Source organism: Arvicola amphibius, chromosome 1, assembly GCF_903992535.2.
Source record: "Arvicola amphibius chromosome 1, mArvAmp1.2, whole genome shotgun sequence".
Lineage (NCBI taxonomy): Eukaryota > Metazoa > Chordata > Mammalia > Rodentia > Cricetidae > Arvicola > Arvicola amphibius.
In genome coordinates, this window is record NC_052047.1 from 191,096,920 (window position 1) to 191,169,008 (window position 72,089).

Consider the following 72,089-nt stretch of genomic DNA (forward strand, 5'->3'; position numbering starts at 1 on the left):
TTTGAAACTGTGAGCCAAAATTGCTTCCTTCTTCAAAATTGTTGTTACAGTCACAAAAGTGATTGACACCAACATCTCATTATTTCATCTAAAAGCCCTCTCTTTGTCAAACATTGGAAAACAGAGTGCTTTAAGAATGAGTATTAGCAACATTTCAGCTTCCTCAGTGTATGTTCACAGCATCACATGAGCCAGCTAGACGAACCATCTTGGAAAACATTGCTGCAGTTCACATATCTTTCTTAGGAAGGGGGTAGTGTGTATTCCTCCTTAAAAGAGACTATTTCTGCTGTATGTATTTCACCAAATGACATGGTTTTGTCATTCAGGTTCCTTAAAATAATTTTCTTTCATAATGCAAGAAGATAACAATTTGGTGAGACTGCTAATTGATCTCCCCCCTGAATGCCCTTGTTATGAATGAATTGTGGCCTCTCAAAGCATGATATTAGAAACCTGTGACACTAACTTTTATTGAGCAAAGCATATTTGTAAATAAAACTTAAAATTTCAAAATGAGTTTCCCTTTAACTATCTGTGTATGTTTAAATTCTAGTAGAATTGCATTTAGTAGAATATGAAACTATAAACCAAAGACAGAGGGCAGGACCTGTAAAATCTGAGACAATAATGGTGTTCCTGCCTTCCAATAGTTAGGCAAAGCCTAGACTTCCAGCAGCTGAAAGATGTCAGAAAGGGAACATGACTCTTCTGACACATTGATTCAGTTCTAGACCACAGTCCTGCAATCGTGTAAGTTTTCATTACTTTAAGCTACCCAAATTTGCAGAGATTTGCATCACCACTCTAGAAACCTAGCTCTTTATATCTTCCTATATCTGTGAGGTATATCTGCTAAAAAATAAGAATGTGTTTTGTTTATAAGGCTGCTTAACAGAAGATGTCACTCTGTAAATTCAGATAACAGTGGTCATCACATGATAGGATGTCTGGTCAGTATGCTTCCTGACAGTCAGTGGAACTGAATTCCAGTAGTTCCAGCCAACCAGACACAATAGAAACTCTTTGCATGGAAGCTCCTAAAAATCCACTTTTCTGGATTTATTTTGGCAGCCAGGCACTTTTCCCAATGATGATCTGTGTTGGTTTTGTGAGTGAGGCAGTTATGACATTTATCTTTGAATCTTATTCTTTCTTCCAGACATTCAATTCTGAAAGAGCAAAATGCACAGACTGCTTGAGAGTCAGCTCTGAAATAAAGTACTCAACATTTGCAATCAAGAGAAATTTACATGTTCAATGTGGCAAATTTACAGAAAATTAGAAAGGAATATTTTCGCTTGTTTTATATAAAAAACTTAATAAATGTTTCTTTGAACTTTAAATAACTGAGGCTAAAATGTATTTTAACTTAATTTTCAAAAATGGCATTAGATATTTCTAACATCATCAATTCTAGCTAATTTAATATAGAAGTAAAGTTAAACTACAGATTGCTTAGAATTATTCTGAAAGTCATAAAGAACTAGAACTTTTGTCTGTAAAAGATTTAGAATTTAATTCTTTTTCATACAGCTTTATCGTCTTCCTAGTATGTAGAAACTGCTTTCAAAAATGAAAAGATATCTAAACTAAAGTAGAAAAGTCCATTTTAGCAGATGGTAGCTGTAAATATATACCTTTTTTCTACAGCATTGGGAACTTAACATATACCATGACACATTAGGAAAACACTCTCCCCATTTTCTGCCTTCTCAGATGATAAACATATACATTTTGTTGCAGAAACTAGATTAGAGGAGCATCGTGAAATAGTAGTTTGTGTTGGATTGTTCTTTTTGTACACAGTGTGAGGCTGTGTCTTTGCCCTTCCTCACTTTTCTAAGGCATCTTCTGATTGAATTAATAAAGAACTGAATGATCAAGAGTTAGGCAGGAAGATAGGCAGGGCATCTGAACAGAGAGAAGAACTCATGGGAAAAAATATGAGGCAGGGATCTACAGGCCAGATGTGGAGGAAGATGGGCATAAAATATTGAAGAGAAGTAATGATTCACATAACAGAACATATAAATTAATACAAACAGGTTAAGTTTGAAGAGATCATTGGGAACAAGCCTAAGGTAAGGCCAAGATTTCATAATTAATACCAGTCTTCATTTCATGGAACTATTGTAATTAATATAGGCTCTGTCTGATTATTCATGATTGAGTAGCTAGAAAATGAAACAGTCTCCATTAAAAATGACACCCAGTGTGGGGCAAGAATATCCACATAAATCCTAAGAAAGCTTTTGTAAAAGTGGGGGGACTATTAGATCCATAAAAATGAGAGTCAATTGGAGCTTCTTGGTAGCCACATATTTTCAGATAGACTCTGGCTGATGGTAGCAAGCAGAGGCCTGGCTCCTTTAAAAGAAGTCTTCCTGACTCAGCAATTAGCATCAAAAACTGAGTAGCTCTTTAAGAGACAGCTGCCTGGTTTATGATGGTGGCATGAATATCTCTGGGTCTTTTGGAAAGTCCTAGTAGGGAGTACTTGAATGGGGTTTGTAGGCAATGTGCTGCAAGTTACTTGGTGTTGGCATGGACCAAGTCCTTCCCAGAGTTGAGGGGGTTAACATGGCTGCCAGAACTGACAGTCAATGGACCACTGTCATGTTGGAAAGTTGAGCATGGTAATAAAAAGAGTCAAAGTAGACGCTCTGGTCCTAGTCATGCCCACTTAACAGTCTAAAGCAGCGATCAAAAAAAGGATTATTCAGGGGACCAAACCGGACTCTCTGAATGTGGCTGACGGTGGAGGAGGACTGAGAAACAAAGGAATATGGCAATGAACATGAACTCTACAGCATGGACGGGCTCACTGTGAGCCTTGTCAGTTTGGTTGCTCACCTTCCTGGACTTAGGGGGAGCTGGGAGGACCTTGGACTTAACATAGTGAAGGGAACCTTGATGGCTCTTTGTCTTTGGAGAGGGGTGGAGTGGGGGTATGGGTGGAAGGGAGGGGAGGGAAGAGGGAGGAGGAGGGGAGGAGATGGAAATCTTGAATAAAAAAATGAGAAAAAGAAAAAAAAAAGACAAAAAAGATTAAAAAAGGATTATTGATGTACATGATGATATATTCAGACATAAATAAACCACTGAATGGGTCATAGTGTGTTTAAATATGTATATAGGCTTAATAAAAAAGAAAATGGGTATTTGAAATTATAGAAAAAATTGTTTTAAAAAATAAAACAAGGTCTTTAAAGAGAGAGTAACAGTAATATAAAAGAGTACAGTCATTGGTTAAAGGAGTAAAGATAATAAAAATAAACATTAAAAAGTAATAGAGTAAAAACTAAGCCAATAAAACAATATACACAGAGAGCCTAGATTATGAATATTATTGTGTCTTCTTTGGATTTTTGACTGTTAAGGAGCTGACTGCAGAGAGACATTTGACTGTGGGAGCTGCTAAGGTAAACCAACATAAAGTTATCTTGTCTTCAAAAATTTCAGCCTAAAGATATGTTACTTTGGGAAAAAAGGTTCTGCTGTTGTTTCCACAGAGGATGGGGACCTGTGGATTCCTTCTCAGCTAATAAGATATGATAGAACAAGACCTCCCAAAAGGTCTCCATGAACCTTAAAAATACTTCACTCAACAAATAACAGGAAGTAGTTTGAAAAAAAAAACTATGTCTAAATTCCCAAAATGATTGTTTACAAATGTTTGTTTTCATTTAAAGGGAGCTAGATTGTAAGTGGCTACTGGTTACTGCCATTTTCTAAAACAAAATAAAATAACGGCAATATCATATAGAGATGAGTATTTTGCATTGAAGTTGGATACGATATAGAGATGAGTACTTTATATTGATTTGGATCTTGGTCTATTACAAATTTAAGATCAATTTTTTACACTGTCTATATGTGTATATGCTATTTTTAAGATATTGTGTTTATGCAGCTCATTTAAAAATATAATATATAGTAAGAATAAAGACTAATTATATTAGTTAGGGTTTTCTATATAAACAAAGATATATTTCAGCTAGGTAGATAAGCTTCAATACTTCAATCACCTACAGAATCAGAATATGACATTTAAAAGATTTTAAGAACTTAGATTTTTCTCTACAGTGAGAAATGTCTGCTTCTGGCAGCACTAATTACTTCAGAGAGGTTGAAAGGCATTGAAGAAACTCTTCAAGGAATTTGCCTTCAATGTGACAAGACTAGCCACTTGGGCAAGAAATTGCTCTTGCATGGACTGCTTGATGTTATGGTATATAAACTGGACATGCAGGAACTATAGAAAAAAGACTATTGAACTTGCCAAAAGAAGGTGACACAGTCTTTTAGGGTTTCTGCTTCTTGAAAGTGTCTGCCCATCATTCTGTAGGTCACAGAAGAAAGTGGCTGGCAAACTAACAGGATAGATGAAGAAGTATTTAAAATTCAATGCTTCATGGAAAATTCTACCAGATACTATTGGCTTGTAGGCTAAAGATGAGAATACCCCAATGTTACAGAAGAACTTTGGGTGACTGTCCAAGCAATGAGATGTATCTGTCAATTCTAGAGTTTGGGAAGTTGATTACAATGCACTTCCTGTTTACTTAGGTAAAATTATATCCTTCTTGGGTGTCTGATAGAGTTGAATACAGACAGTTATAGTGTTTTCCTTAGTTATGATAAAAGATAATTAGATACAAAACTTTAGATTCACAAAGAATTATTGTAACTGTGATTCTTGCTTGATACCTGTTTTGTTACATGTAATTTTGCTACGTTAAAGTTAAAACCTTTTTTTTTATTCAGATAAAAAGGAAAGATGATGTGGTATTCCCCTCCGTATGCTATGAATATGTTTTTTATCATTGGTTAATAAAGAAGCTGCTTTGGCCTATGGCAGGGCAGAATATAGGTAGATGGGAAAATTAAGTTGGATGCAGAGAGAAAGAAGGCAAAATAAGGGAGATGCCAAGTAGCCACCAAGAAGCAAGAAGTAATAAACCACAAGCCTTGTGGTAAAATATAAAATAATAAAAATTTGCTTAATTTAAGATGTAAGAGCTAGTTAGAACTCTTAGCTAGTTATACTCCTGAAACACTAGCCAAACAGTATTGTAATTAATGTATTTTATGTATGATTATTTATCCCAGGTGGCCAGAATGCAAAAGAACAGTCTCCACTTATATATCACCTTGTAACAAACTCAACAATATAGAAGAGTTGTAAAGAAGGAATTATTGATTATCTCTTGAGGAACAGAGGGCCATATGTCCTGAAACACAGGCTCCAAAACACTTGTAATTGGCTTATGCACTTAGAACATCTGAGACATTAAAATGCATGATACATGTATTAAAATGGAAAGTAATTACTGAGAGGTGACAGCTGCAGTAGGCAAACCTAGAGTTATGTATACTCATAATTTGATGATTTTTATGCTGAATAATGCTGTGAATAACTTGATGTGACATTAATTAACATTTTAACATAAGAATTACAAAGTTACAATTAAATTCACCAAATAAATTTCATTAGAAAAATCATTTAAAGCCCAAACCTGCATAATTTCTCAGTAGGAATTCTGTGTATGGATTAATTAAAATACCTACCTCCCCAACTTTTTGTAGAAACCCTGTAAGTGCATTTTTTTCACAGATAGGATACCCTGCCACTTAGTAATGGCCTTCTCTGACATTATCCCCAGTGTTAGATCAGTGTAATCTTCCTAAGTTCAGATTCAATTCAAGATGAAAATTAATTTGTTAATAATACCATTTATTAAGCAAGCACTGTACTGAACACTTTGGTGAATTGTCTCTTAAGAAATCAGTGGAATATGTCACTGTAAGGGTCTCATTTAGCGATGAAATGGTTGAAGCATTCTGAGGTGTGGTGATTGTTCACATTATTACAGCCAACAAGAATTGAACTGGAAATTCAGAATTGAAAACTTTTCTCATCTTAATGCTTCAAAAATTTCTTTTCTATAACTTTCTGCTACTTCTTTCATAGCATTGTTTTTCCCATAGCCATAAGAGCTTCTCTTTGTCAGTTTCTAGAATCATGGAGAGAAAGAAACACAGTAGAACTCTTATTACATGATTAGCTCTAGAAAACAATGGGCATTAAACATATGATAAACATTACATTCACTTATTTTTTCTCCTAATGGTCAAATTGAGAAGAACAAAAATAAACTGATGATTTGTATTTCTCTACTGTATTTTACTCAACAAAATAATCCAAATTCTGCTCAAACACAATTTAAATACTTAAAATGCGGTGTGTGTTTCACAATTATATCATACTAAGAATTAGCTGTGTTCATGTCTTAAATGCTCAGTGGTCATTTGTGACTTTTGAAGAGCATGTTGGCTAGAGAAACTTTGAACAAAAACTGTTCTGTTGCTTATGTCATTCATAGTCATAGGAAAGATTAGTAAACCTTTAGCAGCTAAAGAAAGCAGGCAAGATAGTGGGCCAGCTACTCCCTAACGTGCTGTGCAAGTGTCTGTTTTGCTCTTGTTTCACCTTCATCTTTTCAGATTGCTCTGAGACATCCCAGAAGCATCCCATCCTATACTCTTGACCTTTTCTCATGAGCTTCGTAACTTTGAACTGAGTGTGCAAAAGTTAAGGAAAAAAAATTTTTTTTTTAAAAAAAGGCATATCCCACATCTTTCTTCCTTAATAGTGAACTTAAATATTCACTTCTGTATTAAATATATAGAATAGTCAAGTGAACTGAAGTTTCCAGGAAGAAAACAAGAAGCCATACCGTGTTGGATTAAGGATGTCATCACTTAGCATCTATTGTGGGAATATCCATGCATTTCTGTAATGAACCCAGCTGGATATTTATTAGAATGTATTTGAAAAACACATTTCTTTGTTACTTTTCTTCAGTTCCTATTATTGAAATTTTATGAAACTATTACCACATCAGAAGAGGAGATTTTTGAAAAATTGAATTTATGTTCCAAAGCCATGTTCACTCATATTTAATTCCAGAACAAACTATCTCTTATCCCCTTTGAGGTGAGGCCTTTATTTTTCTCCCTCAATGATAATTCTGCTTAGGCAGGATGTACTCTATCCTGAGAGGCTTTTGCTCTTCATGGAATACATGCTAACTTTAGATATTAGGAAATGATCTAGCTCTATACTCTTTCCGTTAACAGTGATGACCTCAGTCAGAGAGACAGTGGTTTGTATAGTGAATATTCCTATGCAGAATCTTGCAGAAATCTGACCAAAAGTAAAGGAAACAGATACAAAATGAATACAGATATACCAATCTTTAGCTTCCCATTCAGTCACCTTGCAGACCCACTAGAGCAATCAATATTTTTAGCAAAAGAAGTGTCTAAGTATCTGTTACATGGGCTTATATAAGAGTATTCAATAGTTAAAAATACCCCAGTAGAAATTAAAAAATAAATGCCATCAGGAAGATAATAGTAGTTAGTCAAGATAACAATGCACTATGAAAGTATAGGAGTTAGTTTTTTTGGTTTTGTTTGTTTGTTTTTGTTTTTGCTCCTTTTCCAACTGAAAGAATTCTTTGCCATCAGGTCTATAATGACAACCCTAAGAGGTAGACAAAGAGAGAATAATATGACTAACGTTTTAATAATTCATTGATCTGAGAAATGCCATGAGTAGGTGTCTAAATGATGCTTGATGATTGAGTACCATTTCAAGAAGAATTAGTTCTGCAACAAAAGCTCTCTTTGGCTCTATGGAAAAAGTTCTTTAACTATTATTGGTTAAAAATCATAATATAGGTTAAGAAACCCATTCCCATTTCTTATTCATGTGATTAAAATAAATGAGAACTATAGCTCAATGCTTTCAATCTGGACTCTATTTTATGCATAAAATCATGTCCTGAGTGAAGGGGATTGATTACTTTTTGCCAGAAAATTTTCAACAAAACCTCAAAGTCTTGGAGACTTAACTCTAAACAGGTGATGGTTCCTCCTTTTCTTATTGGTTACAGGGTTTTCAGATTTCTTTGGTCTATATGAGAATTATTATATTGTTATTCAAATTCTCCAGGTGGAGAACTTATCTAAACTCTGGTGTACAATTATTGTGTCTATCTAGCCACTTTCATCTTGTATCCCCTGATTACTAACTTGGAGGATCAATAGCTGCCATAAAAGAAAGATGAGCAGATTTATATAAGACAACAGATAATATACAGGGTGGTTGAGTTTACTCACCTGAGAAAAAAGACAGTTGTTAGCACCTTGAATGCTCTTGATCATTTAATTTTTGTGATTGGAGTCTCTCAATATTATTTGTATGCAACTCTTGAAATAGTATCTAGGTTTTTGTGCTTGTGTATGTGTGTGGGTCTGTATATATTTTTTATTTTTTTCCTCATTTTTTTATTAATAATTTCCATCTCCTCCTCTCCTCCTCCCTCTCCCCTCCCCTCCCTTCCACCCATACCCCCACTCCCTCCCTCTCCAAGCCAAAGAGCCATCAGGGTTCCCTTCACTATGTTAAGTTCAAGGTCCTCCCAACTCCCCCTAAGTCCAGGAAGGTGAGCAACCAAACTTGCAAGGCTCACAGTGAGCCCGTCCATGCCATAGGTGTGTATATTTTTGAGATAACAGATCCCACAACAGTACTTGGATATCAAAAGCACCAACAAATAGCAGCTACACTTTTCCTTTATTATTTAATTAACCCTAGTAACGTCATAGATTTTTATTAGACTCATTTCTTTAACATATTTCAATTTATCAAACATAAAAACTAGTTGCTGGAGACATTTAAAATATATAACAAGATGATTTATGGAAACGTATTGTCATCTCCCATGATCTGAAAACTGAGAATCCTCAAATTAAAAAAGAAAAATTTTATTTGTGTTATAAACTACTAATGCCAATGAATTATATTTCAACATACAGCAATTTCATTATCTGAAAGTATGTTTAACTACAGTAGTTAAGGTTAATGCTTACTAATACTTTTCCCAAAAATTATAGAGTATTCTAAGTAAAAGCTGGATTAATAATTTATACTGAAAATCTGGATATTTTCTTACAGTATGCTATCTCATCAGAATCAAACCTGCTTTATGTTAGAAACAGATACAGTCTTATATTCTATGATCTAGTCTTTTATTATTGAAAAAAGAATTGCAATTCTATTTCATTAAAACTCCCTAGAAGTCACCACAAAAATAAGACAGATTCTGTACCTTTCTAAAGAACCTCTTTTTTATGATTTCTTATTTTTGAAACAGTGATAACAAAATCTTAGCATCTTATAAAACTCAATTTTAGAGTGCTGTAGGCTTCTAAAATCCCATTAATTTTTGGAACATCTACTTTAAGGTCTTAGAAAATAAATATTCTAAACAGAAACTCAGGGAAGAAACAAAACAAGGTTCTGTTTTATTATAAGATATCCTTGGGGAAAATTAATTAATCTTGTCCCCATATTGTCACCTTAAGGATGACACCAATGTTAATTACTGGAAAGTAGTGATTAGTAAAGGAATAAAATTTAAAAACATGTTCAACATATTCTCACCAGATCAGTCATCTTTAAAAACAGGTTTGAAGACAACTAAAATACTGATGGTGTTTAGGCTAGCCCTACTATGTTTTGGGACCTGCAGAAATGGAGGATAAAACACTGGCATTTTCAACCACAGATTACTAAATGAAAGGCAATATATGTCTTGCTGTATACAAGATTATCTGTGCCAATTTTTAGAACATGTTCTGTCAATTTTAAAATTCAATTTTTAAAAAAAATAAAATTAATTTTCTAAATACAGTGATGATTTTCTTTATATTTCCACTCTAAAAGAAAATAAGTATTTATTATAAACACAGACTCATTGCATACACTGCACCTCAAAATTGTCTATCAAAATAAAGACTTATGGACTATATGACTTTCACTACGACCAATAGACACTGACCAATGAATATGACACAGTATTCCTAGTGAATAGCTAAAGTTAAATGATTGATCTTCAATCAAAATTTAATTTTATTGCCTCATTTTAAAACTCTTTCCTCACTAGACTTGCTAAGTCTCTGATGTGGGATTTCTATCTATATTCTATGATTATCATTAATGAATAAAGAAATTGCTTTGGACCTATAGTAGGGCAGAATTTAGCTGGGCAGGGAAATCTAAACTGAATGCTGGAGAAAGGAGGCAGAGTTAAGAGAGAAGATATGTAGCCCTTCCAGAGACAGACACTAGAACTTTAGCTGGTAAGCCACAGACAAGTGGCTATACATAGATTAATAGGAATGGGTTAAATTAATATATAAGAGTTAGTCAAGCCAGACGGTGGTGGCGCATGCCTTTAATCCCAGCACTCGGGAGGCAGAGGCAGACGGATCTCTGTGAGTTCGAGGCCAGCCTGGTCTACAAGAGCTAGTTCCAGGACAGGCTCCAAAGCCACAGAGAAACTCTGTCTCGAAAAACAAAAAAAAACAAAACAACAACAAAAAAAGAGTTAGTCAATAAGAAGCTAGAGCTAATGGGCCAAGCAGTTATTTAATTAATACAGTTTCTATGTGATTATTTTAGGACTAAGCTGCTAGGAACCAACAAGCAGCCTCCTTTCAACAACTCTCATTCTTAGGACATCTTTATTGTAGGGAATTGTCACAATGTGCAATAAGGGTTCAACTGTGGATCTGCTGCCAGACTCAGCACTAATATTTCCAGTAATTAACACACATGTTATAGGGTTTGGTTAACAGAATGTAGGTAAACTGTAGGCTTCTGTTCTCATGGAATGCTTTCCCAGTTCATTCTGCCTTAGAAGATGCACTTGGTTTATGGCAAGAACTTCCCTTATGTGTGTGAGCTCTCCCTAGTGTGCATCTGAATGAGTTGAGCAGTGTAGAGTGGTAAGTGACCATACTTAGTATTCCTGACTTGGATAAGGAGGTTTGCTGCCTCCTCCAAATATTAGTGGTAGGAGGGTTCTCCTACCTTGGGCACTATGCAAGCCTTACAGGTGGTGCTGGTTCTGACACTGCTGTATTCTACCACATAGTTAGAACTATCTCTGGCCCTTGCTACCATTCCCCTCAAACCCAATTTGCCTTCAGTCAGTCATAACTGTAGCTATAGTGTCTTTGGCCAGAATCATGCCTTGATGACAAAGGCACATTCAACATGGCAGGCATATGCAAACAAACAAACAAACAGACAGACAAATAAATAAATAAATAAATAAATAAATAAATAAATAAATAAATAAAAGTCTTACCGGGGACATCAGCATTTCTCAACAACCGATGTCAAAAATTCTGTCATATTTTCTTGTCTTAATGTTTTAAAAACTTGAACCAAAATAATGTTTAATTACCTCTTCCTTTACCGTGTAAATAGTTTCAAGAATTCTATAGAAAGACATTTGCATGTTTTCTGAACTAGAAACTTCAGTTCTAACAGTTTGTCAGAAATAAAGAATCAGACAAGTGTAAAAAAATGGAAAATTCTTCCTCAGAGATGTTGTCTGCTATATTGTTCATGGCAGAATAAAAATCATGCAGAAAGCATCCAATAATTTTGACATATTAAATATTTCATGCTTTGCAAGCCATATAATCTCTGTTTTGATCACTGAACTCTGATGCTATTTTGTGAAACAACTGCAGATAATGTGTTAACCAATTTGCATGATAATACTCTAAACCCCACTACTTTAAACAATAGTTAACTTTGTTAACAGAATGTAGGGTTGTTTTCTTTTTCTTTGTTTTCTTTTGTTTTGGTTTTGGTTTTTTGGATCTATCAGAAAATAAACTTACAGGAAAAACAATAATCTACTCGTAAATGCGGGTACACCCATGAAGTATGGACCAAACATTCTTTTACTTTGCTGGGAAAGAGTCCAGTGAGGCCATGAACATATGTTAGCCATTTTCTTATGACCAGTGAAATCTGTAGGGTGAGTAAAGACTTGATGGTAAATGAGATTTTCATGGGTGTTTGCACAGTAAGAACAGCCCCAATATCTGTGGTTTTATGTATATGAGTCTATTTTACTCTAGTTGTTGCACTATAACAAAATTCCTGAGCATGAGAAATTTGAAATGAACATAAATGTGTTCAATCCATCACCCTGGAGACTGAAAGTCCACATCTACTATGGACTTTCTTGCTAATGGGTGTCACATGATGTCAGAAGAGGAATATGAGTAACTAGGGGCTAACCTTCCTTTCAGAGAAACTCATTTGGCAATAAGAACCCACTCCAAGGAGCTCATTAATCCATTCATGAGCATGGAACTTTCATGTCTTAAAAAACTCTCAACTTATCTGTAGTATCAATGGTTAAGTTTCTAAAACACAAGAACTTTGATGACACATTCAATACATAATAGAATCCTATGATGATGATGATGATGATGATGATGATGATGATGATGATGATGATGATGATCCAAAGAAATATTTTTCTTGACTCTAGTGGTTGTGGTAAGGCAAATAAGAGAATAATAATTCTTATAAAATATACTTAGAAAATTCTCCATAATAAAGACCCACTTCCTAGTTTTTTAATTGATTTTTTTTATTCTGAAACTTTACTGAAGGTCTTTATTAGATCTCAGCATTTACTAGTAGTTGTATAATGATCTTCTAAGTATCAAATCATATTATCATTTAATTGTAGAAATTATTGTTTGATTTATTCCTTTCTATCATTGTCACATTATGTCTTTCTCTTGTCTAATTGTTAGAGCTAAGATATGAGGATTGTACTGAATAAGAAAAGGCACAGACAGCAACTATCTCATTCATGATTATAAAGAAATTATGTTTACTTGTGTTTAGTATGGTGCTATCTCTCTATAGGTTTGTTATAAACAACTTATGTTATTTTGAAGTATGCTCTATCTATTCCTAATGCTTGCAGGACTTTTATCATGAGCTCATGTTGAAATTTGTCAGATCTTTCTTTCTGTTTCTGTTGGGGTGATGATGTGATTTCTACTATTATTCTGTGTTATGGTATATTAAATGTATCAATTTCTGTATGTTAGTCCAAACTTTTACATCCCTGTTGAAGCCCATTTGATAATAATGTATAGTTTTCTTAATGTGTCCCTGAATTCACTTTGTAAGCACTTTGTGGAGAAGGTTTGCATCTATGTTAAGCAAGAAACTGTTTTGTCTTTGCCTTTCATATTTTGAGTGTTAATCTATTTTATGTATCAGGATAATGCTGGCTTCTTAGAATGAATTTGGTAGTGTTCCTTCTATTTCTCTATTGTGGAACAAATTAAGATGACCTGAATCTTCTTTGAAAGCTTAATAGATTTCAACTGTGAATCTATCTGGTCCTGAGATTTTGTTTATGGGATGACTTTTGATTGCAGCTTCCACATGATTGTTTATAATGGGTTTGTTTAAGTTATTTCTAACTTTTAATGTTGACTTTGGTGATGTTAAATTCCCCTCTGTATGCTGTGAATATTATTGGTTAATAAAGGAACTATGTTGGGCCTATTGCAGAGCTATAGGGGAAAACTAAACTGAATTCTGGGAGAAAGGAGGCAAAGTCAGGGAGAAGCCATGAAGCTGCCAACAGAGACAGATGCTGGTAACATTACCTGGTAAGCCACTGCCACATGGTGATGTACAAATTAATGGAAATGGGTTGAATTAATATGTAAGAGTTAGCCAATAAGAAGTTAGAGCTAATTGATCAAGCAGTGATTTAAATTATATGGTTTTTGTGTGATTATTTGGGGGCTAAATGGCCAGAAACAAATAAAACAGTCTTTAAAGAGACAGAGTACTAAAAGTCATATATTTAAAAAAGCAAAAAAGAATAAGCCACAGAAAAAAAATGGAAAATTCACAGACAGTCTGGATTATGTATATTATTGTGTTTTCTTTGAATTTTTTGACTGAGAAGGATCTAAATAAAAAAAAACATTTCATTGTATGGGCTGCTAAGATAAACCAACATATATACTTTAAAGGTATCTTGATTTCAAAACATGGATCTAAGGATATGCTGCTTTGTAAAGAGATTCTTTTGTTGTCTCCACAGAAGATGTGAACCTGTGGATTAATTCCAGATTAATGTGGCTTGATGGACCAAGAACCCCTGAAAGGTCACTTTGAACATACCTCAAAAATTACTTCACCCAATAAACAGAAGGAAGCAATATGGAGAGAAGTACACCCAAATTCCCCAAATATTATTTACATTTAAAGGGGGATATGCTATAGAGATTTTTATTGGTATGAATCTTGGTTTATTGATACAAATTTAAGGTCAGTTTTGTTATACTGAGTATATGTATTTCTGATCTTGATGAAGGTACTGTGTTTGTGCAGCTCATTTAAGAATGCAATGTATAATTAAGATATATAGGTTAATAGATGATAATTTATAAAAGTCAAGTTTGTAGTCATGTTAGTTAGGTTTCTCAATATATAGAGATATATTTCAGTTAGATAGATATTCTTCAAATCTTTCAGAGACCTTCAGAATATGGCATTTAAAATGTTCAAGGACTTTGGACTTTTCATGACAATGAGACACATCTGCTTCTGGCAGCACCAATTACTTCAAGAGGAAGATGGACGTCAAAGAGGCTCTACATGGAGTTGGTTAGCCATTTGGGCAAGAAACTGCTCTTGCCTGGACTGCTTGACTAACTAGGCATGCAGGACCTGCAGAAAAAATGACTGATGAACTTGCCTAAAAGTGAGACCATTCGTCAGGGTTCCCGCTTCATGAAAGAGTCTGCAAGACATTCTACAGAGAACAGAAGGAAGTTACTGACAAACTGTCAATATGGCGGAACCATCTTTCAAATTTCCTGCCTCATGGAAAAGTCTGCCAGACACAATGGGCCTGTAGGATGAAGATGGATGTCCTAACAGTACAGAAGTACTTTGGGTGATTGTACAGGCAGCAAGATGTCTCTGTCATTTCTAGAATTTTGGAGGTTGTTTATAATGTACTTCCTATTTACTTAGGTAATATATCTTCTGAAGTCTTTGATGGATTTGACAAATTTATAGTTATAGTTTTCCTTAGTAATGATAAAAGATAAAGTAAATATAAATATTGTAACTATAATTCTTGCTTGATATACATTCTAAATGAAATTTTAATATGTTAAAGTTAAAAACCTTCCTTTTTTGTTTAAACAGAAATGGGAAGTTGATGTGTGATTTCCTTCTGCATGCTGTGAATATCATTGGTTAATAAAGGAACTTCTTTGGGCCTATAGCAGATCTATATGCGAACAGAGCTAGGTGAGGAAAACTAAACTGAATGCTGGAAGAAAGGAGGCAGAGTCAGAGAGATGCCATGGAGCCACCGCCAGAGACAGATGATGGGAATTTTACCACTGCCATGTGGTGATATAAAGGTTAATGGAAATGGGTTAAATTAAGATGTAAGAGTTAGTCAATAAGAAGTTAGAGATAATGGGCCAAGCAGTAATTTAAATAATATGGTTTCTGCATGATTATTTTGGGGCTAATTGGCCAGGAACTAAATAAGAAGCCTCCCTCCAGCAATTCTTCTAGGTGGCACTATTTATTCCACTCACTATCTCTGGTGTTTAGATGGACTCTGGCATTTGAGGCTCAGATTTTCTGCTTATGTGGCAAGGACGTTACCTTTAGCTACTGAGCCAGTGTCTTATCTCTCATTACTTATTCTACAGGGACTGAATTTCAGAATTAAATGATTAATTACAGATACCACAAAGCTATGCTGTGAAGTGTGAGAGGATGTGACAATGAGTTTTACATTAAGTTTGTCTATTGTCTAGGCCATGTACCAGATTCATGCCTTAAGCAACACATTTAATTTGTATAACACTTTTATAATCATTATTTTTAATAATTATGTGCACCACCCAACACAGGGTATAGTACCTGGTAAATATGAGTGACTCTAAATATATTGGATATTGATGCTGGTAGTGGTGTCAGCTCTTGTCTCTAGATATGCCCTATAGCCACTTTTATCCAAATTTAATTAACCTCAATGTTTAACCTTGAAACCAGAGAAGCTTTCAAGTCTCTAGCTGCAGCAGCTTGAATTTATAATACTTCCTAATGAATAAAATAACTGGTCCACAAATAGGTCTTTGGCATTATGAATCCACAATTAAAATAGAGTGGTGGTTGCTAGACTCTTGCAGTTTTTAGTATCTTGTGTTCTGAAGTATTTGTAGTATGAGGGAAATGATATAGACATATACAATTTATTGTCTCATGATCCAGAGAGGGAACTCATAGTAACTACAAATGTAATAATGAAGAGAAAGACCAGCATTGGGAATAAATAAAAATTTAGTCTCGGGGGGGGGGTTTCATAAGATACAACAGGAGTCAAAGCAAATGTTGTAGGGTCCCGTATTCTTTTATTACTGTATCTTGAAAATAAATTACTAATATAGGAAAAGAAACAAAACTCATATTATAATAGGTTACGCATACACCTGTATCCCAGTTACAAATTTGCATATTTTTATTCCAGCCCTCTATGCTCTTTCCATGATAGTTATTTTGATTACTATCTTCAATGTTCAAGTTTCACTGCACACCCCAAATGATACAAGACAACTCTCCCACTAGCAGTGAGCAAGATCATGCAGTTAATTGGAAGGGATTGAAGCTCTCCACAAAACCCTTTCCATCAATGCCAAATGATCTAATGTATTCTGCAAGCAGTATCTACTGCTTTGGATATCTCCATATTTTAAAGACATTGTACTCTGATGCACTACTCATTCTCAAAACACTAGAGGTCCTTATTCAGATAAGTTACAGAGTTGACTCAGAGCCACAAGATCAAATTCAGGGACTGCGGTTCACATACATCCCCCTAAATGTCTCAAATACTTCTCATGTTTAGCACACTCACACTGTGAGTGTGTGAAAGCTTAGGTGCTGTTAGAAATTTTTCAAATATATGGATTCAAATATATAACTTCAAATATATGGATGATCCTAGGAAAGTTAATCCCTATGAACCTTGAGAATGTATGTATATATAATATTTATTAAATACAAAATAGAATGCCCATGTTATACGTTTGCTATACAATGTAATTAGCTAACTCATGTACACTAGTTGTTACAATGACTCATTCAGTGCAAATTCTCAACATTTTATTGCTCTCGCTCTTTCCCTGGAAGATATTTCAAAGCACTAAAAATGCACTGTATTTAAAGTTGACTGGAGATTGTAGGACATCCGTGAGGGCTCCAAGGGAGGTGGATATGGAGCAGGGTGAGTGCAGATAATAGCTGGAGAGAAACTTTCCTGTAGTATTGACAAGATTATAGCTCTTCTTTTCTCTCAGGATTAGGTAAACTACGTTTTGACAGCTTCATCCACTCACCACCAACAAAGTAAACCCTTTTTCTTTCTTTCAAGGGTCACTTTTCACTGGGATTTAAAATGACTTTGTCTGAAACTCTGGATAATACTTTTTTAAAAAACTTTTTAAAGAAATGGACAAAGACATTTTAATGATTTCCTTAATAGAACACCTATCCAGATTAAAGACGACATTAACCCCCAGGGCTCATGCTTATAGCAGGGAAGGGGTATTTGCTGGGCTTGAAACACCTAATCTGTGTGAATAATGTGTGTAAAGAGTAAACAAAAGTTGAGTTTTGACGGAGGAGTGTTTATATATTACTTTCATTGGTTAATAAAGAAACTGCCTTGGCCCTTTAATAGAACAGAAAATTAGGTAGGCGGAGTAGACAGAACAGAATTCTGGGAAAGAGAAGGCAAACACTTCAGACATTCGCCATAGTGAGTTGCCATGCCTCTCCTCTAAAGATGGATGCAGGTTAAGAACTCTCCTGGTAAGTGACCATCTCGTGGTGCTACACAGATTACTAAATATGGGTTAAAGAAAGATTGTGAGAAGTTAGCCAATAAGAGGCTGAAACTAATGGGCCAGGCAGTGTTTAAAAGAATACAGTTTCCATGTAATTATTTCGGGTAAAGCTAGCCGGGTGGCCGGACGCAGCCCCGCCGCTCCATCTACAGAGTTTTCCTTTATTTCTACAAAGAGACAGCATCAAAAGGCCTGCTAAGTTCAAGAACTTGTTCACTCTAAAATACAAAACTCCTAATGTAAAATTATAGAATGGAATCATGAAAAAGTGAAAGTCATTACAAAAGATGGTTTGAGTACAAAGTTTGTTATTTTTTAAGTGGCAGAAACAACTGAAGTGCTCTGGGTTTCCCAAAGAATAATGGGGTTTCTTTGCAGAAAACTTTAAGAAGAAAGGTCTCCACTTACATGTGCTGAAATACCCAAAGTATTTTCCTGGGGATGGAGGTGGAAGAGGTTAGTAGATAATCATAAATTAGCCACATAAAACCTTTCTCTTCCTTGTGAATCTTGGCACAGAAAGTTAAGCATGGATAAAGTCACTGACAGTTTTGCACAGGGCTTGAAAACTAGATATTGCAAAACCAACTCTGCACCCCCATAGACCTGTCCTTCACAAAGAACAATATTGCCTTGAACAATAGAACTTAAAGAAAGATTGCTTGAAATATTTTTTTTCATGTGGAAAGCTCAGAAAGATTTACATGTACATACCTGACCTTCTCCTAGGAACATTCTGATTTAATCTCTTTTATATTCTTCTTTTGCAACAACCCTGTTTGAAATTTTCTCAGGAAGGGTGAAATATAATTCATGAATAAAATTTGGCCATCTTACTTGACTGCTGAAATCTGAGCTGTTTCAGAAGAAAATAATTTAATATGTTCCTCCCAAGGGTGGAAAAGAGTCAAACTTTCCCAGTCTTCAAATAGTAAGGATATCAATGCAGCACCAAGTCTCAGCCCCAATTCCTCCCCAAATCCCTGATTAACATCCTAGTCCAGTCTTGGTTCCTGAAGGCGTCTGTCTTCCACAATCTAAACAGCACTCTTCTTCTTTTTCATTTGACTGCCTCGAACATATTTTTACCTCTGTTCCTATACATAGTGTATTCATTCTTTTTAGAAATGTTTTAAATTTTATTTTAAAACCAAAGCTCTCTTTCACCAAAGAGGTTTCTTGACATGATTCACAAGATATATTTGATGCTGCCTTTCAGCCAACAACAAAAATATAGTGTAAAGATTTTACAGACACACACACACACACACACACACACACAGAGAGAGAGAGAGAGAGAGAGGAGAGAGAGAGAGGAGAGAGAGAGAGAGAGAGGCAGAGATCATGAATACTTCACAAGACTCTATTGTAATGAAAACCAAATTTATTTTTTAATGTACAACAAGATAGAGTGATAAGCAAATGAAGCTGTTTTCTATGTGGCACTGTAGGTACAGGCTATCTATGATGAACAAGCAAACTCTATGGTTGGGTTATAGCATTGGTCCCTATCTATGATGAACAAGCAAACTCTATGGTTGGGTTATAGCATTGGTCCCTATCTTGGTTTACAGTCCATCTCCACCTCCAAACTTAAAAAAAGTGTGTTATTGGAAATCTGACTACGAATTATTTACTTTCATTTCTTGCCCTGTAAAGCAGAAAGGCTAATAACTCTTGATAACAATGATTTTTATAATAGTTATTTGTGCTAACAAATCTGACTCTTAGAACCAAGCAGGCTGGATAAAGGACTAGTGAAAGCTAGGTGGAGAACTGTGAAAGTATAGATGGAAAGGGGAAGAGCTTGGGGAAAATGGACTGAGAGGCACACAGAAGGGCTATGGTTCTAATACTCTTCCCTCTCATACAGACACAAAGAAACACAGTGACGTATGGCTCTCAGAGATTCTAGGTCAAAGGTATTAAGAATATTAAGAACAAGCTTGCCTCTGCATACTATTTTCTCAAAGTCTGTCCATCACACAGAAAGACTTGTTCTCAAGGATGCCCTTGCCTCTCTCCTCATAACCAAACTCTGAGTACAATGAGTGCCCTGCCTGGTGTAAATGTGTGCTTGTGGTCTTGAGGTATACTGTACCACTTCCACAAGGCAATTTATTTTAAAAATTTTTATTCTGTGTGTACAAACTTTCCTTTGTGTATCAAGGCTGGAAAGGTAGTACTAATGCTTACTTACCTAAGGGAACTTTCATTGAAAATTCTGAATGGCAAGAATCAGGTGAAATACAGTGTTCTGGGATAGTTTACCTAGCTGTCAATCATCTTACTAAACAACGAAAGTAATTTTTTCATAACTATATGAATGGGCACCAGAAAGTTTGCATGTGGCTTCTTCTGGTTCTCTTGCTGTCCCCCTGTATGTACACCAGATTAGCTGCTGATGTGGTATTCCTCTCTGTATGCTGTGAATATGTTTTATTAACATAGATTAATAAAGAAGGTGCTTTGGCCCGTGGCAGGGCAGAATACAGCTAGGCGGGAAAACTAAACTGAATGCTGGGAGAAAGAAGGCATAATTAGAGAGACTTTAGCCACTGAAAGAGACAGATACTGGAATTTTACCAGGTAAGCCACAGCCTTGTGGCGATACTCAGAATGAAAAAAAAAAAATGACTGAATTTAAGATGTAAGAGTTAGTTAATAAGAATCCTAAGCTAATAGGCCAAGCAGTGTTTTAATTAATATATTTTCTGTGATTATTTAAGGTCTGGATGGCTGGGAACAAACAAGCAGCCTCTGCCTATAGTTGCCCCACAGGCTTCAAGAGGATTCTCTTGTCTGACTTTCTATATCTTGGTTGGCACATGAAGGTTGCTAAGTACACTACAGTGTTTAGCCTTCTGTGGGTTCTGTAGGGTCCAACTCAAGTCCTCATGCTTGTGTGACAAGTACTTCGCCCACTAGACCATCTCTCCTGTCCTCTTCTCATTTTCCTTATGGGATCCACACAACCATGAGCATAATAGTTATGGATCACTGGGCTCATTCTCATGAATGCCTAAATCCATCAATATTTTTCAGGGTCCTGATACAGATTAAAGTAACCCTGCTTCCAAAAGTCGCATGCTTTATCAGTTCTATTAAGAAAAGTAGAATGATGTTTTTCTTAAAAAAATTTATAAATCCAGTAGTACACAATCTTTGGGGGATATCAACTAAACACTTTAGTTAATTTCAGTAAGGGGCATGGGAGATAGCACTTTGAAACTTCATATAAAGAGCCATAAAGAGGCAACTCTCTTTGATAGATAAATAGCTGTATATTTTCCTGGCTCCCCTGTATATTGGCCAGAAGATAGCAAAGTTATCTGATAATGTTCTGCTTAGAATCTTATTCTACTGCTCATAAAGTAATTTGTGATTGTAAAAAGTCAGACTCTTATTTTGATTTACAAATATCTTTATCTTTTATTGAAATAGAATTACTCAAATTTATCCCTTCCTTTCCTTCTCTATCCCATCTCAGATAACATTCCTAAATCCCACACATACACAACAGCCCTCACTCTCGAGCTGGCAGCTTGCTTGGAGTGTATTTATTCAGAAATTGTTGATATTCTTTTTTTCCTGAAATTTTTAGTATAATATCATTTTCTCCATCTAAGTCCTCCCATACTCACTCTGCTCTCTGAAGGTAGAATTCTGTGCTCTTCAGTCCCAAAGAAACACAATGGGTCTTATATTAATTATAAACTGTTTGGCTCATTAGTTCACGCTTGTTGTTAACTAGTTCTTACAACTTAAATTAAGCCACAACTCTTGTCTATGTTTATCCATGTGGCTTGGTAGCTCTTCTCAGTAAGGCATTCTCATCTTGCTACCTGTGTTTCCTGGGGACAACTGCAGACTGAGTCTTTCCTCTTTCCAGAATTCTCTTAGTCTGGTCGCCCTGCCTGTACTGCCTGCCTGGCTACTCGCCAGTGAGTGTTTTATTAAATTTATATGAGTGATCAGTCTTTACAGTCTACAAGAGCATTATCCCACAGCATCTCTACTTCAAGTTAACGAAGTCTTCACTAACTTTTTATTATCATCCTAGTTTATCCCTTTGATGTAAATACGTACCTTGGATCAAGTACCATTTCAGCTTCCCAACTCTACTTTATATCCTCTGTGATGACTTCCACGCTTCAGCTATGGTCCCTAATTAAACTGAAAAAACAATTAAAAATGTCTAATTACTAATCTAGCATGGAAAATGTGTAATCAATGGAAGGAGAAATGAAAGGTTTTACATTCTTGAGAAGGTGCCTTGACGTAGAGAAAATGAGGATTCTTTTGACTTAACCCGGGCTTTTCGAGAGCTTGTATTTTACCTTGTGACTTTGAGATAAGAGAGCATTTTGTCATCTAAGATCATACAACTACACTCCACAAATATTTCTTTCTTTTTTTTTTCTCATGGTTTATTTTTTTTATATTTAAAAATTTATATCTCCTTCCCTCCTCCTCCCCCCTCCCTCCCCTCCTCCTCCCCCTTCCCTCCCCTCCTTCTCCCCTTTCCCTCCCCTCCCCTCCACCCATACCTCCCCTCCCTCCCTCTCCAGGCCAAGGAGCCATCAGGGTTCCCCACTCTATGCTAAGACCAAGGTCCTCCCAGCTCCCCCCAGGTCCAGGAAGGTGATCGACCAAGCTGAGAAGGCTCCCACAGAGCCCGTCCATGCAGAAAAATCAGAGCCCAGAGCCATTGTCCTTTGCTTCTCAGTCAGCCCCCGCTGTTGGCCACATTCAGAGAGACGGGTTTGGTCGCATGATCCATCAGTCCCATTCCAACTGGAGTTGGTGATCTCCCATTAGTTCTGTCCCACCGTCTCCATGAGAGAACGCACCCCTCTCGTTCCTGACTTTCTCCCTCATGTTCTCGCTCCTTCTGCTCCTCATCAGGACCTTGGGAGCTCAGTCCAGTGCTCCAATGTGGGGCTCAGTCACCTTCCCCATCTGTCGCCTGATGGAGGTTCCCTCATGGTCCTGACTTTCTTTCTCATGTTCTCTCTCCTTCTGCTCCTCATCAGGACCTTGGGAGCTCATTCCGGTGCTCCAATGTGGGGCTCTGTCATTTTCTTCATCTATCGTCAGGTGGAGGTTCTATGGTGATATGCAAGAAATTCATCAGTATGGCTATAGGAACTGGCCTTTTCAGGCTCCCTCTCCTCAGCTGCCCAAGGAACTAACTGGGGGCGTCTCCCTGGAAACCTGGGAACCCCTCTAGGGTCAAGTCTCTTGACAACCCTCAGGTAGCTCCTTAAATTAAGATATATGCTTCCCTGCTCCCATATCCACCCTTCCTATATCCCAAGCACCCCATTCCTCCGAGCTCCCCCCGTTCTCCCCTTCACACTTTTCTCTCTCCATCTTCCCTTGGCCCAGTCTTGCCCAACCCTCAAGTTCCCAATTTTGCCTGGCGATTGTGTCTACTTCCAATATCCAGGAGGATTACTATATCTTTTTTTGGGAGTTCACCTTCTTATTATCTTCTCAAGGATCCCAAATTTATAGGCTCGATGTTCTTTAATTATGGCTAGAAACCGATTATGAGTGAGTACATCCCATGTTCATCTTTTTGGGTCTGGGTTACCTCACTCAGAATAGTGTTTTCTATTTCCATCCATTTGCCTGCAAAATTCAAGATGTCATTGTTTTTTACCGCTGAGTAGTATTCTAGCATGTATATATTCCACAGTTTCTTCATCCATTCTTCCACTGAAGGGCATCTAGGTTGTTTCCAGGATCTGGCTATTACAAATAATGCTGCTATGAACATAGCTGAGCATATGCTTTTGTTGTATGATTGGGCATCTCTTGGGTAGATTCCCAATAGTGGAATTGCTGGGTCCTGGGGTAGGTTGATCCCGAATTTCCTGAGAAACCACCACACTGCTTTCCAAAGTGGTTGCACAAGTGTGCATTCCCACCAGCAATGGATGAGTGTACCCCTTACCCCACAACCTCTCCAGCAAAGGTTATTATTGGTGTTTTGGATTTTAGCCAATCTGACAGGTGTAAGATGATATCTCAAAGTTGTTTTGATTTGCATTTCCCTGATAGCTAGGGAGGTTGAGCATGACCTTAAGTGTCTTTTGGCCATTCGAACTTCTTCTGTTGAGAATTCTCTGTTCAGTTCAGCGCCCCATTTTTTAATTGGGTTAATTGGCATTTTACCGTCTAGTCTCTTGAGTTCCTTATATATTTTAGAGATCAGACCTTTGTCAGTTGCAGGGTTGGTGAAGATCTTTTCCCAGTCAGTAGGCTGCCTTTGTGTCTTAGTGACAATGTCCTTTGCTTTACAGAAGCTGCTCAACTTCAGGAGGTCCCATTTATTCAATGTTGCCCTTAAAGTCTGTGCAGCTGGGGTTATGCATAGGAAACGGTTCCCTGTGCCCATTTGTTGTAGAGTATTTCTCACTTTCTCCTCTATCAAGCTCAATGTGTTCAAATTAATATTGAGGTCTTTAATCCATTTGGACTTGAGTTTTGTGCATGGTGATAGATATGGATCTACTTTCATTCTTCTACAGGTTGACATCCAGTTATGCCAGCACCATTTGTTTTTTTTTTTTTTTTTTTGTTTTGTTTTTTTTTTTTTTTTTTTTTTTTTTTTTTTTTTTTTTTTGGTTTTTCGAGACAGGGTTTCCCTGTAGTTTCTAGAGCCTGTCCTGGAACTAGCTCTTGTAGACCAGGCTGGCCTCGAACTCAGAGATCCGCCTGCCTCTGCCTCCCGAGTGCTGGGATTAAAGGCGTGCGCCACCACCGCCCGGCAGCACCATTTGTTGAAGATGCCCTCTTTCTTCCATTGTGTACTTTTGGCTCCTTTATCAAAAATCAGGTGTTCATAGGTTTGTGGTTTAAGATCCTGGTCTTCTATACGATTCCATTGGTCAACTTCTCTGTTTTTATGCCAATACCAAGCTGTTTTCAATACTGTAGCTTTGTAATAGAGTTTGAAGTCAGGGATGGTAATGCCTCCAGAAGTACCTTTATTGTAAAAGATTTTTTTTGGCTATCCTGGGTTTGTTGTTTTTCCATATAAAGTTGATTATTGTCCTCTCAATCTCTGTGAAGAATTTTAATGGGACCTTGATTGGGATTGCATTGAATCTATAGATTGCTTTTGGTAGAATTGCCATTTTTACTATGTTGATCCTCCCAATCCATGAGCAGGGGAGATCCTTCCATTTTATGGTATCCTCTTCAATTTCTTTCTTCAAAGACTTAAAGTTCTTGTCAAATAGATCCTTCACTTCCTTGGTTAGAGATACTCCCAGATATCTTATGCTATTTGTGGCTATTGTGAAAGGTGATACTTCTCTGATTTCCCTCTCTGCTTCCTTCTCCTTTGTGTATAAAAGGGCGACTGATTTTTTGGAGTTGATCTTGTAACCTGCCACGTTACTGAAGGAGTTTATCAGCTGTAGGAGTTCTTTCGTGGAGTTTTTGGGGTCGCTTATGTATACTATCATATCATCTGCAAATAATGAAAGTTTAACTTCTTCCTTTCCAAATTGAATCCCCTTGATTCCCTTATGTTGTCTTATTGCTATTGCTAGAACTTCAAGTACTATATTGAAGAGATAAGGAGAGAGTGGACAGCCTTGTCGTGTTCCTGAATTTAGTGGGATAGCCTTGAGTTTCTCTCCGTTTAATTTGATGTTAGCTGTCTGCTTGCTGTAAATAGCTTTTATTATATTTAGGAATGACCCTTGTATCCCTAATCTCTCCAAGACCTTTATCATAAAAGGGTGCTGAATTTTGTCAAATGCTTTTTCAGCATCTAATGAGATGACCATATGGTTTTTTTTCCTTCAGTTTATTTATATGATGTATTACATTGATAGATTTTCGTATGTTGAACCAGCCCTGCATCTCTGGGATGAAGCCTACTTGATCGTAATGGATAATTTTTCTAATGTGTTCTTGGATAAACAAAGACACAACATACTCAAACCTATGGGACACAATGAAAGCAGTGCTAAGAGGAAAGTTCATAGCACTAAGTACCCACTTAAAGAAAACGGAGAAAGCGCTCATTGGTGACTTAACAGCACACCTGAAAGCTCTGGAAAAAAAAGAAGCAGAGTCACCTAGGAGAAGTAGAAGACTGGAAATAATCAAATTGAGGGCAGAAATCAACAAAATAGAAACACAGAAAACAATCCAAAGAATCAATGAAACAAGAAGCTGGTTCTTGGAGAAAATCAACAAGATTGACAAACCCTTAGCCAAACTAATCAAACGGCAGAGGGAGAACACGCAAATTAATAAGATCAGAAATGAATAGGGGGACATAACCACAGACACAGAGGAAATTCAGAGAATCATTAGATCTTACTACAAAAGCCTGTATGCCACAAAATTGGAAAATGTAAAAGAAATGGACAGTTTTTTAGATAAATACCATATACCAAAGTTAAACCAGGACCAGGTAAATGCTCTAAATCGTCCTGTTAGTCGCGAAGAATTAGAAACTGTTATCAGAAACCTCCCTACCAAAAAGAGCCCAGGACCAGATGGTTTCAATGCGGAGTTCTACCAGAACTTCCAAGAAGACCTAATTCCTATACTCCTTAAGGTATTTCATAATATAGAAACACAAGAGTCACTGCCAAATTCCTTCTATGAAGCTACAGTTACCCTGATACCTAAACCACACAAAGACTCAACCAAGAAAGAGAATTACAGGCCAATCTCACTCATGAACATTGACGCAAAAATTCTCACAAATATTTCTTATGTTTGAAATAGTTTTCTACAAATATAATTTGTTTTTATGCTCAGCCTTTCTAACAATCCTGAGATTGTATACTAATTTTAAAAACTTTCAACTTCCAAAACTCCTCCAGACAGAATATCTATTGCTTCTCTAATTAATGTGTGGAGTCACTCAGCATAACACAGTTTTATTTTCTGTGAAATCCCATTTACTAGCTCATTTCCATTGCTAAGAATACATTGTCACAGACACGAGAGTCCTGAATAACAGAGTCATATTTTGACTCTAATTCTGGTTTAAAGACAAGGTACTTCATCTGGTGATTGGTCTGTAGACAGCAGAGTCCTGATTCAGGGAAGAGCATCATGGGGCAGAAGATAAGAAATGTTGCAAAATATTTGTATACTGTATAAGGTTATGTCTCTTTTATTCTGGTTAGTTTAATAAAGAGCTGAGTAACCAATATCTAGGCAGTAGAGTATAAACAGATTTCTGGGGAGAGAGAAGACACTAAGAAGAAGAAAGGTGGAATCACCAGCCAGATGCAGAGAAAGCAGAATAGGCAGTACCAAGATGAGGTAACACCATATGGTAGATGTATATTAATAGAAATGGGTTAATTTAAGTTTTAAGCGGTAGTTGGGAAAAAACCTAAACCAAGGATGAGCTTTTGTAATTAACCACAAGTCTTCACGTCATTCTGTGTGAGCTGGCTAGCAGAAGAAGGAAAGATTCACAACAAGAGAGCATGTATTTATCTTCTGGTATTTCTCTCTTAAAACCATCAGTACTCATTTCTGATGGCTCCAAATTACCTAATTAATATCAGTTTTGTCACAAAGACTCCTTTTAGGAAAAAATAAAGCTTTCACTTTCTGAAGACTTCACTAGAGTGATCAAATTTGGGCATGAACTTCAAGGTAGACAAAACTCACTAAAATAAGAGAATCATTACCCAGTTGGTAGAAAACTGACAGCAACTTTGTAGGTATACAAAGATCTCCAAGTCAAAAAATGAAAATTGCTAGATCTATAGATAGAAAAACATTATCTGGTAAGACTTTTAAAAATAAATACATTCTGGGTCAACTTTGTCACTGTCTCATAAGAGGGAGTAGAGAGACTTAGGATTACTAGGGTGATGTAAGTGTCGAATCCATGCTTGGAAGACATTGACAATGCGTGCTTAAATTATTTGCCCCAGCTACACTGCTTCTGCAGACCTGTTTTTATCCCTGATGAAAATTTAGAAGGCTCACCTAGAGAATACCTCAGTGCCTACGAGACGTGTGAACAGGAGTAACGCTGCTATCTTCTATCGGGCTTAGATTGGTCACTTGTAAAATGAGATTCATGTTATCTACTTCATAGTGCAGTTCTGGAGAATTAATTTTATGAGATGGCAACAGTGGTGCTCCTACAAAGAGAGGACAGGGGATTTAGGAAGTGCTCAATGACTGGCAACTCTACTTCTGTTACCTTAAAAAATCGGTAATGTGGCTCCCCTGGTAACACAAACAGACTTGTACAAGATCATCGCCTTTATTTGAGGCATAAATCTTTTTACCACTTGGTCCCAAACTACTTCTCTAGCTTCATTTCCTTATATTGTAATTTCCCACAGGCCTCTGGGCTGTAGGCAAGCTGTAATTTTCACCTTTCTCAGAGCATGTATTATTACCTTTTTATGACTCCCTGCCTTTCTGAACTTACTGTTCCTTTGATATGTAATGTCTGTTGCTGTTTGTTCACCCAGCAAGTGCCAACTCATCCTGCAGTTTTCCAAACATGGGATCTACCTGCTAAAGCTTCAGTTCACCCTCATGAGAATAATTAATTGCCAACATACATCTGCACCATAACAATTCGGTTGTACATTATGGATTTACTTACTAGGTTAGATTAGGTGTTTTGTGTTGTGTTCTAGCATGCTATGGCTAGTTTGTATGATTCCAGCAGACTAAAGCATGTTCAAGACAGGAGAACTTTATTCTATTTTTTTTTTTACTCTGGTAAGTAGGGAAACCATTGTTAAACACAGTTTATACCTATTTCTAGTTATTCAATCATGAACACTAAAGAAATTCCATATTATGTTGTTCCTGTATTTGACTAAAAAATGCTAACTGGAATGTCTAGACAGAGCACAATAGAAAAGGTGATTATTACTGTGATTGTCTCCTTCGGTACATCCCTGCCTCAGAAGATATTTATCAAGGCACATATATAACTGTAAAACATCATAGAGACTTATTTATTATTTCAGAAAAGGTCTCTTGTGGATATTATGTTGGGAAATTTCCAATTTATATGTATCTAAATAGAACAGATGGGCATTTATAAAGGCATAAACATACAAGTAAGTTAATGAGGTTTACCAAAATAGTACTACTGTCTGCGCTATATTTGAGGAAATAATCACTGTTTCACGGTAGTACTGGGCTCTACACTAAATAGGAGTCACATCAGAATATACGGAGGTTAACCAGAGACAGAAGTTGCATGGGAGGGAGCTGCCTGTTTCCATTTGAATAACCATAAAAAAGCTCACTACTGATGCAGTTCTCCGATGTTCAAAGACATGCTGTGATGGGGAGACCAGGACTGTCTCAGAACAGGAATAAAAAGAGGTACCTATTTGGAAAATTACAGGAGATTGAGGGCACTTTGGAAAGGCAATTAAAGTTAGAGAAAGCTTTAAGTGAGGAGGTGCAGATTCCAGAAGTAGTGGCTAGAGAAAAGGAGGGCTGGAATAGAGCAAAGGAGGCAACGGGATTCTAACCCTTAGATGAACTACTAACTTTTCTGTCTAAACACAGTTTCTAGTTCCACATCACCTCCTCTGAGAACCCACAGCAAATCTGCGCACCAGTTTCACCGAGACCTTTCCTGTCATTTTCTCTTCCTACACCACATTGTCTGTCATCCACACACAAATCACCAGGTCAGTGGCTGCAAGGAGACTGTGCTCTTAAAATGAGCTTCCCAGGACAAAGTAATCAAGTAAGTAAATGGAAGCCAGTCTGTACAGCATCTGAAAATTTGGTTGTTGCTGTTCTGTGTTTTAATGTAAGTGCACCTCTTCAGTCTCTCTCTTTACTCACTGATTCCCAAATGAGACTGCTTCTAAAACACTCCAGCTCTTTACTCCAAATACAGTATGGCAGATTTATCACTGTATTCTTAGAATGGTTTTTAAGTAATATGCAGTCTACATTAACAAACATATTAAAAGCACCTAGGGTGTTTTTTTTTTTTTTTTCTACGTGCACTGAAACTTGTCAATACCAGGTTTTAGTCCGCACCTTTGGAAGTGTTTGAGATTATTGTGTGCTGGAACAAAGAATTGAGCAGAGAAGTACAGTTGCTACAGAATCCAGCATAGATTTTTAGAAGATATATTTCCAAAGGGTCCCCAGCAGAAAAGAGAAAGTTCATCTGCTATGCAAAGAATGCAGACTTGTGACACACTGGACTTGGTTCACAGGCTCTCCTGCACATATTCTGTTGTATGTAGTTCTATAGGAAATTCCATGTCTGGCATGTGTCATTCATGTCTTAAATCTCCAACAGAAGTACGTTGCAGTGTTGTAATGGCCTTTGGCTCTCTTCAGACACTTGGAGTGCCTTTGGTCCTGCAGTGGTGGCTAGTGGCTGGGTTTAGTGGCTAGAAACTTTTCTAATCTTCTTTGCCAAGTATTTTGTTGATGCCATTTCAATGTTTATTTATTTTACTTATTTTTACATACACTGCTGATAACCTTTGGCCTTCCTGTTGCCATTCTCTACCCTGTTCTTTCGCAGCTGCCTCAGTATTGTGTCCTGCAGAAATGCTGCACTTCCTAGAGAATCACTTAGCAATCACTTCCTAGAGATCTGAATAAAATGACCACATGTGTACTTTGAAAATAAACAACTACCCAGCACAGAGATTATGGAAGGAGACAATATTTGGAAACCAATCTGTATCACTGTATTTAGTGTGTGTGTGTGTGTGTGTGTGTGTGTGTGTGTGTGTGTGTGTGTGTGTGTAAAGGTCAGAGACAACCCGAGGGATTCAGGTGTTTTCCTCCATTAGTGGATCCTGGGGATCAAACTAAGGCCTCCAGGCTTGGCAGCAAGGACCTTTATCAAGCAAACCATCTGAACACCAGCACTGGATAGTATAAGTTCCTCAGAAATGCTCTGGCCTGTCCCATTAATGAACACTTACTAACTGCAGTTTATCTGCATTTTATCTCATTTTCTTAGAGTTTCTCTCCCTAGTATCACACAAAACCAGAAATCCTCTCCTATTTCTTTTCATCCTAACTACTAGATAATTCTCAGCTAACTTTAAAGCCTTCCTGCAGCACTGAGCTGCACACTCAGTCTGATCCTGTGGGTGTAGTCGGTCATATCTGCAATGTCTGTCTTCCTTGCAGATTGGAAAGATCTTGAGGTAAAAAGCATTATTTTTTTTTTATTCAGAGTTCTTTTGCCTTCTAGTAGTTCAGTTCCACCAGATCAAAAAAAAATCTTAATTTCAGGGTAGTGGATTTAGCTTAGTGGTGGAGCACTTGTCTAGCATTTGCCAGGATCTGGGTTCATCCTCAACTTCAGAAAGGAAAAAAAAACCCTTAATATCTGCCAATCAGTAAACTTAATTTTCTTTTCTATCTGCTTTTCCTCTGGCTACTGGATTTAAAAAACAAGACATTATTTAATTCTTATTTTCAAAGATATGCTAAATATTTGACTAATGAGTGACTCTTTGCTAGAAAATAATCTATTTTATAACCAAAGTTGTATCGAAAACATTTCAGAACTGTGTTACCATACATTGTTAGAATTGTTAGAATAAAGGAAATTATGTGATGTGATTATTTTACATTAATTTTTCTGTTGGTTAGTATGCTGATTGCAGCTTACTTTCATGTCTTGTCATAAAACGTCCTCTCAAGTCTGCATTGTGCAATGTGTTCACATTAATATGACTTTTTACTAATTGTTTTACATGACTGTGGTGAACCTGGGAAGGATAGGAGAGTAAGGAATATTTTGAGTGTGTTTATAAAAATATTATTTACATTTTGCTGAACACTTTATACTTTTAAAATATTTTTAGATTAAATTTTATTTAATTATTTTGATCATATTATTTTCCTTCTGCAAATATTCTCCAAGTTTCCCACCTCCATTTTCAACAAGCTTAATTTTCTATTTGTCCCTCTCTCTCCCTCTCTTTCTCTCCCTCTTCTCTCTCCCTCTTCCTCTCTCTCCCTCTCTCCCTCTCTGTCTCTCTCTCTGTGTCTCTGTCTCTCTCTCTGTCTGTCTGTCTCTCTCTCTCTCTCTATCTCTATCTCTCTCTCTCTCTGTCTGCCTCTCCTCTTTCAAAACACAAAATAACAAAAGAAGAACTAGTTAAAAAGAAAGAAAACCAGTAAGATAAAAATACTAAACACAACTAAACAAAAAGGTCACCAAAAACAAGCAAACAACCAAAACCCAAAGAGTATGTTCTGTATTGGCCATGTATTGCTTGGAATGAAGACTGCCCTGGATTGTGGCTGATCTACCCAGTGACACTCCATTTAAGAAAACCAATGCTTGTTTTCCCAGCAAGTATCAATTGTGAATATCATCTTGACCATGAGTGGGACCTTGTGTCTACTCCTTTCAGTGCTGATTTTGTCTGGTTTCAATTTGTGTATGCAGGCACAGTCTCTGAGTTTCTATATGCATCAGCCATATCATGTCTTGACGTGTCTTGATGATGCTGTTTTCTTGAGGTCATTCCTCACCGTTGTCTTTGACAATCTCTCTGCCTTACCTTCCACATATATCCCTGAACCTTTAGCAAAGGAGTTGATAAAGACTTCTCTTATAAATAGGGCTGATTATTGCAAAGTCTCTCAATCTTTGTACATTGTCCAATTGTGGATATCTGTGTTAATTATCTTATACTGCAAGAAGCTTCTCTTATGAGGGCTAAGTGGTGCACTAATCTATGGGTACAGTAATAGAATAAAGATCGTTGTATTGCTATCTTCCTTTGTCAGAATAGTAGTAGCATCTTCTCCAAGGCCTGTTAACTATCAAGACTTAGGTTGGTAAGCCCTTGAGTCCCATGTGTTTGCTCTGTTTATGTCAGCCCAGTCAGTGCCTTCCAAGCAGGTATCAGAATGGTTTTATATGTGTTCCTGGAATCTTAAATCAGCTCCTCGTGGCTGTGCAGCTATCACATTATTTACTGAGCCATCTGCCCAGCCCCCAGTTCAGATACTTTTTATTTTAGAAACTCTATTTTGCTTTCTGCTTATTGTATTATATTCCTTCTTTTTTTCTGAAAATTCTCAAGATATAGCTTCTTTTAATAGATGCCTATAAATCTATAGAAAGAACCATAGAATATGTAGATCATGACAAGAAAAAAACACTTAGTGTAATTTGTTGCATATTCCTTCCTGTCAGCTATGGGACATGTCCCATAGACAGTGTCTAATTGCTTTGCTATAAAGAGGATTGTATCCTATTCCTAAAGAGAAGGATATATAGAGAAGAGCATGTTCCTTGATACAGAGACAGTGGAAGATAATCTATGCTGTCGTGTTTGAAATTTTCTGACACTCAAAGCAGGGAAAGGCATCAGGCTTGTCATGTTTGGATTGAGATGATTACAATCAGAAGCCCATCTCCACAACACACTGGTTGTAATATCCTTTGAATTCAATTTCCACCCTCATTGAATAAGGATAACAGCAACTGTGAAGTGCATTCAGCAAGTCAGTCAAACAACATTGATAGAATAGCCTATCATTTGTCATTACATGCCACACATTGTCCATCAGCATTATTTCTCTGAAGCATTTGTTCCCCATTGCAGTGTTAATTGATTAACATTTACAAATGAGGAAAGATGAGGTTTAGAAACAATAAGCAGTTTGCTCACAATTACGCCATAAATCTCCTCAGATCATCTGTGGCTCTGTAATTTTCTCTCATAAATTTCATAGGTATGACCCTCCTAGAGTACCAGCTTCTTCCCTGTTGTTGACTTTCCTCTGTGCCTCCTAACACCATAGCCTCTCTCATAGCCCCTTTCTCATTGCTAATCAACCATTCATTTTCCTCCACTTAGCCCCATGATGTCACATCTAACTCTACTCTGTACTTCCCCTGTTCCACATACCCATTCATATTTGTTGGGAGAAGGGATAAATGAATGCTTATTGCCTGATGAATATTTTTCTTAACAGAGTCCATTAGCATGAAGTTCATATTAAGTATAACAGAAAATTCAGCTAGGTAATATGTATTACATATCCAGAATCCAGAATCTGTATTTTCCTTTTAATAGAAGATTCATTTTATTGGGTCAGTAAAAGCTAAGCTTCAGAAGTATGATACATATTGTGCACATACACACATGTATGTGTGTATGTGTATTGAAACAGCTACAGGACATTGTTATAACCAAACATTTATAATTTGATGTCAACTCTATGTTTCTAGAAATGCCTTTACTTTCCTGAATTAAGCATGTATCATTATTTTGAAACCCTTCTTTCTTCATTATGTACAGAATGGGATCATAAAGCAAGCTGAAAGAACGCAGTCTTGCATGGTTGAAAATATAATTTGTTTCCTTATTTAATAAAGAAATATTTATATTTAATAAAGAAATAAACAAACAAAAGTAGTTTGATGCCCATAGCAGGCATATCATCTTGCAGAGACTTACAGGAACTTCATGAGTAAAATATTCTTTGGGGGGCATTACCATTTCCTTCTTTTTTTAATTACAAACAGCTATTTATAAAACATTAGATAGCAATACATGAATAATCCACGTCTCATCAAAGGGTTCTCTGAATATTCCTTAAAATGAGAGAGAATTTGCACAATTAAGAACTGATTTGGACTGCCCTTTCAAATAAATCAAATTAGGAACTCAGAAAGCATTAGTCAGAAAAACATTTAGAAAAGTTTTTCCATCATATTTTAGAAAATGACTGCCATTTGTAAAATATAAGTTTTTACTTATGGCTGTAACAAAAAGTCTAATGTCCATAAGAAATTTTATCTTTAATAAAATGATAATACAAACGTTCAAGCTCATACCTGCCTGTCTCAACTGAATTTTCACAGGAGAATAGAAGACTGTAAAAGAAGCCAGCAGATGCCTATTTCAGTTCAAGTCATGTCATTGGTAATAAATAATTTGATTTCCCTTAGTTTTATCTTTCATGTGCTCATCTTAGGAATAAATTGTCAACAGTCACATTGTTTTTAATATTATTGTAAGGATGTATTTAGCTACTGTCTAAACTCCACGACTATAGGCAAATATGAAATGTGACTGCTACCAAACGAAAATGATTCTGCAATTTCTATTTGAATGTTCAATGTCAGGGTACTCTTGCCTACACATTATAGAAAATGCTCCTTAGGAGGCAAACACTACAGGATACTGCTAATAAATACAGGAATTACAAGTGCATGGGTGTTTGTAAGGAAGCTTAGAAGTCTAATTGGAGAAACAGATATGAAATAATCCCACAACTGGAATATAATTTGAGACTATGGGAAGTGCTCTGTAAAACAGGAACTGTAATGAATAATGAGAACAGTACTCATTTGATATAGGTATCTTGGACCGAGTTTAGTCAGTGTATAAGTCTTTTGTCCTGCCAATACAAACTTTATAATTCCAGTAATCAAAAGACTAAGCAACTCTACATTGTCAACATGAAATTCTGTAATTACAATTTATGTCTGAAAAAAAAGCAGTTTGCTAAACTTTTCTTCATTTTATCGTTACATGTCTTTGCATAGTAAGATTCAAATAATTAGTGTACAGGGAAGAAACTACAAACTGTCACGAGCATCTCATTAGTTTAGAGAAAGTAGCATCTCTCCGCCCACCTGCCATTGCTGCCATTACTCATGGAAAGTACACACTGAGCACCAATTAGAAACATTTTTTTCTTAACAGCAAAGTGAGGGCTCCTTGTAGAATATTTTAAATGCATAATAACTCAGAATAATTACAATGTATGCTGGAGTAGGCTTCTGTTTACTCTTTTTAGCACAGAGGAAGGGATAAAAATACCTTTCTTTGGGGTTGAAGAACTGGGAAGGGATGAAAAGCACTGGTTGATCCTTTGGAGGACCTGGGTTCAGTTTCTAGCACTCACACAGGTCTCACAATTGTTTGTAATTCCTGTTCCAGGGATTCTTTCTTCAAATCTCTGTATTTACCAGGTATGCACCCGCTACATTGACATGCATGCCAGAAAAATGCCTATATCATAAAATAAAAATTTAAAAGACAATTCCTTCTTCGTGGACATTTCAGTCATAAGTAGTAGCCATATTTCCAAACTTTTATATGTGGCTCTTATAAAGACATATTCTTTCCATTATCGAAATACTTTATCACAATCTAGAAACTAAATCATTTTCAAAGGATGGTTTATGTGTGCTTAATGATTCAGTTTGAGATATATGCCTTCTAGAAAAAAAGATAAATCTCTTAAGAATTTATTTGAGCCTCTCAGACTATCAGTTATAAGCAAAATGGTCTTTATTCCACAGACACACTGACCCACAATTATGTGGTTACACTCTGTTAGACTTTCCAATGCACTTGACAGTGAGCCGAAATTTCATTGAGTGGGAAGAAGGGTTTGTCAGCGGTTCTCAGGGTTTCTTTGGCTGGGTAGCCTTAGCATTTTTGCTTTTTATTTTGTATGACAGATATTTAAACTTAAAATCCCCTTCAATGAATATTCTCCAGATCTCTCAGCAGAAAAAAATAAAACAATGTGCAAAAGGAAGAGATACTATTCTAATTGTAATATTTTAATAACGAAATAATGCTATTTTAAAAATGCATTAGAGATGGGAAAACAACCAGGAAATGTGGAGAATATAAAATCCACATGATACAAACAACTGGGAAGAAAACAGGAATGTATAAAAATGGAAGGAGCTTCAAACATAGAAAGAGAAAATGTCAAATTGTACAATGTTTGCAAAATAAAGGTCAGAAGAAAGACCACTGTAAACTTGACAGAATAAAAACTTTGAAGGATAATGATTTGACATTCCTAATATTTGTAAAAATTGCTATTAAGTTACAGCTTTATGAGGCTCGATGGACAATAAAAATAAAAAATTCATTCACAGTAAAACAAGTTACAGTTGTAGATACTGAAAAAATATTGAGAGACTAACATTTGAATAAAATCTTGTTAATTGATAATTATATAATTAATTATAACTCTGAATAAAAAGCAGAATACATATACTTCAGATAAAAACTAATGGGATTGTTGCTAAATGTGTGCCATGAGAGATGCCGAAGGAACAGAATAGATGGTACCCCAGATCCACAGAGAACCCTAAAAGAGAAAATTTTTAAATGAATGTGCATGGTACATATATTTAAATTTTTTCAATTGAAATCTTTTATTTAAAAAATGCATTACCATTTAATAAGAATTATAATAGTGCATTGCGAGGCTTATCATGTATATGCAAATTTATTATGTGTACATATAAACAACTATAAAAGTATAGAAATAATAGACATTTAGGTAGAGAAATTTTTTAAATCTGAATAAATAAAGTAGCATTAACTTGATGTTGCTTGTAATAAATATTGGTACAGATGTTAAGCCTTAAAATTTCTAAAATAATGACTAAGTGTAATGCAACATTGTTGCTGATATTAAGTGAGTTGATTAAAATTTTATACTAGAACCAATTGTTGGAAATTTTTAAAAAGGGAAATAGAAGAATGGAGGGAAAACAAATAGGAATGAGACATGTAAAAACACAACACAATGTTAGGAATAGACTTGATAGAGTAATCCTATTCAATTTTAAGAGACTCCTGGTTGGATAAAATTTAGATGACCCTAACTATATCCCATAGACCAGAAAAAAAAAAACTTTAGATTTGAGGGACATAAGCTGATTTAGAAGGAACGAATAGGTAAATAGTGTTTTAGAATGTAAATTTAATTCAGGGCAGATATATTGAAGTTAAAGTGACAAAGTATAGAAATGCAACATGCAAAAGAAAGGATGAAATAGTTCATGTGAGTATAATGAAGTCAGACAAAAGAAAGGGATACAAGGGACGGGACCAGATTAACAAATGTATTTCCAAATTATAAAATAGTAAATGAATCATAAAAACAAATGAATTTCAATTGCATAGTATATGAATCAGATAATTACATAACAAATGGAACTAACTACAAAGTAAAACAGATAAATAAATTGATGAAAACAGATATTACAACAATCCTATCTCATTTTTTAGAAATAGTGAACAGAAAGAAAATCAATGTATAGATTCAAGGAACATCATCAACCATCTTTCTCATAACAGATTTCTTTTGAGCATAGATCAAAGTTTATGAAGAAGACATTATATGAAAACATAAAATAAGTGTATTTATTCTGGTCTGAAATCAGATATTCTGTCATGATCATTGAGTTAGCAAATTGAAGATCAATAACTAAGGGAACCTCAGACACAGGGAGAATGTCACTAATAGAAATTTACAGGAGGAAACTTGATTAGTTCTTAATAAAAAAATAGTGAACTGGACAATTATTTCATAGAGAAAAAGATCACAGAGCAGTGTTCTCAGATCTGATCTATAGACACTAAATAAAGAACAAATTAAAATCAACTAAACATGGAAATAAATGAAATACATTTGAACAAAAATTAAAATATAAAAAAAACCAGGAAAATAGAAGCAACCAAGTTAAAATATCTGCAACAAAAGAACCTGTAGATGGTGGTTATTAATCTACCTAATACTGTGACCCCTTAACACAGTTCCTTATGTTATGGTAACCCCCAACCATAACATTCTTATAACTGTTACTTCATAGCTGTAATTCTATAACTCTTAAGAATCATAATGCAAATATTTTCAGAGAGATAGAAGCTTGCCAAAATGGCCAGGAGCAACAGGTTGAGCACCATGGCTAAAGGTTAGCTGTAAAAAGGAAGATGAGCTAGTGTTTGAAACACGTTGAAATTCTTTGCACGTAACATTTACAAACCATATTCACTTCCAACTTTCTTAAGATTGCAACTGAAACCATTGAAATTTAAAATTAAAAGTCCCGCAACAAAAGAAACACTAAAAAGCTAAAAAGGTTTCTGAAAATACTTTGAAATATTTGTCAAGAAATGGAGCAGGAGAATATAAATTGTGTACACTGAATGCTTTAATAATTTATAAAATGCAGTAATTAGAGGACTCATAAGCATTCAAAATATATAAACAGAGTTTAATAAGTGCTTATAACAAGTGAAAAGGTTAGATGCCAAGAAAGCAAATAGAAAGACACTCTGCAATGGGTTTGGTGACAATGAACTTTTACTTGAGAGATTTCATTTGTGGACCCCTTTACTGTCCATCAATATGGCTGAAATCTAAGATTTCTCTTCAAGGTAGTTCCTTCTCAAAGAGATGTTGCATAGTCCAGTTGTCTATAAATCTTACCTCCTTTCATTTAAACCTTTTTAACCTTACTTTTATTTGTTTGTACACCAGTTGAACAAAATGCACACAACTCTTTAGGTGAATTACAAATTAAAATAATATTGTATTCCTAGGCACTCACACTAACTGTTTGTTACCTTATTAGAGAATTCAAGTACTATCAATGTTATAATAACCAGAATGTTCACAGACTGTTTTCTGTTATTTTGTGAAATAAGAGAAATTAGCTCCCTACATCGCTGAATGACCAGAGCAAGAAAGGATATTGAAAGCTACAAGAGAGAAATAGCTGTTGAATATAGGAGGAGGAGGAGGAGAAAAGAGGTAAAGAGAAAGACTAGAAAAGGATCCGCTAACAATGGAAAGTTATGATCAACTATGGGAGTTATGAAGGTGAATTACAGAGGGCCACTTTTTATTCATTTACTTCTGCTTATTCACTTTAGATGTGTGTAGCTAAGGGTGTTTGTTTGATGCACACATGCCTTGGCTCTCATGTGCAGTTCAGAGGGAATGTTAAGGATTCAGTTCTCTACTCCCATCATATGAGTCAATGGCGTGAAACTCAGGTCTTCCAGGGTGGCAGCTTGCCCTTTTACCTGCTGATCCATCCCAATGGTCCAAAAGATGTATTTGAAATAGCACAGCAACCTACCATTGGGGAGGAAAGCCTGTTGGAAATATTGCTGAAGTTTTGCTAAGAATGAAAACCATTTCTCTTTTCCAGAGTGCTGACTTTAAGATTTTTACAAATAGTGCCAGATCTTGGAATTGAGTAACCATCCAGAACCCATGACAGTATTAATTTCAGGCATACTTTGCAATGTAAGTGATAATATATTCCTATGCATTTATATATGAGAAGGTGATTTTTATTATTTATTTTATTTATTGAGATTATAATGAAATTACATCATTTCCCCTTTGCATTTCTCCCTCTAGAGCTTTTTTTTTTTTTTTTTTTTGGTTTTTCGAGACAGGGTTTCTCTGCAGCTTTTTTAGAGCCTGTCCTGGAACTAGCTCTTGTAGACCAGGCTGGCCTCGAACTCACAGAGATCCACCTGCCTCTGCCTCCCGAGTGCTTTTTATATACCCCTTATTCCTATCTTTTTTCATTAACTGTGGTTACATATATATATATATATATATATATATATATATATATATATATATATGTATTTGTGTATATTTATAATTTGTAATACACACATTACTGGGAAACATAGAATTCTAAAAGTGTCTCTATTATTAGCAGATTATCTGAGAGGGGTTTATCTTCTAAAACCAATAAAAACAAATGCTGTGTTGTGTTCTGACTGGGTCTTGTCGCCTACAGCTCTGTCTTACAGGTGGCCCTTCAGCTGCACACTGCTGGCTCAGCGTAGGTTTCCATTGACCACACACAGAGTGCAGGTGTTTGCTGTTTGTTTTAATTTTTGTTATTTCTTTTGAAAATGTCCCTCACAAACTTATCTACCTGAACCTTAAAACTACTTATCAATGTTTAGAGTTAGTCAGTGATTTTGAAATGTCTGTATGTGAATTCCACATAAAAATGACAAACTGAGTCTTTTGCTCATTGTTGCCTCCACTGTTGTAGCTGATGTTCATAAATTGGATCAGAAGGCATTTTTAAAAATGCTATTTCCTCACTAACAAATATTTCACCATGACATGTATTTCTAATACAGGAATACAAGGTACAGTCTGTACTAGTAAGTCTAGTGTCTATGATGAGCTTTTTCTTCATTACCAGTTTTAATTTTGTATCTTGCCTATGCTACTGAGACTCAATTTTACTGAACACTTGGCATACATTCATTAAAATGGTACATCTCATAAGAGTGGGAACAATGATCAAAACTGCTATCTTGTGGCAATTCACAGAGTGGGAAAATACCATGCAACTGCATCCCAGATAAAATCTCTGTTCTAGCATTATTCGGAAATAAATGATGAAGTAGACAATAGTCTGTAAAATTAATTAAGCATAATTATACAAAATTTCCCTTTTGACTAGTTACAATTATCTTGCATTGAGACAACATATGGTACTTAATAAAAACTAGCAATAATTATTTTCCATATTTCAAGGACTTATTTTAAACTTAAATATTTTTAGTAATCATCCAACAGTAAAGTTTGAGGGAAATTATGTAAAGTCCTACTCCTCATGTTGTTGATACTTAGATCATTTGAGAGTGCGACCACTTGTGATCAACATTAACTTTATGATGCCTGCCCCAAGGCATCTCCTAAAGAATTCCATGAACAGTCCAAAAACAATCAGTGGGAAAATAATATGTGATGTTTCACTTTAAGTTAGAAATATTGCTCAGATAATTCATTAGTGTTCTATTATTTCTTAATGTCTGAAATTTCTTAATAATTTGCATTATTACCTGATGTAGAAATGGGGCCTATGGTTACTACCTGCCCAAGCTGCGAAGTTAATAAATGGTTAAAAACAAATAGCAAAATCTAACAAGCTGTCCTTTAATAGTCTTTGACTACATGTCGCATATCTGAAGACATGACCTCTATTTCCACAGCTTGCTTATGTATCCATCACATGCACGAATCCTGGGTTTTAGTCTAATGATTGCTGTCAATCTTTATTCATGTGCTCTAATAGGGCTTATCATGAACATGTGCCCTTCTACAAATGCCTATTTAAGATCCAAATTAAATACAATAAACAGATGACTTATGTCATAAATATGTCAAAATTAATTTTTAGAATTATGCTACATTTTGATTATTCAAAATACAGACAGATAAATTAAGAAACAATCTAGAGAACGATTTGGAATCTAGACAAATGCAAGGTAGGAGCATTTTATGTTTTCCTTTTATAGTTCCATGGTTTCAAATGAATTAAAAATCATTAGCTGGTGCTAATGAATGTATTGACAAAGCAATAGCAAATTGTTTTATTCTCCACTGTTTAGAGTATCTTTTAAAATGTGGCACAAGAATAAGTATAAAACTTCAGTAAAATAATAAAACATTTACTTAATGAAAAATATTTCTGGCCAGGCATTTCCATATTTGGCAGCGTGGGCTCTGTCTCAGCTAAAAGTCAGCATACATTGTTTCTATATGACTTATGAAAAATAAATGTTTATCTAAGAGTCATTAAATATTGATATTATAAAAATGAATATGGAAGGATAAATCAATTCTTAGTTTCTATACACTCTGTTGGATAACTGAAGATCTACCGCCTGCTGTAGGAAACACGAAAAAGTGTGATTTACAGCAGATATTTTGATAGAGACTGAAACTTCATCAGTTCCATCAGAGTTATGCAGCTCTTGGAGAAATTGTACTGATGTAACAATGGGAGAGATGACCATGAAGAATAGAGTACACACTTGGCTCAGGGACTCAAACAATTACAATTGTTCAATCACTGGGTCCTGGAGTAGAGATCACCACCCAGAACTAACTTCTAAACAACAACAAAATTTAATTTTAAAATATTTTAATTAAATTAAATTTCATTTATTTAATGCTATTCTACATTTAAAAAAAAAAACAATCACAAAACCAAAAGAGAATCCAAAGGAAATTGAAATTCTTGGTGAAGTAGGAGTGTGGTAAATGTCATTAATTCCAACACTTGAGACAGAACAGGTAGATGTTCATGTTTTCCAGGCCAACCTGGTCTACAGAGTGTGTTCCACATCACCCAGGTGTACATACTGAAACTATCCTGCTAGAAAGAAGATGATAGATAGATAGATAGATAGATAGATAGATAGATAGATAGATAGATGATAGATAGATAGATAGATACATAGATACTAGATACATAGATACTAGATACATAGATAGATACATAGATACATAGATAGATACATAGATAGATACATAGATAGATACATAGATAGAAAGATAGACAGACAGATAATGGGCGGGTGAGTGGGTGAATGGGTAGATGGATAAATAGAGAAGCAAGTTAAGGTAGGTAGGTAGATAGATAAATAGATATGGATAGATAAGAGAAAAACTACATACCTGTTCATAATTTTCAATGTTCAGATCACATTAAAACTGTAGCTAGACTCAGACCACTTTAGCCAGGGAAGCAGATAGGCTAACTGAAGATCCTTACCCACACCTCTTCTCTTTCAAATCCAATACCCAAATCTCAACCCTAACACCCTGTTGTGTTCCCCCATCCTACCACCTTTCTCCCATATCCAATGAAACACATAGACCACCTCAACTAGCTTTCCTTTCCCCAGTCACTACTGTATCCCAGCTTCCAACTCCAGTAGGGACTCCCTGGGAGCCCTCCAATCACTGTCCAGGAAGCAGATTGACTTACTGCAGATCTTCCCCTTTTCCATTTCAGTCTCTTAGCTTCCTCCCAAGCTCTGTAGTAGACTCCCTGCTACCTCTCCTCATGAGATGCTTCCATTCCCAGAGTACCAAGCAGATACTGGTAGCAGAGCCTGCTTTCAGCGCTGTGCAGATATCTGCAAAACTTCCCCCCAGCTCTTCTCCATTCCTAAGGGAATTCTCCATTCCTAGTACCTGAAAACCTATGTTATCATGTTCCCCCAGTGATTATGCCTGTCACAATTCCAAATTTTCTACCAGAAAACACACACCCACTTCAATCTCCTAAGAACCTGGAAAAGAAAACAACAACAACAACAACAAGGAACAAAACACCAATTCAAGAAAGACAAGACTAGATATCAATACCTAAATTTTGCTCCCTGGGGGAGGGGGACAGCCTCCAGCAACACAGGATTCAACTTTTTTAACTGGGGGGTTCAGAGGAAAAAAACACTCACACACTCTCTTGATAGGCTTTCTTCTTTATTCTTCTTCTGTATTATCTCATTAGTTTTTCCCGGTAATTTTCTTCACTCATTCTTGATGTTTTCTTTCTCACTACATCTTTATATTTTCCTTTACAGCTTAAATATCCCAGCAAAATCTTTTAAGCAACATAAAAAATTGATGTAATTACATTTTCTTTTTTCAAGTAATGAAATGAACACAAGTAAAAAACAGCATGTTTTTCATATCCCTTACATGATTAAACATTTTACATATTACATGCAAAAAATTATCCCCAAGAACCTAAATGCATTCATCCCCAAGCAACTTTTATAGATTAAATAAAGTGTAAGCAAGCAAGATACTCTTCTCAGTCGGTTGTCTTACTGGTAGGCTGCATTTTGCAGTTACAATGAAAGGGACAATCACTTTATTACTGATCTTGAAAGTTTCTCTTATGAGGAATCTTAAAGGAATTACAAAGTTAAACTTTTACACATGAAAAACAATCAATCAACTCTACTTTAAATCTTTAGGGTGCATACACACTCATCAATCTTTTTTGATCAGGACATTGAAGGAAAAAAATGGGTACTAAGAATTAATTATCATCTTTGATCACCAACCAATCCTAGCAAGGAAAGTATGTTAGCTCCAATAATTGGGCTGATTTGACATTTTATCAAATCAAAGCTATTACCAAAATATTTTAATCTTAAAGCTATTATCAAAATATCTAAATCTAACCTGAGGTCATTCTGAGGCTTTATTTACTTATGATCCTCTCTGAAACCTGTGAACACATCTCACAACATTAATATTAAATGAACCTAAACTAGCTGACCTTCTGAGACTCAAATATTTTTTTCATAATTAGCCTAAACCAAGTATATATGGCTCCTCAATAAAAACTCATGTGTTCAAGTTGTATGAAACTTCCCTGTTTCATTTTTTATCATTAAAACTCTATTTAAACTAACAATATTATTATCATTATGGGGATAGAGAGAAACCTAGTGTTAGAAAAATTCTCAGGAAACCACAAAGATGACCCCAGCTAAAACTCCTTGCAATAGTGGAGAAGGTGTTTTAAAAGACCTTTCCCTTTAATCAGATTAGTGACTACCCTGATTGCTATAATAGAACCTACATCCAGTAACTGATGGATGCACAACCAAGCACTGGGCTGAGCTCCTATGTACCAAGAGCCCACTTGTTCATTCCAGGATGCCCAGACCATGAAATAAGCATTCAGAAACTATATTAATTAAATCACTGCTTGGCCTATTAGCTCTAGCTTCTTATTGGCTGCCTTGTACATCTGATATGGGAGGAGGGGCTTGTTTCTGCTTCAGTTTAGTATCCCAGGCCCTGTTAACTACCCGAGGAAAGCCTTACCACCTCTGAGGAGTGGATGCTGGATGGGAAGGGAGGAGGTATGGGAGTGGGAGAAGAGGAGGGATGGGAAACTGGATTTGGTATGTAAAAAAAAAAAAAGAACCTTTTAAATAAAAAAAAATATATAAAAATAAAAAAGAAGAAATTATCTTCATAATAATTCAAAGGTCAAAATGCCCAGTAGAAGAGGATATTTCCATGAGATAAGTACACTACATTATAAGAAGTAGGGATCTCACCACACCCATTCACACCATGCCAGATTCCAAAAAAGCATGGCAAAGAGGCAAACGTGTAAACTCAAGGCAGAACCAAGAGACATTCTGGAGTCTGTGGTCTTTGGGCCTTGCCTGTTTGAGGTTTAACCATCAGGGATTTTCCTCCTGATGGGCAGACACCTGAACTTCATTTGCTGCCTGCTACTCCTTTAACATGGCCACCAGCACCTAGAATCATAATCTACTTCAAGATCCAGCTCTCGGCCGGGTGGTGGTGGCGCATGCCTTTAATCCCAGCACTCGGGAGGCAGAGGCAGGTGGATCTCTGTGAGTTCGAGGCCAGCCTGGTCTACAAGAGCTAGTTCCAGGACAGGTTCTAAAAAAGCTGCAGAGAAACCCTGACTCGAAAAACCAAAAAAAAAAAAAAAAAAAAAAAAAAGATCCAGCTCTCCCACTGTTAGGCATGTAAGGAAAAAATGATTCATCCTACATCAGAAACACTTGGTCAACTGTGTTCATTGTTGCTCTATTTAAAATATCTAGAGAGTAGAAACAAAATAGATGTCTATCAACAGAAAAATGTGTAAAGAAAATGTAGTAAAATTGTACAATGAAATACTACTCAGACATTAAAGTAAATGAAATCATGAATTTTTCAGGTAAACTGCGGCAATTAGAAAAAAAATTATCCTGAGTAACGTAAGTCAGAAAATCAATTATGCAAATTTGTTTATATGTGGGTATCACCTGTTAGTCAATGATAACCAAGCTACAATCCCTAGAACTTTAAAAGCTAAGTATTCTGTTGATTTAGACAACCCTAAATTTAAATGAACACATGAACTCACAGAGACTGAGTCAGCATGCATAGGCCCTGCCTAGGTCTTCTTTATCAGGTCCTATATGTATATGCTATGTCTTCCAGCTTAGATTTTTTTATGGGATTCCTCAGTATGTGAATGAATAGGTTTCTCTTTCTTGTGCTTTGTCTTGGGCTATTTTTCTTCTGTTTATTTGTTTGTCCAAATTCAGTGTATTTGTCTTTTCTTTTTCCTTTCTTTTCCTTTCTTATCCATTTCAGAAGCCTACCTGCTTTCTAATGATAGAAAGGGAGTGGATCCAGACGGGAGCAAAAGTGGGGAGGAACTTAAAAAGAGAATGAGGGGGAATCATAATCAGGATGTATTATGTGAGATAAAAGACTTTTTTTTAAAATTTATTCCCTAAATTCAAGGGAAAATTTTTTCACATGAGGGAATTAACTTCACAAAAGCATTATTAAAATGAGTATATAGAGCAAATGAGATTTTGATAATAATGTGAACATATATAAAATAGTAAAACATCTTAGGAATATTGTTCAGTATTTTTCTTATTTTAATTATTAGCACTATTTGTGACTTTCATGAGTTTAGTAACAATAAATGGTATTTTGTGGTGTGTAAAAAAAGTGCATGGTAGTTTTTAATTTAAACAAAAATTATCCCATACTTGAATATCCAAAGGCCTCAAAAATAAACACATATATAATCACATTTTGTGCTTTATGAATTTCAAATCATAATTTGAATATTTGAATAATTTGTATTAAATACAAAAAGCCAGACTCAAAGTTTTCATAGTAAAATCCTTCATTTGCTTGTGAATGTATTTTTAGAACAGACAATACCAACACAAGGTGATTTATGGCCAAGCAATGCTTGCCTCTGGATACATGGAAGTTAATATTAAATAGTACAATCAAATTCTGTGAAGTGATGGAAATGCTCATTTTTTGGAATATGATTTCTATGAAAGTGTATACATTTCAATACTTATCAAATTACTTATATATTATTTATGTTTTTCTGTACCATAGGACATAAAAAGACAAAAACAATTATAATGAATCTATCCACTGATGGTGCCTCAGCTCATCAGCCTAGAGGAGGAGGAAAGACTGTAGGATTCAGAGGGCATGAAGAACACCAGAACAAGACCTACCTAGTCACTATGGGGGGTACATATGTGCTTCCCGAGACTCAAGTGAAAAGCATTGGGCCTGCATGGGTCTGCACCTTGTCATCTATGTTATGGTTTTATCTTGGCAATTGTGATATCCTTTCCAGAAGATTAGAGGATGCATAAAGTTCACAACTGCCTGGATCCATATTAACTTAAATTTTATTGGTTAATGCAATGGACCTTCTGATGTGCTACCTAAAGAGTTTATAAAGTGTATAATTGAAAAGAAACATCTCATTAATTTGTGTTTCTATCTTATCACAGACAGTGAAAAATTGCAGCTTGAAAACAAGTAGTAATGGGGCAAGTCACGATGAAGCTGATTTTGAAAACTAAATGAATACAGACTCACTTGAATTTTATAAATCCCTAGTTTCCTATTCTTATTGTAGGAAAAAAGAAATTACTCACAAAAACCAGGAGATTCATATCAGAATTCCTTATAGATTTCAGTAGATAAAAAACTTTATATCCATACAAAGATGTGTTATTGCATTGAGAAAATTATATCAAATAATATGTGCTCTTTGAAGATTTGCAATCATATACAAATTACTACGGACTTTGGATTCTTATTCAGGAAATAATGACTCATTTCTTTAGTTTGCATCGAAAGAAGTGTTTCTCAGTTGTTTATGTCTGCTATTGATCCACAACTTAAAGAGCTACGAGGCTAAAAAGTAATAATACTAAGCAACAATACTAAAATACTCATCTTTATTTTGGTGTTAACTGCTTATAGTTTCTTAATACTTTTCCTGTTTTATATCATAGGTGTTCATACCTCAAACTTAATTGATATGCTATAGAACAAAATTTTTACATTTGACAAATGTATCTGTTGTTTGAGGTCACATTTCTCCATATTAAAAGTGTCACATTCATTCATCTTTTTGATCATCTTGTAGTGGCACTTCATTTGTATTTTAGTAAATAAAGATTGCCTAAAATCAAAGAGTAAAACTGTCCCACTAGTCAGCCTTACAGACAAGGCAGTGGCAACACATGCCTTTAATAGCACTATTTCTCTAATTATATGTAATAATTCTACCAAAATTCCAAAGAGATGCTTTTAATGCTAGTTCAATAAATATGATAATGGCAAGTTAGGCCTCTATTAACACAAATCATTTTTCTAGGTTTTTTTGTTTTGATTCTATAAGCTTTATTTAGTAAATATTTCTTAGAATAAATATTCCTTTTACATCGTCTAGCACCACAGAGACACAAATATCACAAATGCAGCTTCTTCACATGTTGCTGTGTCACAAAATTCTAATTACAAATGCACAGCACAAATCAAAATTATCTCATGTTGAGATTTGTTGAAATTAAACATAAAATAGCTAAAAAGAATAAGTGCATGGGGATTACGGCATTTTATGTTCTGAAGGCCATTACTCTTTCTTAGCATTAGGTTACCTGCTAACTCCTAATTCTTCCTATAGCAGCAGTATTCAGGAAAGATTTAAGCTTGGGTACAATGCTGACAACAGCTAACATTATACTGGTCTGTGTATGAAGCACTTGTGTGTTAATTCAATTTGACCGTTGTAAATTTGAGCACAAGAGCCTAGGTAGAAGATAGAGTGGAGACTAGAAAATTCCAAGTTGGGCTTCATAAAAGATACAGGAAAGCAGTAAGAAAAAAATGTGAATACAAATCTCACCTAACACGACATCGAGGAAAGCATCTCGTGCTTCCCCATTTCAGATGAATTCGGTCATGAGTCAATGAAAATATGCACTGTGATCCTATTCTTAAGGTATACATACTCTAAACACATACTTCTTTTCAGGAGGGTAGTGATTTTAAAGATTATGTAAATCAGCTTGATTCAGTGATCTTTCTGATTTGTGGACATAGCTATCTCTGTACAGTTAAGGATCTATTTGGAAGGATTTTTTTTAGGTATATATGTTATTCTATTCCTATGGATATCACAACTAATTGCTTTCCCAAAGGACCTAATGCTTTATTAAATGGAAATAACATTTTAAACATCATTCATATTTCGTTTGTGACTGAAATTAACTAAGAGAAAACACTGAAGAACATTTTTCTCTCTTGCTTACTATTTATTCAAAAGAGGTTCAAGTAATATAATTTATATAAATTCTTCAGAAATGTGTACACAAATCAATATTTCAAGCCTGGTGGGTTTGGTGCACACCTTTAATCGCAGCACTAGGAGGCAGAGGTAGGTTTATCTCTGTGAGTTTGAGGTCAGCCTGGTTTATAAGAGCTAGTTCCAGGGCAGCTAGAACTGTTACACAAAGACACCCTGTCTCACAAAACCAAAAACAAGCAAACAAACAAACAAAAACCAAAAAACAAAATTAGTATTTCAGCATACTTTAAACTGCCCTTAAATTGCATTATCTCAGGCCAACAAAAGCACCAATAATGTGTTTTTGCAACTACAATCTCTGACCTAAGAAACCTACTTTATAACAAGCTTTGTTTTACTTATTTCTAAGATAGAAGACTTTAATAGCTTGTTAAAATTACCATATATATTTGAATGGTAAGTATTTAAATTACTGTGTTTTTCTTAAGGAAAGCTTGACTACTTGGCAAATAGGAAAACCTTAACAACAATGAGTCTGTATCTGTACACTGTGCAAAGTTGGAAGAAATAGACTATGTAAAAGTGAACTGGGTTGTTTTGATGTTGTTTTATATTTACAGTAAACACAGAAATAAGTACACTCATGACAGACGTGAATAAAATGGATAAAAATTCTAAATCTATCAGAATCTTAGGGTGGAGATGTTGAACCCCCCCAAGATCAGATCATCTAGAGATTTTCTTTTGCTTTCTACAGCCTTGAAATTTCTCCAGAACACAAAAATCCAACAAACTGACATAAATGTGTTTGTTGCACATACATCTTTGTCATACAAAATGCATTTTTGTTTTACCCTGCTTTGGGTTTGTGTTTCATTATTATTATTAAATATGTCAGTAAGGTTTTGCCTACTGGTAACACAGACTTTCTCCCCAAAGTAGTCAATGCTATTCAAAACTCATTGTTGTATACCTTACAAGGTACAGCATATTTTTATAAATCTTTTAAATTTACATATTAAGAAATATCTGTTGGCATTTTGCTAAATTAATTTTACTTGTCCAGAATTTGTAGAACAAAGTCAATAATTAAAATAAATTGTGTAAGAATTGTGATAGTTTGAATGGTAATGGCCCCATCGATTATTATACTTGATTCCAGTTGGTGAAACTCTATGGGAAAGATTAGTGAGTGTGACAGTCTTGGAGGTCATGTGTCACTGGGTGAGAGTAACTTGGAGATTATATAGAAATACACACACACACACACATATTATACATAAATGATATACATATATAGAAAGAAAGAAACACACACACACACACACACATGTATGGGAGTGAGCTATTGCTGTAACAGGCATGACCAGGCTGGTTTCTTGAGGAATGTGAAGGACATTGGTACTTTGGACTGTGAAGGAAGCTGAGCTCTGTAAGGGGCTTTAATAGACCATCTGGGTAGAAACATGGATGACAGTTGTGCTGAGACCCGTTTAGGCCAGGGAGGACACACACATTTACCTATGGCAGAAGCAGCCTGGAGACTTAGCTGAAACCCCACCCAGGTCGACCCATCCCTTGTCACTGGGAACTCTTGCTTCGAACTGGGGACGCCTCTCAGTCCCAACATCTACTCTTCTTTTTGTACAAATTATTTTCCCAGTCAACATCCATCTTCTTACTGAGGAAATAAACAGCTCGGAGAAAGGGAGCAGATGACAAATGTGTTTTAAAAGTTCTTCATTCGAGTCAGGCAGTGGCGGCACACGCCTTTAATTTCGGCACTCGGGAGGCAGAGGCAGGCAGATCTCTGTTGGGAGCAGTGAGACCCCAGATCCTGAATTTCTTGTAATCCCCTGAACTGAGTGCCTACAGCTGCTCTGGGCACGAGACCGTCAGGAGTTCCTGATGGCAGGAGAGTGGTTTCTGGTGGGTTTGGCTGGGTCTGCCCCTGAACACAATAAAGGGGCATTCTTGGGGAATTCAAGGATGACCCGTGTCGCTGTCTCTCTGTCTGTGTGTGACTGTGTATTTTAACCTCCAGCCCCATGCCCGAAGCTCACGAACTAGGTTCAAGCGCACCGAGCACAGACATGGGGGCGCGGTGCGTGGCAATTGGAGGTCTCCACCGAGATTTCGGCAGAGCTCCATGAACTGGAAGCCAGTCTACAAGAGCTAGTTTCAGGACAGGCTCCAAAGCTACAGAGAAACCCTGTCTCGAAAAACCAAAAAAGAAAATTTCTTTTTTCTGCTTCCTCTTCCTTCATGAATCTGTTCTCACTCATTTTTATTGGTTCATACTGACAAACTTCATAGAGGAACATGGAAAGGTTGTGAAACCCACAATGACTTGCGTCCTAATGTACACCTATGCTCCCATAATGATACTGATGAGAACAGAAAAAGAAGGCATAGAATAGGGATTGAGAAGATAGAAGTATAGTCTGACATGATGAGAAATGCCAGCAGGACACACACACGATTCCTTTTATTTCTTTTCTTTTTATTTTCTAAAACATATGATATTTATATTTCTGTATGTAAATGTTCATTTGTGTATGGGCAACTGTGCATATATGCTATATCATGCATAAAAAGTCAAAGGACACATTTAGATGTCATTCCTTACCTTCCTCCTTGTTAGATATATGGTCTTTTGTTGCTTGCTGTTCTGTGTGTGCCAGGCAGCAGCTAGAATAATACTTGATTTATAGGAGACTATTGAAAAATAATTATCAGAAAAAAGTCATTAATATATCAAGAGTGATAACTACTAATGATAAAATTGTTCAGGAAAATATCCGTTGTATTGGATGGGGTGAGTCATAACTTTATTAGAAACTGAAACAAGAAGAACTGTCACTTATTTTTGTTTGGAGATCTCTGAATTTTTTCCTAACTTCAGGGAAACTATTTTAATGAAAGTTTCTAGAACACAAAGAACTGTTTTTCCTTGCAAGAAGGTAATATTCTGGATTTTAACTCTCTATTTCAGAGGAATATTCAAGAACACTAGAAAAGCTAATTGGTTGGTGTGGGAGGTGCTTCTGTCTATGTGTTGCTTTTATTGGTTAATGAATAAAGAACTTTCTTGGCCTATGGGATGGGAGGAAGAAGGCAGAGTCAGAGAGAAGCCATGGATCCTCTGCTTGAGACAGATGCTGAGAACATTACCTGGCAAACCACTGCCATATGGTGATATACAGATTAATAGGAATGGGTTAAATTAATATGTAAGAGATAGCCAACAAGAAACTAGAGCTAATGGGCCAACCAGTTATTTAATTAATACAGTTTCTTTGTGATTATTCCAGGTCTAAGATAGCCAGGTGGCTGGGAACCAAAGCAGCCCTCCTTACAACAATTGGTATTAAAAAAAAATCCAGCAAGTTACACATCTATTTCAAGAGATGCTATACAATGTGTATCTGCAATGATGCTCACACAAGAGTATGATATACTTAACTTGCAAGCTATCTACAAGAGAGTGTTACTTAGTCAGACTCAGTTAGCATACCATGCACATTGTTTTCTGAAGAAGGGCTGTCCTCCATTTCCCATGTAGAATCTATTGCTCTTAATAATTTCACTTTCCTTTGTTATACATAAGATAGTCTGTTAACACTATTAATCTAAAAAGTAAAAAAATAAACATTTCTCACAATATTTTGTGAAGATTAATTTGTTAATAATATACATTTTTAACTTTGATGTTATTTTATAGTTACAAAAGATGCAAAAATATGCTTTAGATTTCCTGCATACTTTACCCAACTTCCTTTAATATTAATATCTCATGTAACCAGAGTGCAGTTAGTACCAAAGAAATGGTAATCATGAAGTACAATTAATTAAACTGAAAATTTTGAGAATTTTGGTTTCCCCTTAATTGTTTTTCATTTGCTATTCAGGATCTAATCAATTGAATTCAGGATCTCCCTTTTTCTCTTTTATTATAAATAAATTCTTTTCTCATACAATGTATTCTAATTACAGTGTTCCCTCTCTCTAGTCTTCCCAGTTCTTACCCACTTCCTTGCTCATCCAAACCCACACCTTTCTCTCTCTCATGAGAAAACAACCAGATTCTAAGAGCTAACAGCAAAACATAACAAAATAAAATATAAGATAAAAAAACATTATATCTGAGTTAGAGTAATCAAAACCAAACCAAACCAACCAACCAAACAAAAAAAGATCCTTAAGAGAAGACAAGACACGAGTATTGAGAACTGTCCTTTTACTGCACCCAGGAGTGGAGTAAATGCATTATACTGCCTATATCCACTTCCCCGGGGGATCTATATATGTTTCTCTTAGGCTTCTCCTTGTTATTTAACTTTTCTGGGATCATGGACTATAGGTTCTTTATCCTTTGCTTACAGCTAGTATTCACCTATGAGTGGGTACATATCATGCTCATCTTTCTGGGTCTGGGTTACCTCACTCAGGATGGTTTCTTCTAGGTCCATCTATTTGCATGCGAATTTCAAGATGTCATTGAGTTTTACTGCTGAGTAGTACTCCATTTTGTGAATGTACCATATTTTCTTTATCCATTCTTTGGTTGAATGTGCTAAACATTGTTGACTCCCCATGGGAAGCCTTACCCACTCTGGGGAGTGGATGGGGGATGGGATGGGGATTGGAGGAGTGTTAAGGTGGAGGAAGCAGGAGGAGGGTAGGGAGTAAGAAAGAGAGGACAATAATCAACTTTATATGGAAGAACAAGAAACCCAGGCTAGCCAAAACAATCTTATACAATAAAGGAACTTCTGGAGGCATTACCATCCCTGACTTCAAACTGTATTACAGAGCTACAGTATTGAAAACAGCTTGGTATTGGCATAAAAACAGAGAAGTCGACCAATGGAATTGAATAGAAGACCCAGATCTTAACCCACAAACCTATGAACACCTGATTTTTGATAAAGGAGCTAAAAGCACACAATGGAAGAAAGAAAGCATCTTCAACAAATGGTGCCGGCATAACTGGATGTCAACCTGTAGAAGAATGAAAGTAGATCCGTGTCTATCACCATGCACAAAACTCAAGTCCAAATGGATTAAAGACCTCAATATCAATCTGAACACACTGAACCTGTCAGAGGAGAAAGTGGGAAGTACTCTACAACATTTGGGCACAGGAGACTGCTTCCTACGTAGAGCCCCAGCAGCACAGACATTAAGGGGATCATTGAATAAATGGGACCTCCTGAAGCTGAGCAGCTTCTGTAAAGCAAAGGACACTGTCACTAAGACAAAAAGGCAGCCTACTGACTGGGAAAAGATCTTCACCAACCCTGCAACAGACAAAAGTCTGATCTCTAAAATATATAAGGAACTCAAGAGACTAGACTTTAAAATGCTAATGAACCCAATTAAAAAATGGGGCACTGAACTGAATAGAGAATTCTCAACAGAAGAAGTTCGAATGGCCAAAAGACACTTAAGGTCATGCTCAACCTCCTTAGCAATCAGGGAAATGCAAATCAAAACAACGTTGAGATAACATCTTACACCTGTCAGAATGGCTAAAATCAAAAACACCAATGATAGCCTTTGCTGGAGAGGATGTGGAGTAAGGGGTACACTCATCCATTGCTGGTGGGAATGCAAACTTGTGCAACCGCTTTGGAAAGCAGTGTGGAGGTTTCTCAGGAAATTTGGGATCAACCTACCCCAGGACCCAGCAATCCCACTCTTGGGAATTTACCCAAGAGATGCCCAATCATATTACAAAAACATTTGTTCAACTATGTTTATAGCAGCATTATTTGTAATAGCCAGAACCTGGAAACAACCTAGATGCCCTTCAGTGGAAGAATGGATGAAGAAAGTGTGGAATATATACATATTAGGGAAATCTTTAATAAAAAAAAAATGAGAAAAAAAAGAAAAGATCGTTTTTATACAAATATATTTTAAAATTACTAAACTACAAACTATAATATATATGCAAATGATCTGGTACAGACCTATGTAGGCTCTGTGATTGCTGCTTCAGTCTCTTTGAGTTCATATGGACTTTGGTCTGTTGTTTTAGAAGGCCTTGTTCTCCTGGTATCCTCCACACGCTCTGCCTTTTCCAGTCTGCCTCCTCTTCTGCAGGGTTCCATGAGCTCTGAGAGGAAGATTTTGAGAGATACATCTAGTTGGAGCTAAGTGTCCCTAGGTCACCCTCTTTCTCTATATAATATCTGCTGTTAATCTCTATAATGATTCCCATCTCTTACAGGAGGAACATTCTCTGGTGATGGCTGAATAAGGCCTGAATCTATGAGTATAGCTGAAAATCATTAGGGGTCTTTTTATTGTTAGTTTTTATTTTAGACCACTAGTGTTATTTGTGTAGATGGAGACTTCTGTCCTGCCCGGTCCTGTAGCTTTTATCAGTGAGGCATTCTCATCTTGATTTATCTGTATTTGGCAGGCAACTGCTTCTCTCTGCCTTTCTTCTTCCCAGAAATCTCCTAGTCTTTTTGCTCCACCCATACTTCCTGAAAAACTACTGACCAATCAGTGTTGAGTTAAATCAATATGAGTACCAAATCTTTACAGTGTACAAGAACATTATCCCATGTTATTTCCCCCTCTTTTGTTTCAAAAACAGAAACCCAGACTCTAATCTCCTTTGTATAGTTTTTTTTCCTGAAATTTATCCATAACAACTTGTAACCAACACACCAAACAAAGACAAACATCCATAATCCATTTTATGAGAATGTGGGCATAGTTTTCTAGGCTACTTCCTGCTCATTGGGGGCATTGGTAGTCTTATAGGGACCCAAAGAAAATTTAGGATATGGTCAAGTTCTGACTAGAGTTTTGTGTGAGGCTGGATCATCTCAGCCAACAGCCTTCAGACTGTTCTGGGTGTAGAACTCAGAAGAACTGCAACAGAGGTGCTCTGAAACATTGTATCATCTGGGCCATCTGCTTCTATCAGAGATTTTTTTCAGAGGCTCTTCTTCCATTAGTCCTTATTTTTCTTAACCCAGAATGAATCCACAGCCTCTTATTTCCTATGGAAACTAAAGCAAAATCTCTTCTCCAAAGTAACATATCTTTTGCCTTAAATTTTGAAGTCAAGGAATTTTCAAAATATATAGATTGATCCAGAAGCATTTATAATCAAATGTTGTTGCTCCTATCTCAGCAGTCAAACAATTCAAAGACAACACAATATCACATAGTATCCAGATTCTCTGTGTATTTTCCATCTTTACAGGGTTTTCATTTTTCTACTCTGTTTCTTTTATTTTTATTTTTTTTCTTTTGAGACAGGGTTTCTTTGTGTACCTTTGGCTTCCTGGATCTCACTCTGTAGAGCAGGCTAGTCTTGAAAACACAGAGATCCACCTGCCTCTGACTCCCAAGTGCTGGGATTAAAGGCATATGTCATCTTATTTGATTTTACCCTTGGTGTCTGGGCTATCTAGTCTCTAGTTCTTGGTTACCCTAGCCGAATTATGCATGGTTTCCACGTCATAGTGTAAGCCTTAATTCAAATAAGACACTGGTTGATTACTCCCACAAGCCCTGTACCACCATTTCCCTAGCATATGTTACAGGCAAGACAGATTGCATATTGAAGGTTTTGTGGTTAGGCTGGTGCTCACATTTCTCTTTTGGTAGCTTGCAGAGTATTCTCCTATACCAAATACACTACGCCATGGGAATGTAGTTAATACATAGGCCCCAGATCAACCTTACCGCATTCTATGAGTTTTATGGGTATTATCTCAGCAATGGGGTCTTGCTGTCAGTTTGTTGAGAGCAACCTATTGTCTTGACCACCCTGTAGGGTTTTTTTGTGAATTTTTGAGGGACCCTTTCTGCTATAACTCAATTGGATGAAACCCAGTCCTGGTACTAAAAGATTCCTGTGGTGACAAAAGATGGCAATTTTGTGTTCCATTTTCCTTATTATCTGGAGGAATTATAGGAATTTTCCACTGCACTAAGTTTCCCCAGTGTCCCCCAAATCCCCTTCAGTGCTAGCTGTCTTTCCCCTTATTCCTTCCCTCAACCCCAACTCCCCTGTTACCATGTGATCCTCTAGTTCCTATACACTCCCATCCTGTCCTCAGTCCACCCATAAAATCTTTTCTATTTCACCTTCCTAGGAAGTCATGTGTTCTTCCTAATTTCTTTCTCTATGCATAACCTCTTTTATTTAAAAAAAAAACACAATTAACACTTAGAAATGGAAATAACACAAGCTGAAGTAGCCATTCTAATATCTAACAAAAGAGACTTTAAATCACTATTATTCAAAGGAGATAGGGAAGCACACTTCATACTCATCAAAGGAAAAATCCACCAAGATGACATTTCAATTCTTAACATCTATGCCTTAAACACAAGGACACACATGTGTGTAAAAAAAAACTACTACAATATAAATCACATATTGATCTGCACACACTGAGAGTGAGAGTCTTCAATACCCCAGTCTCCCCAATAGACAATAAATAACATAGAAATACTGCAGCTAACAAACATTATGTACCAAATGGAACTAACAGATATTTACAGAGCATTTCACCCAAACACAAAAGAATATACCTTATTCCCAGAACCTCAGGGAATTTTCTCCAAAATTGACCACATACTGGGACATAAAGCATGTCTCAATAGAGACAAGAAAATTGAAGCAACTACCTGCATCCTTTCAGACTATCACAAATTTAAGCTGGATATCAACAACAGAAAACTTACAAACTCATGGAAACCGCACAGCTCTCTACTGAACAAAAAATAGTTCGTGAAAGAAATAAAGAAGTGGAAAAAGCAGAACTCTGATTAGAGGTGGTACCTGCTTACACAGTGGTCTAACATGTGTCTTAAAAGCACAGAACATTGACAAATTAACATAGATCATCCTCATATTTGAGCAAATAGATAAAGAGCCCATTTGGCTATCAAGCTCCTATAAGTCACACCCAGAGATGGTTTTATACTTTTTCCAGGGAGGGAGTCTTCTGTAATCGAAGTTACTAGTGCCACTAAGTAATGTAAAATATTGTTCCATTTTAACTTCATGCACTTTACTGTTATTTTGAATTTGTTTAGGCTATTTTTACATAGTCAATTTGAAATTTCTTTTAAGGAGCTCACAAAAGACGTGAAGGGAATCCTACATTTCAGGCTAGTATTTTTGTTCCTTAAATTGTTTATTTATTAAATGTTCTTCCCTCCCACAAATGTGAGTCAAGATATTAATTTAAAAACACCTTGGAGTTTAGAGATGCCCAGTTTAAAGATTAACTTGATTTTTTTCTCTTTTAATCAAACTGTTTGAAGATGGTTTGAATTTACCAAAGGAAAAGAAACAGAAAACAACTGGTATCACTTTGGTGATATCAGTAAACAAATGCTGTAAGCAATTTTAGCAGCTCCAAAAATGTGTACACTCAGATGCAACCCCTTTTCTTCTCTTATACACCTAAGGATGGCTAGTCTCCAACATCATCACCATTAGATTTAATCAGCTTCCTCATGTATAGTCTACAATTTCTCTGTCACAATAACTTGGTTTGTATCAAGATTTTCTTTCTCTTATGTGAAGGACAAAAGTAAATTACTTCAGTTTCGTCCTAACAGTAAAAAAGCGCAGAGAGCCACAGAGATGTGGCTAAATGAACTGTCTTATTTCTAAGGAACATGAACATGGCCCACATCATCAGGTTTTTCTACTGGTACTGTTAACACTCTTTTTTTCTGAACAATGCATCTCATCTGTCCTTCTTCCGATCTGGGAACTGTTGCTGACATGTCGTTCTAACTATATTCTAGAGTATAAGACTGCAGGAGAGGAAGCTACAACCATCATTCTCTGGGAACCTACTACAGCTTCAGCTGTCTGACCTTCACTTCCTCTGCAGGAGTGAACCACAAATAAGACCCTCAGGGACAGGCAGGAAGATTTCATATCGTTTAACTTCTAAAAGGTGGTACCTCCATAGGCTTAGATCAACCATGTACCTAGTCTCAAAATTTCTCACTGGACTTCCCATATGCAAAATATATTATAATTTTAGTATTGTCATGTTACAAGTGAAATTTTACCAATATCTGAAAAAATTAAGCATAGAAAAATGCTCTTGAGTTTATCCTTAAACACTTCTTCCTTTATCTTATTATTGTAGTATACGTGCAGGCAAGAGCCCCGAGTTGTAATTCTGCTTCCCTGCCTTCCAGAATGTTTCAGTGTTTACACTTCTGCATAATATACTAAGATGGATAGCACTGCCACTTGACAGTTACCAATATAGGCTCCCCAGTCGCTGGGATGTTTGCTCTCTCCTCTAATTTTCCTGTATTATATAAAATTCATTTCACTGCTCATATTTTCATAGCAGTCTCATTTTTCAAAATCTATATTCCAATATAATATTTTGAAGGTAAAAGCATTTACCCAGAGGACTTATTTGATTAGTGCGTAAGAGGATGTCCCAGCAACTACACAGACTCATTTACCCCAGCTTTGCAGTTTGTTGTTGCTGTCCTAGGTTTAGTCACCAAGAACAGAGGACACAGAGATAAAAGAACCAAACACTAGGGACATTAATAACGAATCTGAGATATTGGCACTATGAAAGTCCTGAGGTACTTCTGTAAGGCTTCCTTGCCTAGTCATCATGTTAGTTTTACAGTAAGCTAGGTCAAAGCGGAAGAGAACCACTTTCAACATGAGTATAAATCTTGCACAGGTCCACAGATGTTTTACCTAAAACATTAAGCAGATTTTAGCAAAATCTGCTTGCAGTAAATCTCAATAAAATGAAAAGAAGCCATTGATTAGACAGCCTGTGCAGAATCTTGGTTCTCAGCTGAGCCAGAGATTGATCACAGCACACAGTTTAAGAAGATAAGAGAGTGACAGATCCTTTCAGATTCAAGATATCAAATCAGCACAAAGTATTTTCCAATGGACCTCCAGAGGCTGATTCTAATACAGCAAGAGTAAATTCACAACACCGGGTGTGTTTTTTTTTTCCTTAAGCTCTCAGTACCTAGAAGAAGGAACCTTCAAGTTTCGATGACACTAAGGCATCAAATAAGATGTCATCCCTAGAAGATGACAGCCTCCAAATAGGAAGCAGCTAATACCTCTATGTGAAAGTGGGGATGCGCTGCATGCATAGGCACACACACTTGTGTGTGAGTGTGTGTGTGTGTGTGTGTGTGTGTGTGTATTTTGATGACGAGTCTGAGAAAAGCAAATAGGAAGGGAGGAGAGAAGGGGAAAAAGTAAAAAGAAACTCTTTGAGTATGTAGGCACTGGATTTTTCTTGCTAATCTGGTATATATATATATATATATATATATATATATATATATATATATATATATATATATATATTGAGGGTGGGTCTCCACCTTACTCAGTTAGTCATGCTACCATGCCTGTTCTGAGATTCCCTATTTTAATCTCTCCTGCAGGTCATCATGCTTTTACTTGCCTTCCAGGAATATAATCAATGGTCCTGATGAAACTTCTCCTTTTAGCAAGGAAGTGAGCTCTGAGTTAGTTATCCCCTTCCTTAGAGAACTTGAGAGTTATTTTTTAACATTGTGAACACTGTGCTGCGGGGTATCATGATAATGTTTAAAAATATTATGAATCCATTAATTCACAGCCCCTTAAAGCAAAAGGTCCACAACTATTCTCATCCCTTATAGGAAACTGGGCAGTGGAGGTATCTGTCAGTTAAATCATTCCTTCTCTTAATGAATAACCTAACCCACATCCTTCTCTAAAGATCTGTTGCAAAGAGCATATCAGTGTCAAGCATCCTTAACTGTCCAGATTCTGGGTAGTATGGAGAAATCAGTTCTTGCTTTTGGAGAAACTGGGGACAACTTACTGAGAATCTCAGTCATAGTATTTGTCTCTCAGAGACTCCAACCTGGTCAAGGGATAGCGTTCTCCATGAGAGGAATAAAAGATGACCTGCCTCCTGCAGCCCAGCTTTCCCTGCCATGAGTGGCTGCATTACAGCTTTATTTATTTCATAATACAATTTGTACATACAAATTAGCATTTTCCCTGGTAACATTATTTGTGTTCAAGCCCAATGGAAATGTAAAAATAAAAGTGAGAGGGGAGTAATGAGCCAGAAATCCACCTAAATATTTTGTATTCAGATGATTCAAATGTCGAGATCAAAGACAAGGAACGTCTTATCTTCCTGTGAGATTCTGCATGAACTTTGATTGGGGCCATTACCAAAAGATTTTTTTTGTTGTTGTTGGCATTCAAGAAAACTTTATGTGGGTAAAGCACAGGATGTTATATGGTGAAAATAGACGTCAATTTTAAATGACAGTAAAGATTCCAATTTCCGCTCTTTTCCTTCCTAACACTGAGCACTTAGCTTTGACCAGTGACTGGAATCTAGACTGCACTGAACACACACACACACGCACACACACACACACACACACACACACACACACGGGGGGGGGGAGGAAGGGAGGGAGGAAAGAAAGAAGAGAGAGAGGTAGAGTAGAGCTTTTGAATTACATCTAGTCACTGTTAGATTCATTTTCTAATTCACACATACACTAATGGGTATTACATAAATGATAGCAAGGCCTAAATGTTTTGATAAGTTTATTATTATTAATTTTAAAAAAGTGCAAGGATATTTTCTAGGTAAAAGTAATGTTGATAAAAAATAAAAACTGAGCTTATTTTCCCAGAAATGAAATTGTCCAAAAGAATAGTAGACTTTCTAGGACTGTGGTCTGTAGCTAGCTTTCTTTGCTTTATGTTTAAAAACCACCTATGAGTGAGTACATGTGATAATTCTCTTTCTGTGTCTGGGTTACCTTACTCAAAATAATGTTTTCTAGCTCCATCCATTGTCCTGCAAATTTCAAGATTTTTTTTTGCTGTGTAGTACTCCATTGTGTAAATGTACCACATTTTCTTTATCCATTCTTCGGTCGAGGGTCATTTAGGTTGTTTCCAGGTTCTGTCCATGACAAACAAAGCTGCTATGAACAGAGTTGAGCACATGTCCTTGTGGCACAGCATCCTTTAGAAATATACCCAAAAGTGGTACTAAGAGAGATTTACATAGATCTAATCTACATGAGTAGAAAAAGACAAGATCTCCTGCATAAATTGGGAGCATGAGGACCTTGAGGAAGGGCTGAAAGGAGGAAGGGAGAGAGGGGGGAGTAGAGAAAAATGTAAAGTTCAGTAAAAATAAATAAACAAAAAGAGCAGTAGACTTTGAGAGTAGTTTTGTGGCTGAAGCTTGGATACAAAAATCTTTACAGTGACAAGTTCCTAGTATTAGCCTCATTCTACCACAAAAAGGTGTGTTTCCCAGGTTGTATTATGCAGTATTCTCTAAAGAAACAGAACTGATATAACATGTACACACAGGTAGATGCACACACACACACACACACACACACAAACACACACAATTAAACTGTCTTACAGAATGTGGTCCCTAAGTAGCACAACGGCTATGGCTATCTCACACTGAAGAGGCCGGGAGTCTGGTATTCTGCAAGGCTGGATATCTCAGCAGTGCAATCTGGCACTGAAGGCCTGAGGACCCCAGTCTTCTGTCTTACCTCGTAAGCCCACAGAAGCTGGTTATTGTATTGATAGATGGATAGCAAATCAATAGATCAACCAAACTTGCCAACAAAGTGAAAACAAACCGGTAAAAAGTAAAAGTTTCCTCCTTCCTGTATCTGTGCTGCCACCAGAATGTGCCACTCAAATTTAGGGCACATCTTCCTCCTTCAAATTGTCTCCGGAAGAAAAGTCATGATGGGAGGGTCCAACAACTTGAGGCCAAGTTGATTCCAAGTCAGGTCAAGCTGACCACCAAGCTTAGGCATCACACTAGTTATCTACCTCTTTCTTGATTCAGTGAAGGTAACCCTAAAACTCAGCTTCATGCTTACTCTTTGTGCAGACGCAGTCACTTAGATGATGAACAATACCCTCAAGGTGGACCAGACACAAGACTGTATAGTATGAGTGGTGAAGCTATGTCCCAAACCTTAAGTGACTGTAAATTTTTTTTTTTTTTTTTTTTTTTTGGTTTTTCGAGACAGGGTTTCTCTGTGGCTTTGGAGCCTGTCCTGGAACTAGCTCTTGTAGACCAGGCTGGTCTCGAACTCACAGAGATCCGCCTGCCTCTGCCTCCCGAGTGCTGGGATTAAAGGCGTGTGCCACCACCGCCCGGCTGTGACTGTAAATTATTAAAGTAAAACACCATTATTTTCTCTCTCCATTTTCTTCCTAAAGTTGCATCTTAGAGAATCAGGAAGCTCTGGAACTCTCAGAGTCATTTGGTGGGGGATGGAAGCAGAGAAATCTCTTCCTCAACCCAGCTATCCAGTGGTGACTCTCGTCAAGTCAGGCTGTGAAATGATTAGATGCTAGTTCACTACTTTGGGATAATTAAACTGACAATCATTTTTAATTGGAGAAAACACAAATTTGGGGAGCATATTTAAAAAGCACAGTAACTGGATTTCTATTAACAAAACTATATGGCAACATCTCCTGTCTCCTACAGGAAGCACCTTGCTTTGTGAACACTTCAAGATTAGTCATTTGCATATTGATTGTTAAAGTGTAAACAATGCTTTCAGACTGCTGGAAAATAGCTTTTTCTCTAAAGTAAAAATAATGATATCTTTTGTTTCATTGTATTAATTGCATTTAAACCTTACTTCAAAATGATTTCTTTTCTGTGGGTTCTGCACAGATCAAAAATAACTTCTTCTTTAAAGAATACAGTACAAGAGATGAATTAAGCATAACTGCCTGCTTCCAACAAACATAACGTGTCATAATTTTTTCAAGATCTAAAATGAGTGGGTGGTCACCCAAGATTAGGGCACAAAAGACTGAGGTTCTTGTTCTTATCGGTACTGTGAGCCTAGTCTCCTGTGCCAGAGATAGAACTATGAGCCTGACCTGAGCTCCCATTTTTGAAATAAGGGTACTGTGAGCCTGGCCTTCCAAGCCTAAGATTGGTACTGTGAGCCTGGCTTCCCATGCCTGGAAGCCAGTTTAAAGGTGAAAGACCTATCCTTCCTGGTTTATGGGGACAGTGGTGTTAACAGGCTTTAAGGGGATCTTTTGTTTCTAAGAAATCATAGCATCCTGCAAAGGCATCCCAGAGAAAGGTTGTGCAACTCATGGTGTCTGGAAGAAAAAAAGGGCTGGAGAGATGGCTCAGTCCTTAAAGGCTAGGTTCACCACCAAAACAGGAAAGATAGCAGCGAAATTCCTGGGCTAATTTGCCTTTCAATCACAAACCCCCAATGACATACTGTCTTCCATTAGATTCACCCTCCTAATATTCCCACCACATTCCAAATGTCCCATCTGAGAACACAGCCTTCAAGGTGGGAGTGTTTGGCAGATGGTCTAGAATCTAAATCATAACTCCACGTCACCACTAACCTGTGTTAGATACTGAGATAGTGATATCACAATATAGTGCATTCTACATTAGAGATACATGTTGGTACACACGTAGGAAAACTATGTAGATTAAAATTAGGCAAACAGAAGGCAGCAACCCACATATTCTTCTTACTACTTACTGTATTTTGGAGTTGCAGTGTGTCTCCCCAAAAAAATAATATTCTAGATGCTTACTCTCAAAAGCTACAGTGTTCAGAAATATTTATTTTTCTTTTTTTAACTGCACCCCCCACCTTTCTCTCTCTTCTTGACATGACATTTAAACTCTTGTTAGACAAAGTCTCCACCACTGCTGTAAATACGTTCAATGACTAGGCATTTAAGTATTTGCCTTCATGAATGTGTTAATTCTGTTCCATAGTCATTTTAAGAGGGGGCTTGTTATGAAAGCAGTGATCTTCTTCAGTTCATTTTTGTGTCCTTCTATTATGTGACACCTTGAGCCATGATGCAGCAAGACCACCCTCACTGTATGCAGCTCCTGGTGGTGGTACATCCTGCCTCTCAAACAATAAGTCAAGCAAATACCTAGAGTGTATAAATTACTTCATCTGTACTCTGTTGGAGCAGCAGACATCAGATAAAGATTCCCTTAGACTAACCCAGGTTTTAAGTCAATGTTTGTGAGGCATAGGCTGGAGTAAAGTGAATTTCCTGTGACTTTAGCAAAATTAGTAGTAAATGACTCTGCATGCCTATAGGTACATGCATATGCACATGGAAATATGTATGTATGTATTTACATATAGGTATTGTTACATATTGTTATCAACATCATATATACACTATATAAGGTTTTTATAATTTAAGCAGCAGTATATTTAAATAAAAGTATCTTTCATTTTTAAATTAGGTGAAGTAATTAGGTGTAATTGATATTTTGATGTTGTATTCACCATCCTATATTTTTTTGTTTGTGCTCATTCTGCAGAGGTATGTTTGTAGAGGAAATTGGATTTACTGTTTGCATAAACCAATATATTTAGCTGGTGACTGTGCAGGTCTAATTAACTTCTCTAACAATGCAAGCTGAATGAGGTCATTGAATTATTTTAGGAAACAATTAGAGTGGATTTGATAAAATATTCTTTCTTGTAAACTTATTTAAAATTAAGGAAATGTTTCAAAAAGCTAGCACAGACTATAACTATGTGAAGTCATGGAGAAAATTGGAAGAATGATTGTTCTGCTTTATATGAAGAAACACAATATGTGATTTCTAATTTATTATTAGAAGGCGATACATTTTTGTTTTTTATTTATCTTGTCTTTATGAATTAAAAAATAGTCCATATAGTAAATGTTTACAATTCAATGATTTGATTATATGTGTATTGTAGATGACTGTCAATATCAAATTAACCCATCTGTCACCTCCCATGATGTGTCTTACATGCTTATCATGTAATTAAAGTTTATAGCTGTTTTTAAATGTCTCCCACTCTCTCAGTCCACAATCACCACTTTTCTAGTCTTTCCTTATATGGATTGAGCATTTTCAGGTTCCACACGTAAATGTAGTCATATAATCTGTCTGTGGGTATAGGCTCTTCTCACTTTTATAGTATATTGATCTCCAGGTTCATTAATAATGTTGGAAATGGTGTTTTCTTGCTTTTTATTACAGAATAGTAGTAAATTTAATATATTTGTATCTGTGCACCTATGTATATTGTGTGTGTGTAGCTATGTGTTTTTCACCATTATACCATTCATGGATACTTAAGTTGTTTGTATATATTGGCTTTATGATATGAGACTATATGAACATATTAGATATAACTTTTTAATATATTACATGTCGATTAAACATGTCTATAGCAGATAGAGATGAAGTGATTCTATATTTTTAATGTAAATTTGATCTTTTATTAGTTTATCACTTATTAGAAAAAGAACAGAAAGGTGCATGCAGCAATTGAAACATTTTGGGTTTCTTTCTTTTTATTAATTCCTTTCTCTAACAATACATCATGACAGCAGCCTTCCCACCCTCCACTTCTCCTAGTGCTTCTACTCCTCCTCTTCCCCAGATCCACTGCTCCATTTTCTGTAAGAAAAGAGCAAGTCTCCCAGGAATATCAACTGAACAAGGCAAAACAAGTTACAATAAGACTAGGCACCAATCTCATATCAAGGCTGGATGAGACAATCCAATAGAAAGATAAGGGTCATAAGTGCAGGCAACAGAGTCAGAGACAACCCCACTGTTAGGAGTCCCACAAAAGCCTCAAATTAAACAACCATAGCATGTGTTTAAAGGATCTATCTCAGAACATTGCAAGATCTCTGATTTCTGTGTCAGTCTCTGTGAATTTCTATGAGTCCTGCTTTTTTGATTCTATGAGTCAGGTTCTTCTGCTGTCCTTGACCCCTCTGGTTCATATAAACCTTCTGCCCCATCTTTCATGGGGTTCCTGGAGTTCTGCCTAATCTGCATCTGCTTCCATCAGAGGTAGGAAGAAGCCTCTCTCATGACAAGTGAGTTAGACACCAATCTATGGGTACAGCAAAATATCATTAGGAATCATTTCATTGGTCTCTCTCCTCTCTCTCTCTCTCTCTCTCTCTCTCTCTCTCTCTCTCTCTCTCTCTCTCTCTCTCTCTCTCTCTCTCTCCTCTCTAATCTATCTATTTTGCCAGTCTTGTTTGGTACTACCCTAGGTCTCTGAGTCATCCTTCCAGAAACTATTGACATGTACTCCTACTTTGACCTCAAGTTAGGCAGTCATTGGTTGGCCACTCCCACAAGCTCTGAGCTACCATTGCTCCAGAGCATCTCTCAGGCAGGAATCAAAGGATTTGTGGAAGGGTTGGTGTACCAGTCCCACCAGTGGAAGCTTTACCTGGTTACAGATGATGGCTGGCACAGGCTCTATCCTCCATTACTAGGAGTCCTTGCTAGAATCACTTTCATAGGTTCCAGAAAGTTTTCACTGGAGTAAGTTTGTGCATACCTCCTCAAATGTGCTCTACTCCAGCAGTCTCTCCCTGTATTCTCTCTCTGTCCTTCTCTGCCCCATCTGATCCCTCCTGTTCCCATAGCCACTTGCCCACAGTCCACCTCCAAAACCTATTCTCCTTCCCCTTCCCAGGGAGATAAATGCATCGCACCTAAAGCCTTTCTTATTACTTGGCTTCTCTGAGTCTGTATATTATAGCATGATTATCTTTTACTTTACAGATAATAATCTATTTGTAAGTGAGTACATATCATGCTTGTCTTTCTCTGTCTGCATTGTCTCACTCAAAATGACTTTTTTCTACTTGCATCTATTTGCCTGAAAATTTCATGATGTCTTTTTTTTTCCCTATCAGGTTAGTAATACTCCATTGTATAAATGTATCACATTTCTTTATCCATTATTTGGTTGAAGGACATTTAAGTTGTTTTCAGTTTCTGGCTATTATGAAGAAAATTACTAGGAACATAGTTGAGAAAGTTTCCTTGAGGAAGGATGGAACATCTTTTGGGAATATGTCTAAGAGTGGTATAGCTGGGTCTTGAGGTAGATCAAGTCCTGATTTTCTGAGAAACAGCCATGTTTATTTCCAAAGGTCTATACATGTTGCACTCCCATCAGCAATGGAGGAGTGTTCCTCTTTCTCCACATCCTCACCATACGAGCTATCACTTGTAATTTTTACCTGACCCATTCTGACAGGTATAATATGAAATCTCAAATTAGTTTTGATTTGTATTTCCCTGATGACTAAGGGTGTTGAACATTCATTTCAGGGTTTCTCAGCCAATTAGCTTCTTTTCAGAATGATCTGCACTCCATTTTTAATTGTATTATTTTGTTTGTTGATATGTAGTTTCTTGAGTTGCTTATATACTTTGAATATTAGTCCTCTATCAGATGTGGAATTGGTGAAAATCTTTTCCCATTCTGTAGGCTGCCAGTTCATTCTATTGACAGTATATTTTGCCTCACAGAATCTCTTTTAGTTTCATGAGATCCCATTTATTAATTGTTGATCTTAGTGCCTTCACTATCAGCATCCCATTTAGGAAGCTGTCTTCTTGCCGAAACAGTGACTTTATTTTTACTTCTATTGAGAAGTCGTCACTTTAATTTAATTGTATGATACTAGAAAGTAGTTTATTTTAACATTGTCTTTAATCCCATTGTCTTTCTCATGAGAAGTTAACTATGGCTCACGGATATTAAATAAAGCATTCTAGAAAAATCATGACTTTAACTTGTGAATGATTTTGTGTAGTATGAACTCACCATGTGAGTAATATCTTTCTCCCATTTTCTCAGCATAACTATGTCATGTATCCAATTTCTTCCCACTTAGTGACCTTTTCAGTTTTAGATTAACTGTCATGGATTGGCAGTGTGTGTTCAAGTAATACATATTTTTATTTCTAAATTTATTTTGTGAGAAATGTATATGTGAATCGAGTACTGTATTAGATTTCATCTTTTAAATCATGACTTTGTGAAAGTAGTGACAGTGGACACTAAGGGAAACAATGCAGCAGTTCTTGTACGCATTATATCACATCATTCCATATACGATGAATATATGACAATAGTTATTTTAAAGAGAGACAAAGGGAGAAAAGAAAGGGGATAAAAATGAGAGAGTATATTTATGTAGCTTTTATTTAGTGTGTTATTTATTCATTGTTACTATTTTGTTGCTACTGATCTGATAATTCCCTTAATTTATAAAAGAAACATTGCCATCATTGTGTAAAGATAATGAAAAATATACGTAAATTCAGTAATTTCCATGAATCCAGGTTTTCACAATGGACCTTGAAGTACATAGCTACAGGTAAGGGGTAGTTACTTTACCAGCTTACCTCCCCAGCAACAATAACCAGGGATTCCCATTTCCCCACAGAGTTACCAGACCTAGTACATTTTGCCAACTTGATAGTGACCATCCAAGCAGGTGTGAAGTGATTTTCCATTTTCTTTAATATAATGATCATTAAATTTCTGTAATGATCAGTTATTATTAATATATTTTTATCCATTGGCAGTACATATGTCTGCTCTGTTAAAATATCTATTCAGGTTCTTAGTCCAATTTTATTATTTAGTTAGTTTATTTATTGTAGAAAAGAAAAGAAGACATGGTTACTCATTTTTGTTGCATTCATTCAACTTACCAATAGAACTAATATCTAAGTAGATTACAAAGGAAACATTTTAGAAAATAACAGGTAAGATGGACCAGTAAGAAAAGAAGCCATAGTCCTGAGGATCTGTGCTCTGATTCCTTGCACACACATGGGAGAACTGATTTTTGTTATTCCCTGACCTACACACACACACACCACTGCAGTATGTGTGTACCCTCCCAAATAAATTGTTTTAAATAAACAAAAGTTTACATTAACAAAGAAAGAAGCAAAAAGCCTGTCTATATCAAAAAGGAATAAAAAAGCCCAGTTGTGATGGCATGTGTCTTTAATCCTAGCACTCAGGAGGCAGAAACAGATGGATATTTATGAATTTGAGGCCACCCTGGTCTTCAAAGATAGTTCCAGAACAACTGGGGCTACATGAAGAAACGTCATCTTGAAAAGCAAAAGCAAAAAACAAAAACAACAAAAGAGAGAAAGAAAAGAAAAGGAATAAATTAAATGATCTTTTCAGACTTTATAACATATATATATATATATATATATATATATATATATATATATACTCAAAGACTGCTAGATACATATGCAAAGCAAATAAAACTTTGATGATTGATGTTCCTGTCCTATCAGGTCCCACAGCAGTTCAGTCCCAAATAAACACACAGAGATCTACATTAATTATAAACTGGTTAGTCTATTAGCTTAGGATTCTTATTAATTCTTACATCTTATATTAACCCATTATTCTCGTCTATGTTAGCCACATGGCTTGGTACCTTTTATGGAGAGGCAGTTACATCTACATCCTCTACGTCTGGGTGATGACTGCAGACTGAGTCTTTCCTCTTCCCAGAATTTTCTTGTTCTCATTGGCCTGCTTATACTTACTCCCTGGCTACTGGCCAATCAGCATGTTATTTAAATACAATTGACAGGGTACAGACCATTGTTGCATATCAAAACTTTTCTATTGTATTTTTTGCATTAGCCATGCACTATCTGAAATGATTCCATGCACAACAGCATTGCAATATATACTTACTAAAAATATATTTAACAAATGATTTATAAAAGATGAACATAGTAAATAAGTTATCAAAGCATGGATTTGACAGAATACAAATGACAAGGAGATACCACAGAAGTATTACTAGAAAGAGTCAATGTCAAAATGTTTCTATTATCCAAATGTGAAATGCAGGTCAAATGCCAGCCTCGTGAGTACTAATAACAATGAAAGAGAAGATTCTGTGGAAAGTCTTTGTAGGTTGTTTTTTTTTATTATTAGTTCTTACAGAAGGAAGTTGAGGATTGAGAAAAAATAAGTTAGCTAGTTATCTAAAATCTTGGTCAATGGCTGGTTGTAGCAGATATGAGACTGATATACATGACATATTTTTATTGGACAGTAGTTAAATCTTGATAACATTTAAAATGAAAACAAGACATTCAAAATGAAATGCAAACATTTTTGCAAAATTCACATTTTCAAATTTTGTTTTTGTTGGTGTTATTCTTTGTTTTTTTTTTGTAATTAAAACACTGCTTGGCCCATTAGCTCTAGCTTCTTATTGGCTAACCTTTATATTAATTTAACCCATTTTTTAATCTGTATATTGCCATATGGCAGTAGCTTACTTGCAAAGATTCAGCATGTGTGACTCTGGTGGCTCCATGGCATCTCTCAGAATCTGTCTTCTTCCTCCCAGGTATTCTTCAAACCTTTCAAAGACTACAGAATACAGCATATAAAATGCTTTAATAATTTAGTACTTTTCATGACAATAAGACAAATCTGCTCCTGGCAGTGCCAGCTACTTCAAGAGGAAGATGGGCATCAAAGAGGCTCCTTATGGAGTTTGCTAGCCATTTGAACTTGGTTAAAG